The sequence below is a fragment of the Elaeis guineensis genome, chromosome 3 (assembly GCF_000442705.2).
Source record: "Elaeis guineensis isolate ETL-2024a chromosome 3, EG11, whole genome shotgun sequence".
Lineage (NCBI taxonomy): Eukaryota > Viridiplantae > Streptophyta > Magnoliopsida > Arecales > Arecaceae > Elaeis > Elaeis guineensis.
Genome location: NC_025995.2, coordinates 7768112 through 7829753, shown reverse-complemented (window position 1 = coordinate 7829753; position 61642 = coordinate 7768112). Strand labels below are relative to the sequence as shown.

Here is a 61642-nt window from a genome sequence, read left to right as displayed (position 1 = left end):
TGAAATGAGGCTGCTACACAGTATTGTAGGTTATATCTTTTTTCCTAAAACTGAACGTCATGATTGGATGGCTAAAAAGGAGTTGGTTGTGTGTGTTATATGATTAAAAGAACTCCAATGAACCTTCCTTCAATGATGCTTCAACAAATTAAAGATGCAGCTAACCGATCCAAAGCATGCCTCCCTTATGGTATGGTGTTCACCCTCATTTTTAAAAATCTTGGAGTCAATCTTGAGGGAGAGGATTTCAGAGAGCTGATGCACACTGACCTTTCAATACTAAGTCCTTGCATCATATGAAAATCCATAAAGTTCAGGACAGATGGGTATGCATGAAATCGGGATAGGATCCAGCCAGAGGAGAAGTTGAGGGTGAAGAGGGAAAGCACTTGGATAATCTTAAGCCACAGGGACCACCCTCTCCTCCTTCTCCAATTGCTGCGTCTAGCTCACCATTAGCAGTATGCCCTTCTTCAGCACCTCCTTCAGCAGCACCATAGGAGTTTCCAGCTCTAGCTCCCCCCCCCACACTCTTTATGCATCATAGTTTTAGCTCTAAAAGGGCTGTAGAATAGGCTATGGAGAAGATCATGAAGAAAATGAAAGATTTATTTATTAATTTTTAGCAGCAGATTACTAAGGATCTTGACGAGCATAGAGTATCATTTGAGGGACAGCTTGAGCAGTTTAGTCAGCAGATCAGTAGCTTGTCTTAGAGGTTGAAGATTTTAGAGAAAACTTAGAGTGGGACTTCTGATTTTGAGCATTTGACCGCGTAGACTGCCAGAATTGCTAGGAAAGTTGAGGGGGCTATCATTTCTCAATAGGACATCATCGAGGTTCTCATCACTGCTGCTCAAAGGATTGAGATGCAGATCGGTCAGCTCATGGCTCGGATATCCCCACCTTGATCTCGACCACCTCCTACCCAGTCTAGTCTCTCTCCCAGCCAGATTCACCCATCCATAGTTAGCCCTTTAGTACCTCTGTTAGATGTGACATTGATTTTTCTCCTATTCACCTCAGGCCCTTTGCAAAGATCCGAAGCAAGAGATCGGTACTCTCCTCCTCATTCTCTGATCTAGTTGAATCCATCATAGAGTTTCCATCAGATAAGGAGTAGTTCTCTTAGGGTTAGAAACTTGGAATATCTTTTAGTCTTTATGCTTTGCTTTAGAATATCCTCAAGTGTTGTATAGTTTAAATGGCATCTTTTTATAAGCACTACAAATATGTAATAAATATTATTTATTTTTATCTTTGTATTAGGTATCTTTAGTCCTTAATCATGTATTGCTGATTTAAATCGCTTTGTGTATTGTTTAAAGTTCCTTTTTGTAAAACAATACACATATATGAAATGTAATAGTTACTTCTTCAATGCAATGATCCTTTTCTTTATTGTCATAGTGTCTCATTGTTTGATTTTGATGATGACAAAAAGGAAGAAAAAAGAAGAGATAAAGCTATATATTATGCAAAATGATAGAAACTTTAAATTTTTAAAATTTTAAAACTTCTAAAAATCACTAACTAGAAGAGCTTAAATTAAGAGGGAGCACCCCTTGAGGGGAAGACAATTGCTCAACTCCTACTAAAAGAATCTCTTACAAATTTTTTGCTAATCATACCTCATAATTAATTGTATAGAATTGAATTTAATTTGAGCAAAATTTAAATTATTTTTTACATATGCTTAATATTTTGTCATCATCAAAAAGGGAGAGATTGTTGATCTCAGAAATAATTTTGATGATGATTAAACATTGAAACATAAAAGTATACTAATATCTTTTAAGTTTTTCTTAAGAATATTTTTGTAGATGCAAAGCACCATTGAAATAGGATTGAAATCAATTGAGAATATCTTGAGTTAATGAGATATGAGTTGAAGTCAAATTTTATGCAAAAAGATCATTTGAAAAGATTTGAGTCAACTCGATGGAATAGAGTTGACTTTAATATATTTTAAAAATGACACACAGAAATAGCATGGCATTGAGCTGACTCAGAATCAAATCGAGCCGACTCCATCTTAGAGAATAAAAGACTAGTTTTTGCGATCTAAGATCGAGTTAACTCCAAGCAAAATCGAGTCGATTCTATCTCAGAGGATAAAAAATCTCAGAGAGCCATATTTCTGCCGACTGAGAATGAGTCAACTCAAAAATCAATCGAGTCGACTTGAAGTTAGTCCGAGTCACCTCATAAATCTCTGATAGCTATAAGGCTAGTTCTGCAATAGTCCAGATTTTATCCAAATTTTTTTTAACGGCTATATTTTATCTCTAATAGTCAAAAATAGCTATTCCTGGCTTTAAACTGCATCGAACTTGTTGAGAATCAAAAATATATATATAGGATACAAAGGGACAAAAGAAAAATAGAGTTCAAAATAAAAAGGAGAGAAACTTTCAGCATTCATTGTATTCAAGAGAGTTCACCAATTTTCAATCTACTTTTTATTGACTTTTGAGAAATCATTGAAGAGACATTCAAGAGCTTTAATTATAAGTATTCAAGCAATCAACAACCAAGCTTCATCGACTTTTAATCTGCTCATCAAAGAAGTTGTTTGTATTTAATTTTTTGCTCACTAAATTTTTTATAACTAGTTTCATTTAGAATTAAAACTAGGGAGATAGGCTCATCCAAGCCTTGAATTGGATTTGTGCAAGTCTAAAATTGACTTAGAGTTAGATTGTGGTTAGTTTTTCTGCAAAATCAATTGAGTTCAGATTCTAATCTCAGAAAATAATCTTACTATAATCTTGATGATTATAGTGAAATTCTCAAGTGGGTTATTTGGGGAGTGGATGTAGGTGTTGAGCTGACACCGAATCACTATACATCGTTTATTTATGTGTATGCTATCCTTTCTTGTATCATAACTTTAATTTTTTACTAATATGTTTACTGCTTTCACTGCATACATTTAATTTTCAGTATAAATAGTGCACATAGATGTTTTTAACTTGCAAAAAAATTTTAAAATCTAATTCACCCCTCCCCATTTGGGTTGTATCTCTAGGCAATAAAGCCCCCTTAGTATATCAGCCTATATCCTAAGAATACTGGCCTTGACCATTGGTGTATTGGTTTACACCCTTGGTGCTTCAATCTATACCCTCTTTTGGTGTTTCGGCCAACATCCTTAGTGTATTAATCTGTATCTTGGATGTATCAGCTTACATCTTTAATATTTTAGCCTGCTTCTTTAATATTTGTTAGGAGGTTGGCATCCTTTTAGTACTAATTGACCTATTGGATATGTATTTCTACCTTTATCCAAGTACTTCTACTTGCTAATTGAGTATAATATTTTTCACTAGTTGTTATGCACAACTCAGATGCTTGTGGTTGTTTAAAAGAAAAAATGAATTCTCAATTATATTTTTTCTAATATGTTACGTTATCTCATGATTCATATTTTCTCACCTATTCATCCAAAAGTTAGTGCAATCTTCCTGCTCTTCATTTTTCTTATTTTCAAAAGTTGAGTGATGTCAAAATCCCTTCATTTATATAAATCTAGTATGTTCAAATATTTTAACAAAAAATATAATTAAAATTATTATATAAACATTTTAAACTTTAATGGAGTAATCTGACCAAGATTATAGTAAAGTAAAAATATTGAGAAAATAAGATATTTTTATATAGTTTAAGCTTAAAACATGAATTGAGTATAAGCAAAATGTAAATATGTTAAGAGAGGTAGGAATCATTTTTGAAAATAAGGGGAAGCCATTCGATAGCAATAATTGGCAATCTCTCTTTCTCTCTCTCATATTGGGTACATGGTTCAACTTTGGTGCCATTCAAAGTAAATAGGAGACTTTGAAGTAGGACTGAAGATGGGTCGAATTTTATCTGACCGTATCCGTATCCACATCCAATTTGGGTCACATTCGGATATATTTTATTAACTCCATTTGGATGTAGATAGTTAGGTAGAAAAATATCCAGATACAGATTTGAATACAGATTTTACCTATTTTTTTGGATTCGAATATGGATATCTAAATGATATGACCCATGTCTCAGATCCAGTTCGCTCAACTATTTGCATCCGCGAACCCATCAATTAATAATCTCGTTTCCTTCCCATCATGATATTTTCTCCTTTCGCCCTTCAACTCTTCGACTTTAAGTCTCTCTTTCTCCATCCCGACCGACGGCCAGAGTTTTGTTTTCTCCTCCCCACACCACCATAAGGAATCTTGACGAATGATCGATAGTTAGCAATCAACGTCCTTCTCAATGAGCGACTGGTGATGACAAAGTTCTTTCTAATCAACAATCGACACTTTGACTGCAAGCATTATTCATAAATCATTTGACAATGAGGGTTCTTCTTCCTGGCTTCTTGATCGGCTTTCAATGACAAGGGTCATTTCTGGTAAGATTCATTTCCATCAAGAGTCCTTTCGATTAAGAGTCCTTTTCGATGATCGGCTTTCGGTGATAGGTGAAGAAGGATATCACTTTCACTTTCACTTCAGCCTTTAGTCTTGGCATTCTCTCTCTTTGCTCTTTCCTTTGCTTGGGGCCCTAGGGCTCGTTACAAATCAAAGCTTCTTCAAAGACCCAACATCATCTAGTGTGGCCGGTGATCATCCGTACCCATCCTTACTCCCTCACTTTTCCATCCCAAAGAACATCTCCCGCAAGCCATAGTGCTTACAGTTGCTTATTTTAGCCTCTGAGTCAATTTTTATGACTTGAAACAACTAAATGAATTTATATATTGACCTATAAGTAGGACCTTTTTTCCCTTCTTATTTTATGAATTGTTGAGTTGTTGGTTGGTTTATAGATCATCTTCAATTGTTTCATGTTTACCTCAGTTTTAGCTGTTTCTTTGTTTAAACAATTATGGTATGTGGTTAAACATTGTCAAGAAAATCTATGGATACCAACCTACATAAATTCGTTTGCCTGAATCAACATGGGATTGGGATCTTTCTTAACTTTCCTTGTTAGTAGCTTAGTTGTATTAATATGATTTACATGTGTATGAAGATGCTTTCCTCTTATTGCATAATAATGATACTGTTTGATGCTATTGTTTTAATGTTATTACAAAGGATTTTTCTACATATTCCCATATCTCTATTAAGCCATTCGTATTGACTGTTCTAAAATGACATTGCATGCATTACACAATGAAAGAGCCCATTGGTGAATTCAAAAAAAAGACAAGAATCCTAAAAAAAATATATCAGGTTTGTCCTTCTTGTGTTTTATGGTTTTATTAATGTGTCATAGGTACCTTGTATTCTTCCTGATATTACATAATTTATCATGTTTTATTAGTCAAAAATTTATACATAGATACTTCGATCATTTTTCTAACAATTACTCTTTACTTTGTTTAATCATAACTTGATACATAAGATAAATTTTTAGTATTTTGAATTCAGTTGTTATACATCATGTCTTCTAGTGAAACAACTAAAGATGCAAATAGTAAATCAATTGAGCCTATAAATCAAATAGAGGGGCAAAGAAAAAAGAAAAAGCTAACATCTAAAATTTTGGATGATTTTATAAAGTATGAATTACAAAAGGAAGTAGATAGAAAAATTATTAAAAAAGAAGAGGTAAGATGTAATCATTGCAAAAAAATATTTAATAGAGCTAGTAGTTTGAGGATAATATATTTAAAAAATCATCTTGATGAGTGTCATCCACTTTTGAAGAATGCTACTACTAAAGGCAACCAAATGTTGCAAGCATTATTGAAAAGAGAGGATGATACTTGTTCTTTGGACATATATACATATGATAAGAGGTTAGCCATAAGAAACTTATACAAATATTTATTATGCATGAATATCTATTTTCTATGATTGAGCATGATGGATTTATTGATTTTATTAAATTTTTGCAACCATCTTTCGAATTAAAAGAGTCGCATAACTCTTAAAAAGGAGATCATGGAGATATAGTTAGAGGAGAGAAAAAAAATCTATGATATATTTGATCTACTTTCTTGTTAGATAGGTACAACTATGGATTTATGGACTTATAGACAAAATAAGTTTTATTTGTATGTGACAACATATTTTATTGATGATGATTGAAATTTGAAATAAAAATAATTAACTTTATGCATGTGGAAGGAAGACATACGGGAGTTAATTTGTGTAATATATTTATCAAAAATATGATAGATTAAAATATTGATCGTAAGTTATTTATATTAATCTTGATAATGATTATGCCAAGTCCATAAATCCATAGGATAGGATAGAATACTTTGGATCAATCTTGACAATTGATCGTAACTTCAAGTAGCACTTGTATGCAATGGCCAATTCTTTCATATAAGATGTGCAGCATATTACTATTAATTTAGTTATACAAGATGGACTAAGAAAAACTAATATCATAATTAAAAATATTCAAGAAATGGTAAAGATTGTTTGAAGTTCTCCGCTACAATTAGAGGAGTTTGACAAGAGGGCCAAAAAATATAATTTGGAGACATGCAGAGGTTTGTCACTTGATATTTCTAAATAGTAGAACTTTATATATATAATACCTAGAGATGCTTGTTATTATAAGAGGGCCTTCAAGAGATTGTAGTGTGTTGATCTATATAAATTCGATATGTGTTCAACAAATGATAAATGGAAAGAGGTTAAAATATTTTGTCGAGCTTCGAAAAATTTCTATAATATCTTAAGATCCTTTCAGACACAATATATCCAACTGCAAATCTCTTTTGTCAAAAATTTTATAAAATTCAATTACAAATTATTGAGTGATGTATAAATCTAAGGATCGACTTTTCTTGTTATGGCATTATCAATGAAGGATAAATCTGATAAATATTGGCAACAATCAATCTTATACTAGTAGTAGGCTCATTCTTAGATCCTCGCTACAAAATAAAGATGGTAAAATTTTATCACAAACTATTTTTTTAAATAAAGAAAAAGAGGTCAATAATATTTATAATGTCATTTGCAATCTTTATAGTGAGTATGAAAGAAAATTTTCTTCCTCTTCTATTCTACTTACTCATGATATTAGTTCATTAAGGGATAGCAAATATATTTCTAATGAGTTTGATGAGGTCAAAGGAAGAAAAAAAGGTTTCCACAGTTTATGAAGGAGAATGCACAACGGCAACAAATTAAAATAGATTTGAATATATATATATATATGGAGAAACCTATTTGACCATGGGTTGAAACTGATGTTTTTGATATTTTAGATTAGTGAAAATCTAATGATCCAAAGTATCATATCCTATCTCGAATTGCAAGAGATATTTTGGCAATTCAATATCTACTGTAGCTTTAGAATTAGCATTTAGTATAGATGGACGAGTGATAGATGTATTCTAAAGTTTATTAGATTTTGATATTGTTAAAGCTGTGATTTATCTTTAAAATTGGCTAAGATCTAAGAAAAAAGATAACTTACTGTATTTTATATAAAATTTTTATTAAGTTTAACTTATTTATAATACTTTACTAGTTAATTTTTTATTTTATTTTAGGTCATATTGCTTTTGTTGTTTATGATCTTGATTCTTCTATTGCGTCGGATAGCTATTTTATCTTTGTTGAAAACTCCAATAAATCAACATCAACTCATATATTATAATAAGGTAAATGGATATGATATAGAATTTTAAAAAAATTAGTTATTATTTTTATTTATACACTAATATCATTATTTTTATTTTAGCGTGACTATTGATTGGAGTATTGAAGATTGTCACATAATTTTATTCAACTAAATTGAACTATTTTACTTAATAGTTTATGAAACTTTTCTAAAGGCATTTGAGTTTATGGAATATAGTTAAGCTTTATTTTTGAATGAGATTAAGTATGATGGATGGTGGTTATATTTTTTTATATTATTTATGTATTTAAATACTTAGTTTATTTCATTTATCTTATGAGGATTATGCTACTTATTTGAATCATTTATCATTTGAATTCTTATGGTTCTTGTTATGGTGAAGTCAGAATATAGGAGTTCTAGTGAGAAAGTAAGTACATAATTATTTTTTTGAATAATTATTTTTTTAAAATATTGATGCATCTTAATTAATTTTTTTATTTTTTTATTTGTATTTGAGTATTTTTATTATGAATATGGACAAACATACATTTATATTAAATAGAGTATTAGTGATCATTTAAATTCTCAATATAAGGTACATATTATCTCTATTTCTAAATATTTTAGATTTTTATGATCTATTTTTTACCTTCAATGGAGCTTTGGATCATAATTATCTTTCTTGCATATAATTATGACTATCTTAAATTATGATTATGATTATCTTAAATTCTTAATGATCATATTATTATATCTAGTTTTCATCATTAAATTTTGTTTAAAATTTGATTAATATCTAAAATAATATCTAATGTATATCCGTATTTGGATATCATAAATATAGATATGTTTAATATATGATTTGTATCTCTATCTGTTTATAACAAATATGGATATGCTTGATATTTAATTTGTATCCGTATCCATTTCTAACAAATATGGACATGCTTGATATCCATTTCGTATCTGTATCTATTTAGAATAAATATGGATATTAATTTTAATATCTTTTTAATATCCACATCTATATTCGTTAAAAAATATGGATATACCACTGTTCGATCCATTTTCAGCCCTACTTTGAAGACTTTTACACCCAGCTGTTGCCCTAATTACCGTATTTCTGGCCTCATTCCCCTTATATTGGGAAATGTAATAGCTTTTCAAATTTGTCAATTTGCTTTCCTTGTGCAGTTTTACTATATTGCATTTACCATTAATTAGTAAGTCAAATTGCAAGCATTATATACATGGTTATAGAATCCTGTCATCTAAGTGAATGAGGAATCATTGAAGTTCAGGGATAGAAGAGAGAGATGATCCATCTTGAGTACCACGAGCAGTTATGAGATACAAATAGTTGTTGCTAAAAGTTGGATGCCGGATTACCTAGACATTAAAATAAAAAAAATAAAATAAAATAAAACAAAAAGGATGGATGCCGAGTTACCTGGACATAAAATTCCCACAACAGGTTCATCCAGCGAAGAGACTTCACACATATATGATGCCTTCATCTATAGAAGCAAAATAATCGTTGGAAATTTATCAGCAAAAATTATACACTTCCAGAAATGCTCAAAAATGTCTAACATACTTCCAAGGAATCCTCAGAAATGCCTAAAAGAATCACATTTGGGCTACTTCACACATTAAACAACAGAACTGCAAATTGCACCATCTGTATTTTCATAGAAATAACTGTTTTTCACTATTCTAATATATATTTCGTTTAATGTTTTCCAGAAAGAGGACATTGCCTCTGAAAATAACGGACGTTTGGAAGAAATTTGGATGTCTTGACCATGCTATGCATATTGCATCTCTGTATTAAAAGAGAGATATCTGATGTGCTACGATGGAGACACAGAGGGATTTTTTGATACATAAGCAGCAGCAATTTCTGATCATTACTATCATCAAACAGCCACTTTAAACAGGAAAATTCAGAGTACAATAGGTCGCCAAAAAACAATTTTACAAAAGATCCACAAGTTGGTTAATCTGGGTCCACCACAAGACTCTACCAGTCAAACATGATCTGTTTTAGACTTCCAATCGATCATTCATATGTTGATCCACACATGATTCACCATGGTTGCAAAATTAGGTGGGAATAACCTAATCAAGCACATTTTGGTAGCCGTGGCTCTACACTATCAGACTAAAATAAATCCAAAAAACCCACAAAACATACAGCAATATTTATTGGTCATTTTGCAGACTTCATAAGCTCGACCAAAATGCAACATCCATCCTCTGGTGTGACTGGGCTCTCAACTCAAATACATTTAACTGCAACCATTGAGTAACATGAAATGAACAGGCTTAAGTATGCATCAGGTGGCAATCAGATCGATCCCATGAAACCTGTTAATGGATGCAGCCACATCAACATCATCATGAATCAAAGCCTGAATAGATGCCACTCTCCCTCAGCAGCCTCTTCTCCTCTTCGACATAGTTCTTCCCTCTGCTGGCCTGACCAAGGTCGCGCTTCCGCTTCTCCTTCTGTGAAAAAGAGAGGTTCTTCTTCTCCTCATTACCTTCCTGCAAGTTTGTTTGAACATTTAAAAGCTTCTCGCCTTGATCAATTGCAGCTCTGGTACGTTCACGTTCTTCATATGATTCCTCATCTTTATCTGCATCACTACGTTTCCCTGTTGACCAGGACCAGTCTGGCTCTCTCTCTTCAACCCTTGGGGGGGGCATCTTCAAGACTGATGGCCCACCATGATAACCATGCCTGCTTAAAGCTTCATAACTCATACCACCAAGCTTTTTCTTTCTCGAGTCAGCTGCTGTTCATGGAGCTAAAACTTGTGTCAAAAAAACAAAAGAAAAAAAAAAGAGAGAAGATAAAAGAAATGGAAAGTAAAAAATTATAAAGATGACATGATATGAGAATTTAATGAGGAATCCTTCTCCACTGCTTCGCTCCAATATGAAAAATATGTACAAGCTTATTGCACCAAGACAAAGTCAAAAAGGGTAAGAAAAGCTGCTACTACAGAAAGAAACTAGTTTTTTTCAGTTAAAGCAGGAACTTTCACGGCGTTTGAATGATGGCTGCCTCAGCTCATGGGAAGATGGGGTCAACATAGGCATGGTACATGGGATCAGAAGCCCAGAGTTTAGCTAAATGGTGGGGAGAGGAGGTAAGCCTGTGGACTTCTTCTGTGACCCAGATAAGGGCCTCAGCTTTGGCAGGATGAATGATGGTATCCAGTGGTTTGTGTTCATCCTCACTCCCAACCCGTGATAGGTCCCACTGTTTCAGGAGGATGTTGGTGAGATAATGTAATGGCTGCCCATATAACTGCTTCACCGATTTGGCCAGTCCCTGCCAAGATGCAAAAGGAATGACAGACCCCCGGTGAGCAGGAATAGGGATTTGCTTCATATACTCTTGATACATTTCTGCCTTTCTGATCAGTGCACCTGCAGCATTTAGGACATAATAAGGGGAGATCCTGGGCAGACTAGACCAAATGCAATTCCTGAGACTCTTAATGCAAACTAGAGGTCAGTGTAGCAACCCCCTTAAAAAAGCAAAACATTAAGCGTCCACCTAACATTGGTTGTTGAAAAAGTAAAAGAAAAATATAAATTTCACTATGGAAAAGAAAAGTAAAGATTTTCAGTTAGTTGGCTGCACAAAGGAAAAGCTTAAATTTGTTCTAGTAGTATTGTTTCTTTCTTATTAAGGTTGCTCAAAGAAAGGATTTTCTGAAATTCGCTCCCAAAACCACTGCTTCTTGGAGAAGAAAAATCTTAGGGTAGTTAAAGAAATTGTGCTTGATAATTTATATCCTCAACTGAAAGCAATGGAAAAGAAGATTCCAAACTTACCTTCTTTATTCCAGCTTTCACAGCAATCAAGCAGGGCCTTAAGATGCTGATGCTTGATTCACCATGCATCGGAAACTTCCCATACAGGCCCATATGAATTGCAGGGGAAACAAAATTAATGCAAAAAGAATACTGGAGATAGACTAATAGTCTGAAACATTTAAGGACTCAAGTTTTGAAAAATTAGTTGGTTTACATGAAAGTAGCCATGCTTTTCTGTGATTTGTAAGCTACAGCTCATTAAAGTGAATCTATCTATTGTCTTAATGGCTAGGAAGATCCTTACAAGCAATATCTTTAAGTGTTCTATCCTTCTTTGTGCAAGAAGTAAAAGGAAAGTGGTTAATGACATGACAAAATGCCACTTTATAGTGCTAAAAATCCAGGCCAAAATTAATTGGACAGATCAGCAAGGAGGTATCTATGTGCATGCATGTGCATGTGCGAGTGGAAGTATGGCGGTGTGGAATCAATCACTATCTAAGACCTTTCCCATAAAATATGGGGTTGATGAGAAAGGCTAGGAGTTCCAGAAGGTTCCATCAACAGATTAAACAGATTTTATGACCTTCTAGAAATGAGAGGGGCGTGGGTAGGGAGATCTAGCTTGTTAGTCACAGTTAACTTCAAAGCAACAATTACTTAAAGTGCTCCCTTCAAAGTTGCAAGTAAATGCAAACAGTTAGCCACCTTGCATCCAGTGTTGTCAAAAGCTCTGCTAGCTGCATGGGCAGGCTGCCTGGGTGCTAGGAGAATGCAGACCACCCAGGCAGTATTCAAAGATGATATATGTCATTTACCCATAAACCTATGCACATGACAGAAAATAAATCACATCTGACATCTCTACTCCAAAGACCCTTTTTCATGCCATAGGCCTGCTACCTTCAAAAGAAACCTTCTTCACACCATGGACCTACAACCTTCAAGAAAATCCCTTTTCACTACTCACAATGACTGTTTACCAAAAAAAGTATTTGAAGCTATAGAAAATCCTCCTTCGCTACTTGCAATAGCTTTTTACTAGAAAAAGTATTCGATAACTGGATCAAAGTTTTACGTCTCCGTAGGATGGGGGGTGTCCTGACATCTCATCCCATCCTGTGAGAAAATGGAATCTGGATGGCGTTGAGACTCTAAAACTAATGTATACATGGAGAGACGAAGAAAGAGGAAAAAAAGAAAAGAAAATGAAGAAAAAGAAAAAAGTGAAAGAAAAGACGATGACAGAAAAAGAAAGAAAGAAAATAAGGAAGAAGAACAGAAAGGAAGGAAAGAAGGAAGAAAGGAAGAAAGGAAAGAGAAAGAAGAAGAACAAGAAAAAAAAAAGAAGGAAATGAAGGGATAAGAAAAAGAAAGAAAAAAGAAGGGATAAGAAAAAGAAAGAGAAAAAAGGAAAGAAAGGAAGGTAGAAGAATTAGAACGAAAAGAAGGAAAGGGAAAAAAGAATGAATGAATGAAAAAAAAGAAGGGGATAGAGAAGGAAGATATCTATCAGGATGCACAATCAGGACTACTATTGAGATGGAATGAGACAGCGTGGTGTCCTGCTCCATGGAAAAATAGGACACCTCCATCCTATGGGATTTAAAACCTTGAACTGGATTAAATAGATAAGCTATATCAACAAATGCTAACCAACAAGGAGATGCTAACCAACAACTCTATTTATGCAAAAGGATAGACAAAAATGTGTAAGAATAGAAGAAGAACAAGGAGATGCTAACCAACATGCCTACTCACCTAGGCCTGGTCCCCATGCCTGTATAACCAGTGCATCTGTTTTTCAGTCAACTTATGACATCAAATTTCCCTTTCATCCATCACTCTCAGACCTCTTCCTTATTTCATTCCCAAAAAACCACAATGGCATCAGGTAAATCTCAGAATTCCAAGGCTAGATATCTTCCTACATCACTTCTCTCTCCTCCTTGCTACTCTGTTTTGACCAGAGCAACAGGGAGGTAAGTACCACAAGGAAGTTCGAGCTAAAAAATTGGTTACACCAAAAAAATAGTGATATCAAGGCATTCAAGCATGGAGAAATGTTTATGTTCAGAAGGGAAGCTTAAGCATGGAAATGCAGGAATGTTTGGAGGGGAAGCAGAGGGAGCACCCTGTTTTTTCCCCCTTTTCATTTGGTTTTCAATCTTTAAATGGATGATATTGAAGACAGTCAATTTGGAGTCTACCTGGTATGCTGCTATATTTGCTGCACTCAAAAAGTTTGAACCTGCGTGCATGTTGACGAGTGAAGACTTCATACTAGTTTTCTAAGATGGATTTCTTTTGATGGAGGTATTTTGTGGCCAAAGTCTCAGAACCCAAAAATGAAAGAAGGAACTCCAAGAATTTGAGCAAAGGACTTTGATATTGAGACTAATTTTTTAACTTGTGGAATATGCTGGGAGGTTTCGCTCAGATATAAAATTTTGGTTGGTTGGTTTTGATGACCTAAAAGATGGTTAAATATTATTTTCTTTTCCAAGCGAGATGCTTGAATGAACTTGCAAGAAATGGTTTTTTGGCTCAGTTATAGGTTTGTTTTCAGATTTTACTGCTAACGATTCAAAAGTTCAGGTATTTTTTTAAAGCCCTTTGATCTTGTATGGGATAGAGAAACAACAGTTTGACTTCAATATAGATTAGTAAATTAAAGTTAAACTAAGGGTCCATTCTTTTGAGGGTAAAAAACTGATCCAGGAATCTGTATTTTTTTGGATAAGTGTTTTTCAAGCAACATTCAAACAGAAAAATAATTTACCATGTTCTTTTATGCATTGAAAAATGACTCGAGAATAAGTTATCCATGTTCTTTTGCATTGCTAGTTTTCTGAATAAGTTGCTAAGATCTATCCATATTTTTCATATTATCCTTTATTATATAAATATTATTATATAATAATATAATATATTAAATTATATTATATTTTATATGTTATAATATATAATATTATATAGAGCCAGACTAAAATCAGATAGATCGGATTTGGACTCGGATCCAGTCAGATCAAAACTCTATAATAGAAGTCCTACATTAATGATCCAAGCTGTTGAATGTAATCTACTACCTCAAAACTACTTGCATGCAAAAAATCATATGATTTGGAGATCTCTAACCTATGCATTAAATAGTCAAAAATTGGACAGCCTAAATTTGAATTAGATGTATTTTTTGATCACTTAATGCATAGGCTAGAAGTCTTCAAATCATATAATTTTTGATATGCAAGCAATTTTGAGGTAGTAAATCAGATCTAATGGCTTGGATTATCGATATAGAACCCTCATTATCCAATTTTGATCTGATCTGAGTCCAAATCCGATTGACCTAACCTAAGTCTGCCCCATATTATATAATATATATTCATAAATATAGATAATATATTTTATACATATAATATAATATAATAAATTATATTATATATGCTAAAATAATATACGATATAATATTAAGATATATTAAATAATATATTATTACATCATATTATATTTTATTATAATAATAAAATAAGATATTATACTATAACATATATTATTATAATCATATATTATATTAAAATAATAAAATATTATCGTCCAATAATAATATAATATTATATTATATATAAGATAATATTATATTATTATTATTGGGTTAGGGGTATACTAGGAATAAAATAAAAAGATTATTTTTTCAATTGATGGAAAAATGACTTGCACACCTTCCAAGTGGATAAGACTTTTTCCCCATTTCATAGGTAAATGTTATCCATGGGAAAATGATTTACCCACTTAGAGAAGCGAGAGAATATTGGTAAGTTGGTCAATGGGCAAGTTGACCAATTTTTCATGATATTTATCCACAAAAGAACAGCCCTAAAGAGTATAATGGGAACAATTTATATTAGTATTAGAAGACAATTTGGTGGACGAAACTTCAGTTTTATTTCAAGCAAGTGGTGATTCATGTGGAACTAAATAATGCTAATTATACCAGATGTTCGAGATTTAACTCCAGGAGTTAACTATCAGTTTCTTTTTATTTGTTTCTAAATTGTGGGAAAGCCATCCATTTTATTTTGATTGGCTGGCCCTCCTTTAGTAACCAAGGTGTTTACATGGCTTGACTTCCGATTGCTAACTGTATTCTCACTATATATAATTCAAGGAATAGGATCTAGAAAATGGATACAGATATTGCATGTTTTCTGGCTCTTCTTACATTGTGAGTTCATCGATGCATGTTTTGTAAATCATCTGTTCTTACATTGCGATTTTGTTGGAATACTGGGAAGCCATATAAGTGGCACTTCCAGGTCAGTTGACAAGCAATCATATTTAACTCTTTCTGGACCAAACAGAGATGGTAGAATTTCAAATACTGAAACAGGAGCCCTGGATCTAATAGTGGTTTATCTGGTCTGGAAATTACAGTCGACATGGCAGGGCTCAAGCACAGGAAAGGACTGTCATCAGATTTTTCATTCCATGAACTATGTATTATAAGATATTTGCTCACCAAAGGTGGCTTGGAATAAAGATTACAAATCTGGAACTATTCCTGTGGGTATTTACAGTGGGTTCTGAATCCTGTCAGAGGTCAGGATTTTCAGTAGGGGAGGAGATGGACACTCATGTTGAAGGAAATGTCCCTCAATGAACTTGCATACTACATGCCTGCAGCAAGTTTTGGGCGGACTACCTTGTAGATATGGGGCTCCATTTTCTTCAGGGTTGTAGGCACTACGTTTCTGAGAGGAGGTTTCACGCAAGGGTATAGCAGTTTATGCTCAAAGTTAGGAATTCTTAATAAAGGATGTCAAATCAGGGCGAACTGTTGCTATGAAAATTGTTACGAGCTGCTATGGTGGAACATGGGGTCTCGAGGGCAGATCAGAAACGGAAGTATTTGAGAAACTGGAAGCTCTGGTCTTTGGTCACACCTCAATTTTTATGGTCCTGTTAACCAATCCTAGGTCATAGAAGGAAGGTGCAGAAGGCTAGGTGTGGCCGCCTAGTTGCTCCCAAAAGAAAAAAAAGAGAAAAAATTCCAATAAACAATAACCATAACCATCTACCATTTTCCCAACAACTTTCTACAGAAGTAACAAACCAATATCATGGGACCATGCATCCCTTTAATTACAAGTAGAGCTGATCACAGGCCGGGCCTCGGGCCTAAACCCTATTCATTTTTAATCGGGCTTCGGGCTGAGCTTATGTAAAATTTGACATTCTCTGGGCCCAAGCCCAGCCCATGATCAGATCTAATTACAAGGAAGAAACAACAAGGAAATGACTTTGGGTTATGAAATTACAAGCAGATTGAGCAGTTTGGATGGTAGGTCAAGTGGTATGAGAAGGGTTCTGTCAAAATCAACCAAATGCTCCAAAAACCAATTAAGGAAGCCTGATGATGCATCACAAGAAGCAATAGCGGGCACTGGTTTGCAATAAGACATAGCCAACATGGAGGAACAGAAACTCACATTTCAGCAGTAAATATACACCATGTTTTGGGTAGAATTTCAGCCTAATAAGAGTTCTAGTATTTTGAGCCCTTACTTAACAAGTTTTTGGGCAACAACTGTCTCACTTTAAGAATAAGTTAAGGTCCAGAACCACTGATTTATAGTCACTGTCACTTTTTACAGGACCATGCTTCTCCAATTTTATGTGTGTTTTTTTTTTTTTTTTTCCAACTTTGAACAGAATGGGGAGATCTGGGTGCCTACAATGGGATGCTAAAACAATTATATGGCGTGACACATTTTTGCTACAAAGCATGGACTTACTTAGTTCCTAACTTGCAAGAGAATCCCAATTTTAGAACTGTATAGCTACAAGTTCAGGGAAGCAGGCAGCAAGCACCATGCATGATACATACTGTTAGAAGGATAAAAAAAAAAGCAGAGGAACAAACAATAAAGCATGGTGCAAGCCATTAGGGCCCTTCTTTGAAGGATAAAAAAACTTACCTAAGAATATGTATTTTCCTAGGTAAATGTTTTCCAAGCAACATTTAGATAGAAAAATAATTTATCAATGTTCTTTTATGCATTAGAAAATGGCTCCAAAATATATCACCCATGTTCTTTCACAATACTACTATCCCAAGTAAGCTGCTAAGATCAATGCATACTTCCTACAATGTAATTTATTATAGTACATTATATTACATGCATATAATGTAACATATCATAATATATAAATAATATAACATAATATAGATTACATATTATATTATATTGTAATATTGTATATAGTATAATATAATATAATATAATAATATATTATAATAACAATAATAACATATATTATAATAATAACATATTATTATGTGATAACTATATTATATTATATCATATATAATGTATAATAATATATAATATAATTTAGATAATATATTATATATTATTATAATATATTAGTATGTATTATATCCTTATTATTATATTATTATTAAAGGATTAGAAGTATTTTAGGACCAAAATAAAAAGATTACTTTTCCAGCTAGTGAGAAAATGACTTACCCATCTCCTACATGAATAAGAGTTTTCCCCATTGCATGGGTAAATGCTATCTTTAGAAAAATAATTTATTAACCACAAGTAAGTTGGTCAATTAAAAAGTTGACCAACTTTCTAATGACATCATCCACCAAAGAATGGGCCCTTAAGAAGAGGCAACAGGCAACATGAATAGGATAACTGGTCCAGTCAATTAGAAATAGGCACCGCCCTGAAGCTTTTTCTGTATAATTTGCCTTTCTTGGGGTCCTGCTTTGCACCTTCCAGGTTTTTATCTCTTCTCTTTTCTTTTATTTATATCATAGGTGTCCCTTTGCGTACCACCTGACATGTTTCTCCTCTTTTTTGTTTTTATTTACATTGTATCTCAGCTCCTTTTGCATTAATAATGGTAGTTTCAACCAAAATTTTTGCTCAAAAAGAGGATAGTCCAGAGTGTTAATTCTAAATAATATTGGAGGCCTCTCAATTAAAATATTAGAACAATTACAGAAAAAACCCAACAACATAAAAAGAAAACCAAGGATTTGTCCATCTGTAAATAAGTTTGATGTTTCCTATAATAACTTCTAAAACTAGAGAAAAGCTATTGCTCCTCTAAGTAACAATCTACAATGCTTAAATTCACGATGAAGCAGAAAGGACCATTTCAGAAGCTGCAAGGAATAGATCAAAGCACCAAGAATGCAAACCTTCTGGCTTGATATCTTTGGATGATTGAGAACCTCCATTTCTGGTGCTATGCTTTGAGCTAGCCATTTTATCATCATCAGAATCTGAGTCTGAAGAATCATCAGAAGATACTGGGTGTGACTGTTCCCATGGGGCAGCCCGCTTCATTTCTGAATGAACCCAAAATGCTTAAAAACAAAGTAGAAACAAACCATCTCAATATGCAGATCCCAGAGAATATGCCTAGTTCAAATAAAATATGGAAATGAAGATATTAAGTTTTCTAATTTAGGAAGAGAATAGCTCACACCCTTGGATAACAACAATGATAAATAAAGATAATGGATTAATCATGTTAGAATTCTTAACATGTGGTATTCAAAATCAAATAAAGATTCAAGCATGCTTGGAGAAAGTAATATTAAAAAAAAAAACTGTCAGCAGGGTGATGATATGATGAAAGTGGACCTAAAATTTCAGTCAGCCTGAACTTCTGGCCTTTGCTAAATGATTACAAATTCATAATCATTCTGACTCTATTAACTGCAATAGAGTAAAAGAACTGAGCAGGCAATATGAATCAAGCAATTTTCCTCAAGCAGAATTCCCACATGCTTATTATTATTATTAAAAAAAAATCCAAATTGGAGGGCCGAAAATACCTACTTAATTGTTAGGCAAGCACATTATATTGAAGAAGATCTCTCCCTAACTCTCCCCGTCCCCAGCAAAGACAGAAAACAAGAGCAATTTTTCCAACCAAGCGGTGCCCTCTATCAATAAAAAGAAACCAACCAGATATTTTCATCTAATGGGAAAAACCATGCATATCTCCTTCTGAGTCGTGCAGCAATACATGGATGGTAAGAATGCTTTCAAACAAGGGTGAAAACAACATCTTGACCTCATCTGTTGTAGTTGTTGTTGTTTTTTTTTTTTTTTGGATTCTGAGCACAAAATCATAACATCACATGCACCAATCAGAAAGGATAGATCTAAATTTCCCAAAAGACAATCAGAATTATCAGCTCACAAGCACACATCTTTGATTTCAATAGATACCTGTTCCTCAACTCGCATGGAAATCATGATAAATATCCAATTTTAAAGAAGACCAAACAATTTTCTCGAAAAGAAGGTAAATTGTAATCCATCGAAGCTTTATAAAAGAGAAGAAAAAGAGAGAAAAAACATAAAGAGAGAAAAATAGATGATGAGAAAGATAAAAAGATAAAATAGAGTAACTCTGAATGAGTACTTTGAGCATATGTGATAGATGATAAATTGAATAGAGAAATGCACTGGCCTTTTCTCAATTGATGTACTGAGATGGACATTTTTCTCATATACTGCAACATTCTTCAGTATCATGAGACAGATAGGTGAAACATGGGATGAAAATAAGAGATAAAGGTTCTACATAGCATGGTGGAAAAAGATGGAACCTACTTGCACACCAGAGAAATCTATCATAGCAATTAAATTGGACTTCATCCAATCTGATGTTTAGCCATAAAATGATGACCAGATTGTTTCATGCTTTGCGCCTGCACCATCAATTGTTGAACCTTTGCCTTTGCTCTTTCCATATTCCCCCGTTCCAGTGCCCTGATCATAATATCGTACGTGTGTTCTTTAGGAATAAAACCTTTTGACACCATTTCCTCAAAAAACAGGCTTGCCTTATCTAACTTTCCATTCTGACATAGACCATGTACTAAAAGAGTATAGGTGCTCAGGTCAAGGCTAATGTCCTTTTTAAACATATGTGCCAACAAATACAAGAGGATTTTCGTCCATTTTTTCTTACAACATAGTTTCAGCAAGGGGGTGTAGGTCTTAATGTTGGGCTTGCATGAGCTTTCCTCCATTTTCAGAAGTAGCTTCAAAGCACTCTCTTCTTGGGAGTGATCACAGGCAGTTGAAATCAAGGTATTGTATGTATTTACATTTGGAGAGATTCCCTTCTTGCACATCTCCTCATATATGACATTGGCATCACATAGTTTTCCTGCTCTACCTACTATATAAATTAAAGAGTTATAGAATGAAGTGTCAGGTGTGCAACCATCTTTCTTCATCTTGTCAAAAAACTTCAAAGCTTCATGGGTTTCTTTTGCCTTCCCTAAAGCATGCATTATGATAGTATAAGTCACAATATTTGGAGGACATCCATGGGTGTGCATCTCATCAAGAATAGCATCAACCATCCTGAAATTCTTCTCCATACAATATGCTTCAATCAGACTAGTATATGTAATCACACAAGGATTAAAACCAAATTTTCTCATTTCCTTCATTGTCTGCCAAGCCTCTTCTAATTTCCGTGCTTTGCACCACCCATGAATTATAACATTAAAACTACTCGCATTAGGAGGTATCTCATTCCTCAGCTCCAGAAAGACATGTATCGCATGCTTAATACTCCTCTCCTTACATAAGGTGTCCAACAGAATGTTCATGGCTAAAGTATCTTTCTTAACACCAAACTGCTCTATGTTGTGAAATGTCTTTATGGCTTCATTCCATCTACAGGCTCCAGCAAGCCTTCTCATCACTTTTGTCATGGTTGTTACTGAGACCAACCCCCCTAGCCGAACCATCTCATCAATCAATCCCCACATCACATCAAATTGCTTTGATTTTCCTAAAATGTCAACTATCATGTCATAAGAATCAGAAGAATGTTTGTAGCCTATTTGAGTACCAGCCCATATGAAGAAACCAAATGCAGGAACCCAGTCATTGCTAAACCTCTTCAAAATTGTATTGACCAAACCTTCCGAGATCTTGACAGAGCAATGATCAAGTGCTGCAAAGACCGCCTCAGGAGATGTAAACTTAGATTTTAAAATCCTACTAATATCATCGAGATCAACATCCTTGCTATCATGAGACACAACTCTAACATCAGTTCTGCAATCATGAGTCCTATTACTCACACTATCTTCCAAAAACTCTAATTTGGTTGGGAGCACAAAATCATCATTAGAATCCACACAAGACTGCTCACCCTGCGGGAACTTAAACCAATCAGGCAGCTCCGGTGAATAAGTACAGAAGCGATTAAAAAGCTCATAACGAACCAACCTTCTTTGATTTATAGCTCCAAACTGCAAACATGCCATAAGAGTTCGGCGACAGTGGGCCATTCTAAACAAAAAACAATATTGCAACACCCAATAAAAGCAATCCAATTCTTGGTGTTTTTGATCAACAAGCTCAATTTTTTTCCAGGACTGACCTCAATATAGCCAAAAAAATTGCAGAAACGTGCTTCGAATGAATAAAGATTTCAACTTCACTATCAGTACATATATGACGAGTTCAACAACAGCAATAGCCACACCAGATTCCAGGTAGGAAATGACCTGTTGCCAAGCACAGTTAGTCATGTCATTACATGGATTGACCAAAAGGATATATATGTATTTCTTTAAAAAAACAAAAACATGGGGCAGAATACACACAAACAAGATACAAGAAAACATCTTCTCTGGAAAAAATAAAAGAAAAAGAATCTATTAAAAACCTACATCAGAATAACCAGCGCAAGCACACATTTTTTTTTAAAAAAAAAAATCTCTACCTCCTTGCACCTCATGGAATGGGTCACAATATACACTCAATTTCAAGAATTCCATTAAAATTCTCCAGCAAAAGGTAAATTATAATACGTTCAAGCCTAAAAATAAAAGGAAAAAAAAAAAGAAAAACTAGCAAATGAGAGCGAGTACCCGACATGGTGGACCTGCCAGTTCCAGTGGTGGTCCGGCAATGGCGGGGGCCCGGCAGGGGGCGATGGAGAGGGAGGGAGATGGCTAGTAGCAGAAGGAAAGCAGAAGCTCGTCCAATTTCCATCACAAGGGCTTTTGAAATGGAAACCCACCAACCCCAAAAAAATTGTACTTGAACTGGCCGGTTTTTTATATTTAAGATAAGTCCGGCTCATTATCCAAGATTAGGGCTGGTTTTGGCCGGACCACTCTCCCCTCTCCCTGTCCCATGAACTGCCTGCTTCATTTACAACACCGGCCACAAGGTACTCTCTCCCTTTCTCACTCTCTCCCCCTTCTTCTTCTTCATGTTTTCTTTTTTCTTCCCCTACTTTTCCCCATTGGAATCATAATAACCACTGATGTCTGAAACAATAGCAATGCATTTTTACATTGGTTCACTTTAACAATAAGTTAAGGTCCAGAACGGCTGATTTATAGTCACTGGCAGTTTTCATATGACCCTTGATTCCCCAATTTTATGTGTTTTTAATCAACTTCAAACAAAGTGGGGAGATCTGGCTGCCTATAATGGGGTGCTGAAAGAATTATAAGGCGTCGCATACTTTCTCTCTTCCATTTCTTCTTCAAGAAGGTCTCAGATGAGAGAGATATCTTAGCATGCAAAGTTGGAACATATAATGAAGGTTATCTAAGGGAAGAAGTGTTTTTGCCGCATACATATCCTATTCCTTTTTATTTAGGATGTGGTTGGAAGAGATCTTTCAATCTTCTTTATTTTAGGAAATTAAGTTTTTATTACATCAAAGTCAAGTAGATTTAGAAAAACTTAGCTCCTTCAAAGAACACAATATGGGTGTATTGCTTTTTGTTCACCATCGGAACAATAGTAGGTGTTTATCCTTTTCAGGTGTTCCCTTGTCTTTTATGCATCTCTGTTTCTTCTTGTTCTTTTCCTTATCATGTCTTCCTTTCTCTTCATTTTTTTCCTTAGGACTGAATTGCAATCCAAAAAGTCAATGAAGCTTCGCCTAGCCTTAGATTCCAACTTCCCAATACATATCATAATCTTGAATCTTGGCTCCACAAAACCAATGTAGCATCTGGCAAACTAATACAGTAATCTCTTCCAATGTAATTGTTAAAATCCAGAAATTCTGAATAGACTTGATCAATACTCAGATTAAAACTGTACAAGCCTTTTTTGCTGCAAAGTGTCGACTTCCTTAGTTCCTAACTTGTAAGAAAATCCCAATTTTAGAACTGTACATGTACAAGTTCAGGGAAGCAATCAACAAGCAATACATGAATTTGAGCAGGCAATCCAAATCAAACAATTTTTCCTCAAGAAACATTCCCAAATGATCGTCTAAAAAAACAAAAAATTCCTAATTGAAGGGCTAGAAAAACGTACTTTATTGTTAGAAGTGAACATTACATTGAAGAAGATTTTTAATCCTAATTCTCCCCTTCCCCATCTAAGACAGAAAACAAGAGCAATTTTTCCCACCAAATAGTGCCCTATAAGACTAAAGGAACCAGCCAGATGGGAAAAAAAAACACTGCATATATCCTTTTGAGTCATGCAGCAATACATGGACAGTAAGAATGCCTTCAAACAAGAGGGAAAACAACATCTAGACATCATCTCACGTTGTTTTTCTCTATTTCTTTTACGGATTCTGACCACGAAGTCACAAGATCGGATGCACGGATCAGAAAGGATTGATGCATATTTCCGAATAGACAGTCAGAATTATCCGCTCGCAAGCACCCATCTTTTATTTCAATCACGATTACTATCCAATTTTAAAGAAGACCAAACAATTTTCTCCCAAGGAAGATGAACTGTAATCCTCGAAGCTTCCAAAGAAAAGAGAAAAAAGAGAAAAAAAATAGAGAGAGAAAAGACAGGACGAGAAAGATAAAAAAGAATACCTGAGGCGACACGGAGAGAGAGCGGAGAGCCAGGGGCAGGTCTCGCGGAAGCTCCTCTCTGGCTTGTATCCGAAGCACGATTTGTACGTCGGGCAGCAGCCTGCAAATGGGTTGGATCCGGTGGGAGATCAGCTCAAATCCCTAAAAAGTTTGATCGGTTGGGTTTGACTCAAATTGAACCAACCCGGCTAAACCTTTTGCGATTGTCAAAGCTTAAGTTGGATTTGGATGCTAATCTAACCCGAATCCATTCTGACCTAATCTAACCCAACTTAATCAACCCATTTGAACATATAATAAATAAATAAATTATATTTTTTTAATTTTTACTATATTATAAATAAGTATATAATTAGAGTTTATGAACAATCGAGATCTCAATTCAATAAAACCAAGCAACAGATTAGATAGCCAAGCATGCAGAAGGGGGACTGGCTTTCTTGGCCACTACAGTATATGTTATCAACTGAAACTCAGTGTTAGTTTTGTAAGACAGCAAGGCTTTGCCTTCTATTGTATCTAAAAATAAAATAAAAATATTGCAAACCTTTTTATTAACCCGTTTTAGTCTAGTTAATATAACATAACCCAACTAAATCTGGCCAACTCAACCAAAACCAAATTTAGCTTATGATGGGGGGGGTTGGGTTGAGTTAGAGAAATATCAACTCAAAATCGGGTTGGTTATGTTGGGTTAGATTTTGGACATCTAGAGATTGGGTTAGAGTAGGTTGCTCTCAACCCAACCCCTAAATTGTGGATTTAGAGCTAATTACTATCTACTCTATGTCCAATCCACCACTTGAGGGTTGATGCTGATTCAACTTGGCTTCAGGGATGGCAATGGATAGGATATCTGTAAAAATTTTTCTACCCGTATCCGAACCCGTTTAAAATCATATTAACCAAGAAAAATCCCAAATTTGGGCATGCCCGACAGGTACCCGAATTAGTCCGATTAACCCATTTAAAATTGGTATAATTTGGTATCATTTTTATATTATCATAGGGAGAGAAATTTTGTAGCCAAAGAAGAATCTTTTCGATCAAAAATCCCCAAGCCCTCTAAAATATCATGCTTTTGCCAAGATTAAGCTCTCAAAACCTCAAAGGACTATTCTACCAAACAAACATCAAGGGACCAACTCACACCGCCACCATTCGCATAAAATCCCATGTAACCCCAACCAGAACCTAAGAAACCCTTCAATCTCCCTGAGGTGCTCTTCTTCCTCATAGAACTCCGAAAAAAAGAATGAAATGAAAGGAAAAGGAAGCGAAAAGGAAAAAAATTGAACCTTTCAATTTTTTCTGCCTTTCCTTTGTTTTCATCGATTTTTTCTATATTTATCTCCGATATTTCTTCTATTTTTTTCCATCCTCAGGCATCTCAATTGGGTGGGAGTTGTGAAGCGACCGAATAGAGAAGCCTAGACGATGGCGTTTTATGTTGGTGTTTATGCACAAGAGCATAAAGAAAAAATATGTTATCAATCAATTTAAAAGCACAGCCGGATGGTACCTTATTGGCTGCGGTGGTGATTAGGTCATCCAATGGTTTGGCCTTCAATCCTCTCATCCTTTTATTATAATATACTTTTATAAAAATTTATTATATATATAATCTATATTATAAAAATTTATTATATATATATATAATCATATTCAAATAGTGGATACCTGAAGGCAAATTTTAAATCTGTATTGGCTTAATTTTAAATCCCAAATCCATCCTGATGTTGCTAAAGAGGTTCTATCAAGATTCAAGATGGATCAAATATCCAAAAAAATCCACTCAACTCTCAGTCCTATTGACTGGATTATAGGGCTTCAAATCATTTATATAATCGTGTTCAAATAGTGGATATCTGAATAGCAAATTTTAAATTTGAATGGATTTTAATTTCAAATTTCAAATCTATTCAAATCCTATAGAAGGCATTTGATATGGGATGATCTACCAAGATCAAAGGTGATAAGATCATTATATTTGTTTGTACTATAGTGATCTTACATGGCAGTAATCTCAAATCATCCCACTTCTTAAATCATCCACTAATCTAGTGATGGAAAACCCATTGTTGAGGTCGGAAATATAAGATCACCCTTAGATAATGATCTCAGACTAAAATATATGGACCAAAATACCCCTCTATCTAGTGAAAAAAATTGATATATCAATATATCATTAATATATTATATCAATATTATATATCTGATATTATATTATATTTATGATATATAATATATTATTAATAATATTATTATCATATTATGATTCAATGATAATTTTAAATTAGAATAAACATATTTTATTATATTTTATATTTATATAATAAAAGTATTTACTATATTACTTTTATTTGTCTTATTTTTCTAATCAAAATAAATAACATATTATAAGTATAAATAAAAATATTAATTATACAATAGAAATTAATATATTTTTATAGAATATATTTCAGATAGTTTTAGTATTATATAATCAATGATCTTGAATTTTTATAGAATATCAAATAGGTTATTTGTGAATACCTAGGGATCTTTAATAATTGAACTATGTCTTACCAAATACAGTGATCTGAGATCATTGATGATCAGAGATCACCATAGAATTTGGATCACTGATGATTTTAGATTAAAATGATGATCTCATTTAGATCATCAAACACTACCATAGGATATTACTAAATAGATCCTATTAAGATTTGGAATGAATCAGATATCCAAAAAAATCCACTCAACTACCATCCTTATTGATGTGATTATAGGGCTCAAATGATTGGGTTGAACAAGGGCATACATACCTCCAATTCTAACCGATCTCATACTCAAGTTATGAAATAGAATGGAAACATACCTATCAGTCGATTGAGTTGGGTTAGGTCATTAGGTGAGTTCAAGAAAAGGATTTCTGACCAATAAATTTTTTCAATTGAGTTAGACTTAAGTGTGACTCAAATGCAACACTAATATAAGGTTTGAGTTGGACTAATTCAACTTTGCAATTGGAGTAAAGAATCTACTTTTCTTTTATAGCTAAAATATAATTATTAATAATATAAAATCACTAAATTTAAATAAAATTAAATTTTCATTCAAAAATATTTTTAATTCATCCAAATAATTGAGAGAGAGAAAGGAATACTAATCTTTATAAACATTGCATATATTGATTAAAATTCAAAAGCAATAAATTTTAAAGACAAAGCCAATATTTGTAGTTATTTTCCTCAGTTTTGTCCTCAACCAGTTGAAACATCATAAATGAAATGTCATAATTGAGAAACCTAAAGAAGTTAGAGAAAGAACTACATGAATTGAATTTTATTTTTTAATCTTGAGATGCAAAAACATAAACAGTGCCGGAAAAACCTTTGATGTGAGAAAAAAGTCTACAACACAATTAAAGAGTGCGCATTGTAGCATAAGAATATTTTTTCTTAAGGTCTATTTGATGTTTTCTAAAAAAATATATAGTAATCCAACACATAAAAAAAAGAAAAACATCTTCTTTATTAAGAAAACTTCTTATAGATATGGTATACCCATGGAACCGAAAATGTAGGAAATAAGAAAAACAATTGCTGCCCACCACGTGCTCTGCTCATAGGTAGAGAAGCCATGACCTGCTAAAATCGAACAGTCCCAATATTATATATATATATATATATATATATATATATATATATATATAACTAAATTTTTTTCTCTCCATCCCCTTTCCATTGCCCCTTCCCACTATGATGCTCCCTTCCCACCATCCTCTTCCGACCATAAAACCCTTTTCCACCGTCCCCTTCCCACTATGAACCCCCTTTCCAACATCCTCATTCACTAGATCTTCCTTTAATAGCCATCAATGTCCTTCTCTAGTGACTAAATTTGCTCAAAATCTAGGTAACCTGCCCAAGCTCGACACCTTTAAAATAGGCTTGGGCCTCATTTTTTAGTCCAACGGATCAAGTCAAACCTGAACACCTAGCTTTTTTTTTTAAATTGACTAGGCTCGGATTTATATCGACCTGACTTGGGCCTGATTGAGTTTGATTATACAAGTTTTAAATTAATAAATATATTATATATTATATAATTTATAATTTTACTATTTTATGCATCCTTCATAATTTCAATTATTACTTTCTTATGCCTATCCCACCAGCTAGATCCATATTCCCTAATCCATTGTATTGTGATTAGAAAGGCCTTAGGGAAGGAGGTGGTGGCATCTTTAGAACTGCTCCTCCCATCTCATCACCTCCTCCTCCCATCTCCCCATCACCTCCTCCCATCTCCCCATCGCCTCCTTACCTCTCCACTTTCCTCTCAAGTCCTCTCCATCCTCAGCCTCCTCCATGTTGCCTCCTCACATCCTTCTCACCTCTTAGATTTTCTCTTGCCTCCTCTCCACCTCTCTGCTGCCCCCTAGGAGTATAAATAGGTAAGGTCAGATCGGATCCTAAGTGATCTTGATCCGATCTAATTTTTTGATTGAATTTTGATATTTGATCCAGACCCAATTTAATAGAAGATTGGATTGGATTGGATCAAGTCCATGATCAAGTTTTTTGACCCAATCAATCATTCGAGTTAGGTCAGATCCATGTATAATCTGGCTCCAATCCATAAAATGTAGATTTGATTTGGATCTGAGTAGGATCATGGGTCAACTTCCTGTGGACATAATTGTAGTGCCCATAAATAGTTTTTGGATGTTTCTTTCACAATCTCAAATTAGGGAACAAAGAGAGCACTGATATCCAAGGTTAAGAATAGATAGAGATATCATTAAATCTCATGTCAACTAATTTGACAGTTTGTATTAGAAAGAAAGAATCAAATTTATTATGATAGAAGAAAATTGAGTGGATGCATAATTTTTCAATGGAAGCATCTATTACAATGTATTGCCCAGATAGATAATCGAAGGAGGGGGGATGAATTAGATTTTTTAAAAATTTAAAGCTTAATATGTATAGAATTTAAACTATATGACACAATAGTAAAGTGAGAGCAATGCAATGTAACTAAGATATAAAGATGTAAAAGAGGGCAAAGGAAAGAATAGCCAAGGCATAAAGAAATACAAGTTTTATAGTGGTACAGTGCTAAATCCAGCACTTACATATATTTTCCAAGCAACTCTTGAGAATTTCACTATAATCTTTCCTATATTACAGTTCATTTTTTTAGGCTTATAGTCAAAATCAAGTTAATTTTCTCAATAAAAATCAACCAAAATTATCCCTTTAAGCCACTCCTAGGCTTACATAATAATATACTCTAATTCAAGACTTGGATGGACCTTTTTCAAAGTTTTAATCCCAATTGAAACTTAAGTATAGTAGAAAGAAAAAAATATAATTTCAAGCATAAATAAAAAAGCTCCTAAAGAGCAAAACTAAATGTGATTGAAGCTCGTAAGAATTTTGTTTGAGAAAGCTTTGGAAGGAATGCTTTCTTCTTCTGAAAATCACTAAAGACTTTAAGATTTTGGTGGTTGGAAAGTTAGAACTTTCTCTTGAATGCACACTTAATATTCTTTGGATTTTCTCTTCTCAGTCTTCTTCAATATATTTGGTAGCCATTTAATCATCTTAGAATATCCAAAAATAGATTTCTAGCCATTAGAAATAAAAAACTAGCCATTATACCTATTCTACACATTTCTACAACTTCTAAAAAACTAGTTATTATAGCTATCAGCGTGTAGTCGAGTTGACTCGAATCAAGTAGGGGTCAACTCAAGATGACTTGAAGTTGACTCAAGAAAAATTGAGATTGACTCAAGATTTAGTGAAAAATATGACTCTCTAGCTTTTCTGAGAGAGTCAGGTCAGCTGTTAAGGGTTGACATGGAGTTGATCAAGGGTCGACTCGAAGAGTTAGGGTCGACTTGAGCTTTAGACTAAAAATTTTAACTTTCTATCTTATTTGAGAGAGTTAACTCATACTTTATAGAAATCTACTTGTAGACTGTGCTAATTGAATCTTGCGTACAAGAGTTAACTCTTTAAGGCTTGCAGTCAGCTCTTGATTTTTTTTTACTTAGTTTCTTATGGTATAGCTTCTTCAATCTGCTTTCTTTGGCTCCTTACTCAGACATCTCCGTGAATCTTTTTGAGAATGATCTTAGCTTCCTGAAATATTCTTAATATATATTTTAATAATCTATTAGTATCAAAATATATACTGAAATATTTTGTATTCATCAAAATTAATCCTCGAGTCAACAAGCTTTTTCTTTTTGATGATGATAAAATTTTGAGTATAAGCAAATAATGCAAGTAATGTAAGTGTATTAAATTGCTAGAGCAATACTTTTTATGAAAGAATTTTAGATTAGCATTGCTAGTATACCAAGGCAAAACTAAGTGAAGGTTTTGAGCTTTCTTTAGAGTAATTTAATAACATTAGAGTATACAATATGCATAGTGTCAGAGCAAGATTTTAGGTTTTCTTTGGATTGAATTGAATTAGGATAAAGGCAAAATATTTTGAAACTCAACCACATACTAGATACTGATAAAAGTATTGAGTATTAGAGCTTGAAAGGTTATGTATGAAAGCAACTTGGTTGCATATTAGAATATGATGAGCTATGTATCAGAGTAGAATAAGTAACAAAAGATTCTGTGGTTGTATCAACAATATTGAATTATTTAAATGCCCAAGTTTTGTAAGTCAAATCTTTTGCACTAGCTTACTTCTTTCCTTTTTGTCATTAAAAAAAAAGATATAACATAAAAGCAATATGAGATAAGAAGAAAAAGTACTTTTTAATAACATAAGTATTTTGTAAGTTATTAGTCAAAATGAATGTATTGTATACAAAATGACATCAACTGTAATATACCAAGATACAGTAGAAAGACAATAACAGAAATTACATAAGTAAAATAAAGATAGACTAGATATATTAGTGAGCAACCATAAGATAAAAGATAGATGCTAGATCTAATCCTTTTTTAAGAACAAATCTATGGTAGGAGTGCTAGCCCTAGATGAAGAAGTTCTATCTCTCCTACTCCTAATGCTATTGAAGGGCCCAAGTCATATGTGGGGAACCCAATATCAGATTTAGTGTAGGTTCTAAGGGGAGGTCTAGGTGTAGGCTGACTGGACTAAGATGACTAAGGGGAATGGGAAGGCTAGCTACATTGAGCATACTGGGTCAGCTGACTCTACTGGGAAGATGATTTAGTAGGCAAACTCCATCCCCAATCTTAAGCTTCAATGGTTACTGCTACTGGTACTCCTAATGTGATATTTTTCAACTACTCGATCAGTCGTCTTATGGAAGTCAAGAGAGAGAAGATGCTTGACCTTTGAGTTGATCTCAAATTTTTGGCCTTTGACTGAATCTAGGCCAACCCCATCTCAAGTTTTTTCTAGAGTCTAGCAGCCTCCTAAGCTAGATTTAAAATATCTCTATACTCTTCTAGCATGACTCTATGCTCCAAAGCTGCCATCCTATTTATCAGGATGGCCAACTCCATCCTCAATCCTCGTAGCTCACTCTGAACTACTGAGGTAATCTTTATCAAGTCTATTGGACATGCCATTAATCGATCCCTCAAATCTACCAATACTATCTCAGTGATTCTCCTTAACTGCTCATCATTTAGTCTCACTATGGAGGGCTGAGTCTGTTGTGATGCTCCTGCTGGGGTCATTGGGGGTATGATCGAAGGTGGTATTGTTGATGGTGGTGACTGAGGCTTTGCTACTAGTGATGGAGTCTCAGACTTTGAATCCTACTAATGTCTACCATGTCCTCCCTCAGCTCCCTCACGCTATCTCTCCTACCTAGAGCTCTCCCATGCCCATCTCTTATCCAACTTCTAATAATCCATACAATATGGGGACCAATCATTGTAGGTGTTCTAATGCATACGAGCTTTGAAGGTCTTTCCCTCCAGCATGACTCCAAACTCCCCAAATACTAAAAGCAGGGCCATATCATAGGATAGGCATACCTTCACTCTACTCGCTGCCTCCCTCATCTACTGCATCATCAAGCCAGTAGGTTTAGGGGAATGCCCTGAACTATATATAGAACATTACTATCATATCTCTCTCTGATACAAAATCAAATCTTTCTATTTTTGAGAAGAAGATCTAGCCGATGATGTGGTAAAGAAGTCTCATCTCGATTGATAGTCAATTTGTCAAGATCTCCTTCGGACGTCCACCTATTGTCTCTCGAGCCTTGTTTGGCAGTATGCTAGAAGCTATCCCCTATCTAGGTATCTAAAGGATGCGAGCCAATCTCTACTCACTCAAGACAATGAGAGTGCCCTTCGCCATCAACTTGACACTCCCTCCACCTCGGTATAGATTCTCATAGAACCCTCGGATGAGGTTGGGGTAGGTCTGGACATCTAAACTGCACTTGAATTTCCATCTTTATTTCTTAATCTACTGTCCGATCAAAAAATGCTCCTGCTCAAAGAAACATGATTAAGGATTTCAAGAGATCTTCTTGAAATTAAAATATCTAATGAGATTTATTGATCCAAAAGATCCAATCTCCATATGTTTCTTTCTTGACATGGACCAATAGGGGTTGATATAGGCCCATATATTTTTATGCCTGTGAGTGTTTCTTTTATCGAAAATATTGTGGTTCTTCCCCTCAAAAAAGAAATAGTACGTGATTTTGGGTTTAATAACATCTAAGTGTTAAACCTAGTAATAACTATTTTTTTCTATAATAATAATGACAATCATTGCCATTCAAGTGAGGAGGAAATTACGGAAAAGCAAGGACACAATAGCAAAGTGAGGATATGATGGCGAGGAAAGAAAGGAGGATGGAGGAGAACAAGGTAGGTGAAGACCTAAGATTTCGAAAGAAGTTTAGGAGGATGGATGAGAACAATATAGATCATGACCTAGGGTTTCAAATGGAGAATGGAGGAGAAACAAGGAAGGATGGAGGAGTAGATATGAATCGAGATACAAGATCTAGGATTTCAAAGTAACGAAAGATCATGGGAGCATAACAATATACTCATGCCTCAAGATAGGGGTAAAAGTGGATCAAATAATATTCATTTGGATCTATTTTTATTTTTGAAACTATCTAGATATGGATAGAAATTTGAGTATCTGATTAATATCTGTATTTGTATCTTTATCGATCTATTAAAAAAAATGGATATGGATAGACAACTATCCGATCTATTTTTGAATATCTAATTTTATTTATAATCCTATTTAATTTTATGTGACACTTATAAATTTTTAAAAAAATTAAATGATCACATTAACATACTATTAACTTGATTTATTATCTACTTAGTAATATCTTTACTTCTATAGTCATAAAGTTGAATCATCCGACTTAAATCCGTATTTATATCTATATTTTTGAGATTCAATTTATATCCATATCCATTATAAACAAATAGGATATGAGTTTTTGTATCTGATTAATATCCATATCCATATTTGTAGTCCTTAAATAAAATAAATTTATATATGGATATCTAGCATCTGATCCATACCTGATCCATTGCAGCCCTATCTTGACATGAAACTTAGTTGCCACCTTGCTGGATGCCAAAGTCATTGCCATTTCACTGACTATTTTGTAGAGGAAAAAGGAGATCAATTGAGAAGGAATCGGGAAGGGGATTGAGAGATTGAGAGAGAGCAAGTTGGGAAGAAGAGATGAGGGATTTGAGAAAAGACAAGAGAGTTTACGACTGAAAGAGTGATAAGCAATGACAGGATGGATTTAGCATTGGGTTTGGGTTTGGATGAGTGTGCTGAGCCTATGCTATTCAGATTCAGCACTGGATTCAGATCGAATCGGATCAGATCGGATTGAATAATTGATCATAAGATCCAAATCAACCTAGAAGTCTTAGTGGGTCGGATTGGGTTGGGTTAGATCAAAATTTAGTAAACCTAGATCCGACTCAAAAAATAGAACGGATCAAATTTTAGAATCCAATCTAACTGTATAGGTTCCTTAAAATAGTTTGGATCAGGTCACAGGTCAACCCAACCCATTTGCAGCCTTACCACCTCCTTATTGCCTCCTCTCATCCTCCCTATCTCCCCACTTCCTCCTCGCATTCTCCCTAACTCTAGCCTCCTTCATACCTCCTCCCCATCTCCCTCCCTCTCAATTCCTCCTTCAACAAAGCAATTGAAGAAAAAAGATTTTAGTGAAGCCCAAGGCTTACCCCAAAAGCTCGAAACTCGATATGGAGTGGACTTGGGCCTAGAAAGTAGGCTTGAAGTCTAGGTTGAGCTAGACTTGAGCCTGAAAAATTTATGCAGTATCCTAGATTGAGCCAAGTGTGAACCTGGCTTGGCTTGTCCAATAAATAGCTTTACCAGCAACCAAGAGGATGAGTTTAAAAGATTCTGATCCTCTCCGACCATAACTCCTCCATCTAAGAAAAATCTATTCTTTTTCTGCCACTAACCCACAAACTCTGCATAAAAAATTGGTTGTACCCTTGGTAGAGAGCAGTTTGGAGTCACTGATAGCCATTTAGATTCCCAACTTCGATAATTCAGCCAAATAATAGTAAATCTAGATAAGATTTTCTTTTCCTATCCATTTCCTCCCATCTTTTCCCACTATTTACTTGAAAACTTGACCAAAATAGCAAGAAACTACCCTACATGCTCCTCTTTCTTGAAACTTTGCCATCCCCTCCTTTCTATCCCGTCAAAGTTCCCTATCCTCCCAATAAAAAGCAAATCATATTATGCCTCTTTTCTTTAAAAAAATATTTTTTTCTAAAAGAGCCCCAAGAATATCTATTATGATACATAGATCCATCACTTCTTCCAACAAATATTTCACAATTCATTCTATTCTTCCTAATCGAACATCATCTTCTCAGATATTTTTTTTTTTCATTTTTTTTCTCTAACCATTTAGTGAATGAAAAAAAGGACCAAAATTTTGACACATTTTTTATCCATTTTTCTCTTCTTATTTTTTCTCAAAGTTTCCTTTTTTTTTTCCTTTGATGGTTTGATGGATAAAAAGGAAAAAAAAAGAGCAAAAATTCAAATAGCATAATTTTATCTCCTTTTCATTATTTTTTTTAAAACTATTTTCTGTTATTTTTTTCACCATTTTTTGGATTGTTTGTTGAAGGAGAAGAAATCAGAGGAAAAAAGAGAAAAGACTTGTCCCAAAAAAATCCATCCACCTATACAGTATGGTTTAACTTATATTCTTTTCTTTTTTTTATAATTATTTTTATTAAATTTTGGACTATTTGTTGGAGGAAAAAATGAAAAAAAAAATCTTTCCAATAGGTAGTAAAGATTTTTTTTAATTTTTTTCTCTCCTTTGTTGGATCCTCGAATATCACTGGTAGGCACGTGCCGTATGGGCCCTATCTATATATTGAGAATGAATGATGATCTACTATAGGCCACTCATAATCTTCTATGTCTTTTTTCTCTCTTCACCATATTTTTCAAAATTTTCAAATCATTGGTTGGAGGTAAGAAAAGAAAAAAATCTTTTCAATAGACAGTAAAGATTCTTTTCTTTTTTTCTTCCCCTTCGTTGACCCTCGAGTATCACCCACATGCATTAGGTGCATGCTATGTACCTTGCTCAGATAAAGAAACCAAAAAAAGATAAAATAAATATCCTAAAATATGTCCGAAATGATAGTTTATTGTGAGTCATCTGTGACCTTTTGCACCATTTTTTCTCTCCTCATATGGTCTCCTCTATGATGCGATATAGAAAGTGGAAGGCTGCAAGCCTAGCAACAACCCTTGCATATGCAAAGGGACAAAAATGAAAGGAAAAGATAAAGAAAAAATAAAAAAAGATTAATATCTAACTCAAAGGAGAGGGCACAATGGAGCTCTGGGTCCGAGATAGATATATAGCCCAATGGGTTGCTTTCTATTGCATACTTCTAAATATGCCAGTAGTGCTAAAGTGATAGGACGATATCTTACATCCATTTCTTTTAAGGAAGAGATTTACTTTACCCTCACCTGAACATAGCAATTAAAATTGAGGGAGGAGTCTACAAAGTAAAATCTAGCCTTTCATCCTTCTCACCCACAATAAGTCATTATGTGCTCCATAAGCGGTACATTCTATGATATAGGGAAAGAGAGAGAATGCGGAAGCAGACTCCTATGATCTCTCACATGCCTTCTATTGATCTATGCATTACACATCCGCTGGCTTTTTTTCTCTCTCTATTTTTTTTGCTGTAGTGGATCCTCCGAGATCCTTAAAAGTTTGATTAGATAGTAAGTGAAAGAAGCTTGCATGAAAAGACAAATATAGCTATGCACCCAACTTCTTGTATAATTCGGGTATGCATCAGATGCCACCTCTATTTTAGATTGTTTTTATTTTTTTTTTCAATATCCTACCTTGTTGTCCATCCTAATTCTTTCTTCACTTAAGTATAGGGTTTGAACACATCTATAAAGCACATTGTATTAATCATAAAGTATGGAAGGATATGGATACACATCTCCTCCTGCATTCCTCCCTACCCACCCTTGCTTCTGCAACTAACCCACTGAGATCCTCATGAGATCAATTGGATGGTGGTATCATTGAACTAGATCGAACATCAATTAAAGCAACCATACATCATAGGGACAATACAAACATACGTTGCAGGGGGGCACCTTCGGATCGCCTCTTAATGTAGTTGATATATTGTTCATATAAATTTTTTTGTAGAAATATAAAGTCAAAATCAAAAAATTATAGAAAACCTTCCATGTATATTTATTTTAAAAAAAAATATTATTCAAGGCCTATAATGATTGAAGAAATTAACAATTATGGATATAGTTATGCTCTATCCTAAAAGCTATAAAATCATCAAACATGTTGATTCAGAAGGATCGACAAACTTGTGTGAACTACTTTGACTACTATGGATAAGGCTGGATAGGATCTAGGAGCATGATCTACTATATCAAGAAGCTAAGTCATAAGCTAACTTTCGGAGGTTATAACTTAACCATACAACATTTGATTAAGAGATTTTTTTTTAAAATTAGATAATTTTTCAAGATCTATGACGTGACATCACACCCTGTAAGGGGTGACACTCTTAGTGATTTGGCTAAATTTCATTATATGGAGTATAATATAGCTTGATCAAACTAATTTTTTTTTGGATAAAAACTTGATCAGATATATTTTTCAATCCTAGAAGAATTAGGTTGTGTGACAATAGGTAGAGTTGATGTAGAAGTTAAAATATATTTCATAAAAAATTTTAATTTTTTTAAATTTATTTCTACTAGTTATATTTATTTTAGAAAAAATAGTCCTATTAGAATGAGAAAAAAAAATCCAATCATAATAATGTAAGGATGAACCTCACCATAATAAATAGAGAGTGTACACCTTGATTTTAGATCAATCAATAAAAGAAGAGGAGACTTAAGCTCTACTTTCATAATTTTTTTTTATCTTCTTCTAAATTTCTTTTGAGAGATTCGAGTGGACCAAGTTGAAAAAAATATTCCATCTTCTTGATTGAAATGCATATTTGGTATATAGCTTAAGCTTTTCAAATTGGAAAAACCTAAAAAGTCATTTATAGTTATTAATCATAGAACATCATATGTTTCTCACTCAAATCTTTAAAAATGGTTCTATTGCTTTACTTTTCAATATTCTTATTGTAAAAATAAATCCAACACTAAAGCCAGTTATCTCGATGTTGATGGCAATGGAAGAAAAAGATAAATAAACAAAAAAATTATAATTGATAAAATGGAGAGACAAGATAAAAGAGGTTATGTGGATGTAGAGCATAGATTTTATAGTGTGCTGCATGAATAACTTATTTTCTATACTTCTATCATCTTAGTTTTTCCAAAAGCTCTTCCAGCACAAGGGGTGACCTTTTTTTTGGAATGAAAAGTGGAGGAAGTAAGAAATTTTTCCTAATTTATGGTAAAAGTACTAATCAGTACAGTGATATTTTACAAGAAAATATGAAAAAAATGAGTAACTAGAGAAGGAAAGACAATCAAATGGAAAGGGTCTTTTGACTTTGAGATGATTTGGCCAAAGAAAGATTATGCAACATTGACAAGGATTGAAAAGCTTTTTGAAGAATAGAAGAAGCTAAAGACTTCTGCTTATGAAAGATTTTGGAATTCCTTTTTGTTGCGAGGATCTCTTATAAGCACAGAATATAAATCTCCACCCAAGATCTCAATGCTGATGATGATGCTGATATCATAAGAGAAAGAAAGAAGAAAGAAGCATAAAGGATAAAATTAAAAATAACATTGTTATCCAGCTAGATAACCCGAGAAGGGGAGATGAATTGGGTAATTAAAACTTTTTCAAATTTAACCAATAGTATACAGAGCAGAAGTGAATATATGCTAAATATGTAGAGAGCAAATGAATTGAAACCAAATGCAGAAGAAAAAAGAGATCACACACACAAACGCATCGAATTTATAGTGGTTCAGTGCATCCCAAGCATCTATATCCACTTTTTAAATGATCTCTTGAAAATTTTTACTATAATCATTTGATTATAGTATATTTGTTTTCACTGGACTCATAAATAAATCCAATTGATTTTAACCCAGGTCAACCAATCAAAATTTTTACAAGCCTTGTCCCAAGCTCTCTCAAATTAATCTTAATTTGGTACAAATTTAGCCCTTCAAGTTTTAGCCCTTGCTGAAACTATTACAGTAATTTTGAAATAGAAAAATAGAACAACAATAAAAACTCTGATGATGGTTGAATTGTTATCGTTAAAGCTCTTTTTTGAGGATGCTATGAATGCTGGTAGTGGATGCTCTTTCTTCTCTTTGAATGCACTCAGAAAAGTCAAGAGAATATTGATTGGAGGTAGGTGGACTCTCTTGAAGTCTATTGAATGCTCAAAGTGCTCCTTTTTTCATGAATAGTTTTGCTTCTTTTGTTCTCTTGCTTTTTCTTTTATCTCTTCTCCATTCTCTCCAAGTTCTGAGTGATTTAGATTTGACTCTAGCCATTTCTGACTATTAGAGATGGAAAATAGCCATTAGAATTTTTTTCTGGATGAAAAATAACTTCTATAGAAGTAACTATTGTGTCTGTCAGACTAGCATCGAGTTGGCTCAGATTGACCTCGAGTTAGCTCGAATAGTATTTTTTAAAGTTTCATCATTCTGTCCAACGGAAAGAGCTAACTCGGATCTATCTTCGAGTTGGCTCGAACTGTATTTTTGAAAGATCCACATTCAATTTTTCTGAGAGAGCCGACTCGAATCTGTCCTCAAACTGGCTCGACTTGCAGCCTTTAGAACTCTTCTTTCTGTCGACTTGAGAGAACTGATTTGGTTCCAATTTTGAGCTGGCTCGATCGATAGAATCTAGAAATATCATCTCTATCATATTGAGAAAATGAGCTTGGATCCATCTCGAGCCGGCTCGGCTATGTGCCAAGCCAAAACAGTGACGGTGTACTGTGCTAGAGTCAGCTCGATTTTTGAGTGAGTCGGCTTGACTTCCTTGAGATAGTTTTTCTTGTGCTGATTTTTTTCAAAATTGATTTCTCTTGACTCAATTAATCTTCAATAACATTCAAAGTCTTTCAATGACCTTTTTTTTTTACAAAAATATTCTTTGACATACTTAAAAAATATTAGTAATAAATTATGCTCTAATATTTTATGATCATCAAAATCATTCTTGAGGACAACAATCTCTCTTTTTTTGATAATGACAAAATATTGAGCATATAACAGTATATGTATAAAGAAGGAATTGCTCAATATATAGCATAAATATAATAGCTTTTTATATTTTAGTATACACTATATGCACAAGTAATTTCTAATTTGATAAGTCAAGGAGTTATATTTTTACAAATATCTAGATATATGAGCTTCTCAAAAGATGTTTAACTATTAAAGATTAAGCACTCCCTTCATAAATGCTTCTTATGACGTGATCTTCATGTCAAACTTTTATCAATTTTTTTATGTTCATGGTTCATTGGTATTTTTTATGTTCACCATTCATTAGATTTTTATGTTCGATGCTCAATTAGTTCAATGCTCATACTTACTCACAATTAGTCCTTCTCCCTCTTTTTGTTAGCATCAAAAGGAAACATTCACAAGAAGATAAAAGGATAAAGAGAAGTAAATATTCATTAACTGTTAACTTCAATACATGTTTGTATTATTTACAAAAAGAATCCATCCAAACAAAATAGCATTCATTACAAAAAGGTGCCAAACCAAAACATAAAACATAATCTAAAGCAAAACAAGATAAAGAAAACTAAATCTAAAGAGAACTTATCCTTATCAGAGGAGAATTCTATGATAGGTTCAATGGATGAGGAAGAAAAAGCTAGTTTCTTGCTTCGGGTTCTTGCAAAAAGCCTGAGATGAATGGTGAGAAATCAGTGCCAGATCTAACTATGGCACCGAAGGGGGGTCTAGTATAGGATGTGTGAGGCTGGCTAGATGAAGGTCTGGACTGAGTAGGAGGGGATATCCAAGATCATAGCTGATTCAACTGTACCTCAACTCTGTGGAGAGCTGTGATAATGGTTTCTACACTACCATGCTGAGAAACAACAATCTCTTCAGCCCCTCTAGCAACCTTGCGACCTCAGTAGTTAACTGATCAACCTCCGTAGCTATCCCAATCTATCTTTTCTCCAAAAATACTCTGGGATAAGTTGTCGATCTACTGACTGAGTGAATCAAGTAGCCCCTCAGAAGATATCCTCTGCTCCTCAAGGCTCTGATGCATATACTGTCTGAGATCTGAAGCATCAATCCTGTAGCTCTCGACTCTTTTCAAACTCTCAAATCTCAAAGTAATCCTAAGCAAATCACCACGAAGCTGCTAAAACGATGCCTGAGTGTGCTCTTGAAGTGCATCGTGGCTCTCCAAGATCTGAGACTTGAAGTTAGCAAACGTCCTGCCCATCCGATCCATAAACTGATCTACAACTCTCTCTGTAGAAAAATTGTGAGGCATTACTGGTATGTGAGGGGAAGCAGATGGTCTTGGGTGATGCTCTCCGCTACAGAATTTGATGTTGGTGCAGGTGTAGGGGAAGACAGTCTAGCATAGGTGCAGGGGAGGATGGCTTAGTAGAGTTTGAGGGAGAGGAGGAGGAAGATCCAAAAACTTGAGGCTGACCTCTCTGATCCAAACATCACCTTCTTTTCTGAACTTCATGCGATACAGAAAGTGGATGGTGTAATAGTCTATGTGCTTGAGTGATTTGAAGTCCTCTCCATCCAAGTCGATGCCAGCTTCCATGAAGATCAGAGTAAAAATCATTCTATAGGGTGGACAAGTTCGACTCTTAAATTTTCCAACAGCTGTCTTCATCTGTTCAATCATCATGAATGGTAGATTCATCGCAATACCCTCAATCAGATGAACCATGACACCCAGATTTCTAAATGAAATCCAATCAAACCTCCTTGTCCTTGAAAAAAAAATCCAGAAGATTATACTGTGGAGCAGCTTCAGTTCTGTGGATAAAAGATTGGCATTGTGGATGTTAAATTTCTCTAAAATATTCCTGCCAAGAAGCCTCTACATGCTATCAAAATCATTCTGCAGCTCAGCAGCTCGGAGTCTAGAGGAAGGCATTTTCAGGAGATGCCCTAGTCTTTTTTAATTTAGAATGATCTCTGTTCCCTTCACCACCAACCAGATAGACTCTGTATCCACCTTTAAATTCTCAAAAAATTCTCTGTCTAGATGAAAATAAATGGGTACCTTGAGTGAGCACAACTTTTTCCAACCTTGCTACCAAATCCAATTACCAATACGAAAGTTTTGCTCATCCAGAAATTGGAAACTAACTTTTCTTCCCATAGTCACTGCTCTTGATGCCATAGACACTTGATTCGGAGTAGAAATCAAAGTGGAGGGTGCTGATTGTGCTAAACCTTGATGCTACCTCTTCTTGGAATAGACTTCACGCTGTTCCTCAGCTCTAAGCTTCTTTGCCTCAACAATACAGGTTTTAGGCGCCATGGCTCGAAAATCCCAAGGATTGGAGGGTGGAATCGAGGAGGAATGAGATTTTTTAGAAGGTTTAAAACCAGAGCTAGGACAAAGTCGGAGTGGGGCAAGCTCAGAAATGGGGAATAAGGTTTTCGAAAGGTCGGACGTTTTAATTATAAATTGGGCCACAATCATCGAGCAAGCTTGACACCTTATTCGGGTTGGCTCGACAGTCGAGTCAGCTCGACATCATAGTACTCAAGCTGGCTCAAGCGATATTTTTAGAAACTCATAAAAAGTTTGAAATTACTTCAATAAATTTATGAAAAATATAAATCAAGCCAATCAATACATAAGCAAAAAGATATAGAAGTGATTTTTCATTAGAGGGGATCATAAATTTCTAATTCACCTCTAATCATATTAATTCTATCTTCATTCAATTATTTTATGAAAATATCAACTAATTGATTTTCAATTGATATAAATTCAAGTACAATGTTACTATTTTGAACATGATCTCTAATAAAATGATGCTTAATTTCAATATGCTTAGTTCTAAAATATTGAATGAGATTTTAAGTTAAATTGATGATACTAGTGTTGTCATATTTTAAAAATATTTTATTTTATCCAATGCTATAATTCTTAAGTTGTTGCTTATTCCAAAGAAGTTGAGCGTAGCAACTTTCGATTGCAACATACTCGACCTCGATCGTGGACAATGCTACTAAATTTTACTTTTTGCTAAACCACAAGATTAAGTTTAATCCTAAAAATTGACATGTGCCAAAAATATTTTTTCTATCAATTCTACAATCTCCATAGTCAACATCAGAATATCCAACTAAATTAATTGAGATTTGCTTAGAGTACCATAAATCTAAGTTTTGTGTTCCTATTAAATATCTTAAAATTCTTTTAATAGCTAGCATATGAGATTCTTTAGGATTAGATTAGAATCTTGCATATATGCAAACACTAATAGTATATTAAGCCTACTTGCAGTCAAGTAAAGCAGAGAATCAATTATACCTCTGTAGAGCTTTTTATTTATACTTTTATCATTTTCATCTTTGTCCAATTTGCATGATGGGCTCATAGGCATGCTAATTGCCTTTGTATTCTCCATCCCAAACTTCTTAAGTATTTTTCTAACGTACTTGATTTAGTTGATGAAGATCGCATCTTTTGTTTATTTGATTTGAAGCTCAAGAAAGAATGTTAGCTCTCCCATCATGCTCATTTCAAATTCATCTTATATTAACGCAGTAAATTTTTGACAAAGATCCTCATTAGTAGCTTCGAAAATAACATCATCCACATAAACTTGAATTACAAGAAGGTCATTATCTTTTCTTTTCGAAAACAGTGTTGTATATACACTACCTCTATCAAATTTATTTTCTAACAAATATTTGTTAAGTCTTTCATACCAGATCCTAGGTGCTTGTTTTAGGCCATATAAAGTTTTATTTAATTTGAAAATATGATTTGAAAATGAGTGATCTTTAAATTCAAAGGATTATTTTACAAACACTTCTTTAGCGATATAACTATTTAAGAAGATACTTTTTACATCTATTTGAAATAATTTAAAGTTCATGTAGCAAGCAAAAGTAAGTAATAATCTAATGGCTTCTAATCTTACTACAAAAGCATATGTTTTATCATAGTCAATCCCTTCTTCTTGATTATATCCCTTGGCCACTTATCTAGCTTTATTTCTAAACTATATTACTATTTTTATCTAATTTATTTTTGAATATCTATTTGGTTTCAATAATAGGATGGTTAATAGGTCTACTAATCAGCATCCAGATGTTATTTTTCTCAAATTGATTTAGCTCCTCTTACATTGCAAGCATCTAATTTGAGTCATCTTCAGCCTCTTCTATACATTTGAATTCAATTTGAGAGATAAATTAATGCAACATAATCAAAAGTATTTTTAAAATAGAAACTAGTTCTTATCCATTATGAAGGATCACCTATGATTAGATTTCTACGATAGTTGTGTGCATACCTCCACTCTTTGGGCAGATCACTATGCCTTTCAATTACCTCTTGTTCAGCATTCTTCTCTTGCTCAACATCCTTGATTCCTTCATCTTCATTTTGGATAGATCTTTCCTTCAAATTGAGCTCCTTTATTCCATTCTCTAGAATTCTTACATTATCTTCAAACATATCTTCCTTTCTCAAAGGTAAATCATTAGCTTCATCAAATATAACATGAGTAGATTCTTCAACAAACGCAACAACTAAGGTGCGATTGTTAAAGACTCTATATACTTTGCTAGATATGGAATATTCAAGAAAAATATCCTTATCCGTCTTAACATCAAATTTATCTAAATTATCCTTTCCATTGTTATGAATAAAATATTTACAACCAAAAATATGAAAGTAGTTAATATTAGGTCTTTTTTCTTTTCAAAGCTCATAGAGAGTTTTTTTTAAAATTGATCAAATTAAAATTCTATTAAGGATGTAACATGCTGTATTTATGGTTTTAGCCTAAAAATATTTGGATAAATTTTCTTAACACAATATAGTATGGGCCATATCTACTAGGATTCTATTCTTTCTTTCAACTATACTATTTTATTATAGAATTTTTGATACTGAAAAATTATGTTCAATATTATTTTCATTGTAAAAATCTTCAAAAAATTTATTTTCAAATTCAGTACTGTGGTCACTATCAATACAAACTATAGTTAAATTTTTTTCATTCAAGACTTTTCTATAAAACTTTGAAAAGATAGAAAAAGCTTCATCTTTGCATGTCAAAAATAAAACCCAAGTAAAACGTGAAAAATCATCAATTACCACAAGTCCATATTTCTTCCCATCAAGGCTTGTGATCTTAGTGGGTCCAAACAAGTCCATGTGAATTAGTTTAAATGGCTTAGAAATTGAAACTATATTTTTGGATTTGAAACTCTCCCTATTTTGTTTACCAAATTGACATGTATCATAAATATGATTATTTTTAAAATTTAATTTAGGTAAGCCTTTAACTAAATCTTTACAACTACTTTTGATAAAGTATTCATTCTTGCATGTCCTAATATACGATACCATAGCCAACTAATTTTTTTGATCTTAGCATCTTTAACAACAAGGCATTGGTCACTCTTTATAGTTATCTCATGAAGATCAACCAAGTAGATGTTGCCATGCTTATGTCCAATAAATTTAATACTATTATCAAAGGGACTAGTGACTCCGTATGAAGATAATTTAAATACTACTTCAAAGCCTTTGTCACACAATTAACTAATATTAAGCAGATTATGTTTTAAGTTATCAACAAATAATACATTATCAATAAGGGTAGAAAAAGTAATCAGAACTTTACCAATACCAATAATCTTTCCTTTGCTGTTGTCATCAAAGGTGACTACTCCACCTTTCTTTCTCTCAAGGGTGAAGAATTTCTCTTTGTCATCCATCATATGTCTTGAATAGCCACTATCTAAGTATCACTTTTGTTTGATCCATTGGTTGTAAGGCATCCTACATGAAAGTCAAGTAGTTTTTTTAGGTACCCAAGTTTTCTTTGATCTTTTAGGGCTAGTAACTATGATTTCTTTTGAAACCTAAATATTTTTAATTATTTTATCATTGATTTTTCTTGAATTACATGCAAATGCTTTGTATCCTACTTTTTCATAGCTGAAGCATGTTATGTGAGAACTATTATAAGTAGATGATAATGCAGAAAAAATTTTTTAAGGAGTTTTTATTTATTATTAGGTTTATAACCTAAACTAGCCTTATCATAAACTTTCTTTTGACTGTTTAGTATCATTTGTAGTTTATCTAAATTATATATGAATTTAGATTTTAGTTTGTCAACTTCCTTCTTTAAGATTTTATTCTCTTCCTTCAATTTATTATTGTTTTAAAGTGTTATTTTTTTTCTTTGATTAGTACTTCATTTTTTATTTTTAGATTTTTATTTTTCAAGTTTTTCTTTTTAAATTTCTTTATTAAGTCATAAAAAGTATCCTGACGTTCATCAAAGATAAATTCTAAGAAGGGTTCAAATGTTACCTCATCATCTAAGACCATAAGACAGAAGTTTGTTTCATTTTGAGTCTCCTCATTAGAGCCAGACTCATCACTGTCACTCCACATTGCTACCATAACCTTCTTCTTGATTCTTTTAAATGATTTCTTTAAGATTGGACAGTCAGCCTTAAAGTATCCCAGTTTCTTACATTCATAGCACAAGAGTGGTTTCTTCTCTTTCTCTTTCTTTCTACTCGGCTCTCTCTTGGTCAGGTTCCTTCTCTTGAATCCTTGCTTTCTTCTTTTCATAAATTTTTTGAACTTTCTAATTATAAGGATCATGTCCTTATTGTCATCATCATCTTCGGAGGACTGACTTTCATCTTCTTCAATGACAGTAGAATTTAGGATGATAGTTTTTTTCTTTCAATTCTTATCATTATTGTGCTATCCCATTGCCAACTCATGTGTCATTAAGGATCCGATCAGCTCCTCTAGTAATAATTTATTCAGATCTTTTGCCTCTTGAATGGCTTTGACTTTTACTTCCCACGTCCTAGGTAAAGATCTGAGAATCTTCCTCACTAATTCACTGTTATCATAAACTTTATCTAGACTTTTAAGTCCATTAATGATATCAGTAAAGCGTGTAAACATGCTAGTAATTGATTCAATGGGATCTATTTTAAATAATTCATATTGATGCACAAACATATTGATTTTTTATTTTTTTACTTGATTTATCCCTTTATGCGTTACTTCAAGTCTGTCCCAATTTTTTTTTATTGAATTGCATGTGAAAATTCGATTAAACTCATTAGCATCAAGGGCATAATAGAATACATTCATTGCCTTAGCATTCAATTGGATTAGTTTCTTGTCCATTTCATCCTAGTCCTTCTCAGGCTTAGTTGAAGCAATGCCATCCACAATGATTGTAGGTGTGTGTGGTCCATTGATTATGACACTTCATGTATCATAATCAAGAGCTTATATAAATATGTGCATGCAAGCTTTCCAATAAGTGTAATTCAACCCATTGAAAAGAGGTGGTCTATTGATAGACTGTCCTTTAGTAAGTGAGCCTCTCAATTGAGTTGTCATGATCTTTTTCTCTAGATCATAAGATCAACAATTAGCAGAGAACCTATACTCTGATATCAATTGTTGCCTAGCTAGACAACCTAAGAGGGGAGGTAAATTGGATCATTAAAATTTTTTCAAATTTAACCAATAGTATGCAGAGCAGAAGTGAATATAATATATGCTGAATATGTAGAGAGCAAATGAATTAAAACTAAATGCAGAAGAGAAAAAAGATCACACACATAAACATACTGAATTTATAGTGGTTTAGTACACCTTAAGCACCTACATCCACTCTCCAAGCGATCGTTTGAAAATTTTCACTATAATCACTTGATTACAGCGTGTTTGTTTTCACTAGGCTCATAAACAAATCCAATTGATTTTAACCCAGGTTAACCAATCAAAATCTTTACAAGTCTTATCCCAAGGCTCCCTCAAACTAATCTTAGTTTGATATAAATTCAGCCCTTCAAGTTTCAACCCTTGCTGAAATTATTACAGAAATAGAAAAATAGAACAACAATAAAAATCCTGATGATGGTTGAATTATTGTCGTTGAAGCTTCTTTTTGAGGATGCTATGAATGTTGGCAGTGAATGCTCTTTCTCCTCTTTAGATGTACTTAGAAAAGTTAAGAGAATATTGATTAAAAGTAGGTAGACTCTCTTGAAGTCTATTGAATGCTTAAAGTGCTCATTTTTTCATGAACAGTCCTGCTTCTTTTGTTCCTTTGCTTTTCCTTTTATCTTTTCTCCATTTCCTCCAAACTCTAAGTGATTTAGACTTGATTCTAGCTGTTTTTGACTGTTGAAGGTGAAAAATAGCCATTAGAATCTTTTTCTAGATAAAAAATAATTTCTGCAGAAGTAGCCATTGTGTCTATCAGACAGCGTCGAGTCGGCTCGAATTGATCTCGAGTCGGCTTGAACAGTATTTTTCAAAGCTTCATCATTTTGTCCGACTAAGAAAGCTGGCTTGGATCTATCTTCGAGCTAGCTTAAACTGCATTTCTGAAAGATCTACGTTCAATTTTCTAAAAGAGTCGGCTCGGATCTGTCCTCGAGCTGGCATGACTTGCAGCCTTAAGAACTCTTCTTTCTTTCAATTTGAGAGAACTAGCTTGGCTCTAGTTTCGAGCTAGATTGATTGACAGAACCCAAAAATATCTTCTCTGTCACCTTGAGAGAGCTGGTTTGGATTCATCTCGAGCCGGCTCGGCTGCGTGCCAAGCCAAAATAGTGAAGGCATACCGTGCCAGAGTTAGCTCAATTTTTGGGTGAGTCAGCTCGACTTCCTTGAGATGATTTTTTTTATATCGATTTTCTTCAAAATCAATTTCTCTTGACTTAATTAATCTTCAATAGTATTCGAAGTTGTTCAATGGCCTTTTTCTTTTACAAAAATATTCTTTAACATACTTGAAAAATATTAGTAATGAATTATGCTCTAATATTGTGTGATCATCAAAATCATTTCTGGGGACAACAAATATGGATTAGCTCAAAGCTTACCTCCATGGGGCATGCAAGCTTCACTATAAGAGAAAAAATAAATACAAGAGGAGATCACACCCTCTCAATCCTCATACATCAATCTCTCTCTCAACAAGAAGCACAAAAAATCTTCATAAAGCTCTCAAAAAACTTAAGAAGACTCTCTGGTTGCCTCCCAAAATCCTGAGGCCCTTCTCTATGCTCCACAGGTTATTAGACCCCTTTTAAAGATCCTAAAATCCATGTTAGGACTCCAAGATCAACCTAGACTGTTTGATTACACTCGCATGCACCAGCAGCCACTTGATCTGCACACCCGCGCGTGGACCGTGCGAATGGACCACCTTCGCCATGTGTGGACCACGTGAGGCCCGCGGTGGACCATGCCTCATGCCTGGACTGTGTGCTGTGTGCACTGGACCATGCGATGGACAGCGTGTCCAGTTGGGCCACGTGCTGTGGGCTGTGCATGCCTGCAGGCCACACGTACAGGCCTGCGTATCTGCAAGCCTGCACCATGGGCTTCTCCATCTTGGACCTCACTATTGTGGGCTTCGCTGCTATTGGTCAAGTTTGAGGTACTAAAATCCAATAATCTCCATCTTGACTCAACATTTAGCCTCCACATAATTTTGAATGCTTCTGGATGATCTCGCCCCCATGTCCTGGGGCAAATGCTTGACTGCTCATGGATAGACAAACATGAAAGTCAAGGCAGGCAACTTAATCCCATCTCCATCATGTGCTGTGACTTGTCTGATTTGAGACCTGTATGGGGTAGCCTTCTGCGGCAATAGAAACTTTACTCTGCGATATTATCTGTCATTCTCTCGAGTCTTCCGTCTCATGCCCAATCTATCTGTATCTGGAGCTTCACCTCATGCTAAACTCTCATTGACACTTGAAGCTCCTCCTCACACTGAGCTCCTTGCCAAGAGGTAGTGTCCTTCATACTTCTTCTCTTTCATAACAACCCTACTGCCATGCACAACCTTCAGGATTTCATTATCAGCTCTCCATCTATAACTGCTTGAATTCAGTATGCTCAATGAAATCAGATTACTCCTAAAATTGAATATGCATCGAACCTCACCCAACTTCCTCATTACTCCATCATGTATCTATAAGCTTATTGTCCCAATGCCTTTGATAGCATAGCTCGATCTATCTGATAAATGAATAGTGCCCTCACTACTCTCTAAGAAGTCAAACAGCTCCTCTCTATAACAAATATGATGCGAATATGTCGAGTCTAAAATTCACTGAGAGAAAGAAGTAGATATCTCATCTGAAACTAGAAGAACATCATTATATTCTTCAATGTCGCTACTTTGGACCACTACCGTAATGGCTTTCATCTGATCCCTGAGCTATAGGCAATCTTTGACTCGATACTCCAACTCATCACACCAATAGCATATGATCTTGCTGAAGTCCATCGATTTGGATCTGGACCGCCCATCTTGCGATCCTCTACCGCTTCATCTTCTGCCACCACCACTTTCAGTCACCACCAAAGTCAAGTCATCGTCTAAACTCGAAGTTTGATTATTCCACCTGAGAAACTTGTTCTGGAGAAGTGCAAAAGTGATCTCATCCATCTTGATGGTGTTCTTCTCCACAAGAAGAGCAGTCACCAAAGACTCAAATAAAGGGAGAAGCGATAAAAGTAATACCAACGTCCTAATCTTCTCCTCAACTTTCTCACCAATGCTGAGGAGATCAGTGAGGATTTTTTGAAAGTTGCTGAGATGCTTCTGCACGCTCTGTCCATCTCTCATTCGTAGCTAGTAGAACTACTTCTAGAGGAAGATAGTGTTGATGAGTGACTTCGTCATGTACATCTTCTCAAGCTTCGTTCACATCGCCATCGAAAAAATCTCATTAAGCATATGGATCACCACATATCATCTGTCAAGTATAAACGGATCGTGCTCACCACCTGCATCTAAAGCCACCTTCAATCCTTCTTCTTCATGGTAGTTGGCTTCTCCACGCATAAGAGAGTATCAATCAACTCATGTTGGATGAGCACATCTTTCACTCTCGCTTGTCATAGGAAGAAATTACTCTTTCCATCATACCAATTGATCTCTATCTTGAGTAAGCATGTCTTCTCCATCTTCTTCAATCTTGATCAATACCACCATAATTCGGACAACTAGGTGCTCTAATCTACTTGTTGGGAGGATCCCTCACGAGTGTGGAATATAGATCTCCATCTAAGATTTCAACGCTAATGACGATGTTGATACCACAAGAGAAAGAAAGAAAAAAGAAGCACAAAGGATAAAATCAAAAATAACATAGATCAGCTCAAGGCTTACCTCCAAAGGACATACAAGCTTTACCATAAGAGAAAAAATAACTATAAAAGGAGATCACACCCTCTCAACCCTCATACATCAATTTCTCTCTCAATAAAAAATATAAAAAATTCTCACAAAGCTCTAAAAAACTCAAGAAGACTCTTTGGCCATCTCCTAAAATCCTCAGCTCCTTCTCTATGCTCCACAAATCGTCAAGCCCCTTTTAAAGATCCTAAAACCCCTGTTAGGACTCTAGGATCAACTTGGACCATTTGATCGCGCCCGCATGCACCAATAGCCACTTGATCGCGCACACCTGTGCGTGGACTGCATGAATGGACCACCTTCGTCGCGCGTGGACCGCGTGAGGCCCTCGATGGACTGTGCGAGGCCCTCGATGGACTACGCCTCATGCCTGGACCGCATGCTGTGTGCACTAGACCGTGCGGTGGATCGTGTGCTTGCGGGCCTACACCGTGGGTTTCTCTGTCTTGGGCCTTGCTGCTTTAGGTTGAATTTAAGACACTAAAATCTAACACTTTCATGCCGAATATGCCACATTAGAGCCATGAACATCTGATCCCATCCTTTCCTTATGTTAGATTGCGCTTTTCTTCTTCCCCATGATGGCAATAAATTCTGAAGATTATAAGGTGAATTTTGAAATTCTGAATATGATAAAATTATTGACGAAATATTTTGTGTAAATAGATTTTTGATGAAGAGATATGAAGCTATTTTTGAATGTGCACCACATAAAGGACAACCATGGCTGCTTCTTCATCCATTCTTAGCTAATATTTCTCTCATGTGAACTTTGTTCATCAAAACCAACAGTAAGAAAATTTTTACTTTCTTTGGCACACTAGCCTTCCAAATAGTTTGGTAGAACTGTCAATGTATACCACCATAATTGACAAATTTATAGTCAGATCGAACACTATAACTCCCATCCATATAAGGTTTCCATACAGGATTATCAGAAGAGCTTAAAGGGCAGATAGTGGAAAGCAAATCCATAACCCAAGGGATGACTCATTGATGACTACTGCAACCTTCTATTATGAAAATATGGGTTAACGAGTATTAATTAGAAAAGTTGCAAGCTAATCTAGATTTCTTAGAAGTTGGACAAGCTTATGAACTGAGAAGGGGATTTTCTTTTTAAATTTGTTTAGCCCAACCATGCCCACCAAGACTTGACCTATTTTCTTTGTTTCGACTTATGGTTGTATTCCTACCTAGGGCATCTATTGTCATCAAGAGCAATAACTGATTTTCCTTTTCAAATCTCTCTAGGTTCAAGAGTCCATGCACCCCAATATGTTAGAATCTGCTTCATTGTTCATTGGGATATCATTAACAAACTAATCTTAGTTAGAAAAAAATGGTATGAAACAATGAGATCAGCGGGATGGTGAGATGGTGAGATCTTTGTAGTCTCTTCTCTACAGGGAACGATATGTAATGACTGCGTTCATCATCACTCTTGTCTCTAAATTGGTCCCATTGTTTCAGGAGGATGTTGGTGAGATAATGTAATGGCTGCCCATGTAATTGCTTTATAGGTTTGGTCAGTCTTTGCCATGATGCAAGTGGGATCATATACTCCCAGTGAGCAGGAATTGGGGTTTGCTTTATCTACATTTGATACATCTCTGCCTTTTTGATTGGTGCACTGCAGCTTTTGGGACATAATGAGAACTCTTGGGAACACCAAATCTAGTGTAATCTCTAGGAGTCCAAATGAAAATTAGTTGTTAATTTAAACAAATCCCCTAAAAAGCCAAAAAAAACATGGATAGTTGAATTTATAGTAATTACTGTGAGTGTGCGAGAAACAAAATTTGCACTGGTGGAAAAGAGAAGAAATGATAACCAAGGATTCATTTTATTACAATTGAATAGGTCAAGAAAATGAAACGGTCAATTTTTCTGGAGTAAGAAATGAAAAGAGAAGTCTGGTGACCAACGGAGGCTGTGACCTCCTCCTAATCTCCATTTTCTTAAAAAAAAAAAAAAATGAAAGGAAAAGAGAAGAGAATGAAAGAGATAGTTGTCGAGGAAAACCTAAATTTTCTTAGAATGATAATGTATTATCTTAGTAAGACTATACAAGAAAAGTTGTCTTATAGAATTTTTTCTCAAAGATGCCACATCTAGGAGAGGAAAATTTAGTGGCTAAGGGCTTATTTGCATGAGAACCTATTTGGAAGGTAAAATCCCATAGAATTCATATACTGCACCAATACAGCCATCCAAATCAGGCCAGGATAGATTATATAACACAAACTATAATACTTTTGGAGTGGGTCGGCCTAAATCTTATAGGGAGATAAAAAAGATCTCAGTAGGTATTTTTTAATCATTATGGGATTCGGGCTGGCTCACTCTAAAAGTATTCTGATTTTGTGCAAATATCGCCTAGCCTGATTTGGTTAGTTGTATTAGCCTAAACTCATGATTCCAATGAAATTTTGGGCCTAATCATCTAAACAAACTCTGAATGAGCTGAAAATTTCATTGGATTCATGAATTGGACTAGCAAAAAGATAGAGAATTTATTTTACTGTTTGGATTGGTGGATTGGTCTGAAAATGATTTAAATATCATTTTTTATTTTATAAGATTCTGGCCAGCCCACTCCAAAATCAATCTTGAATAGTTATGGATATAGGTCTGATCCAACCTGTAAGCCTATTATCTAACTTATTTTGTTAGGCTAATTCACGAATCTAAACCCGAAATTGTTTTTGGCTTTCTTGGCAATTGAGGGTCTATTTGGATGTTTGGACTCAAAATCTATTTATGGGTTGAGCTAGGACAAATAGAAAAAATAGTCTAAGTTAGACTGGCTCAAATTTTATAGGAGGAAAAAATACCTCATCAGATCTTTTTTTTCTCCTATAGGATTTCAGCCGGCCCACTCCAAACGCCCCTAGGTATTTATCAATATAAGCATAGTCCAAACTGATTTTTCTTTATTATGCTGGCTTAACCTATAGATCCCATAGGATTTTGGGCTTGAACATCTAAATAAGCTTTAACGAGGGCCTTAAGGGCGACGTTAGTTTGCAAGACAAACAAAACTTTCATTACAGGCTCATCAGCCCACCTAAATCAATGACAAATAGGATTGGTGCTAGCCTATAGTCTGAAACAACCTTTGGCTCTAGTTATCAGCACTTTGAAAAATGTTAGTTTGCAAGACATAGAAAACTTTCATTACAGGCTCATCGGTCCACCTAAATCAATGAGAAATAGTACTGGTGATAGCCTATAGTCTGAAACAACCTTTGCCTCTAGCTACCAGCACTTTGAAAACCGCACTGGATACATAATGTAACACCCCGGCCCAAAATCGGGCCCAGAATCAGCCACGGCCCAAAATTCTTCCCCTTCTCCGATTGAATCCGGGAAGAGCGGAACCTTGGGCAACAAGGACTCCAAGGATTCTCTATAAATCCCCTTCTCCCCTCCCTCCAAAGGATCCCAGAGCCCGACCTCCTCTCTTCTTCCTCCCTCTTTCTTTCTCGTTTTATCAATTTTCTTAGACCCGTGCTCACCAAAAATTGGAAACGGAGACACTGCCGGAGCTCGAGGTAAGCCCCTCCCCTTCTTCCTCTCCCTCTTCCCTTTCTCCCATGGCCCAAGGCCTCGCCGCCGGCCACCGACTTTGTCGAAAATCAGTCGCCAAAGAAATCCTCTGTTTTCTGAATTTTTCCTTGATTTTGTCGCCGTTCTCCTCTTCGCTGCCGGTCGTCCGCTGCTGGCCACTGCCGGCCGAACCCCATCGCCGGCCGTTGTCGGATCTCCGACCAAGCTGCCGGAGCCCGAGCCACCGAGGGGGGGGACCTCACGGTCTTCCCCTGTTTCAGCCAAGGGAGGCCGCGGGAAGAAAAGAAAAGAAGAAGGAAGAAGAAGAAGAAAAGAAAAGAAAAAGGAAAAAGAAAAAGAAAAAAAAAGAAAAAGAGAAAGAGAAAAATAAAAAATAAAATAAAATAAAAAAAAGAAGAAAAGAGAAAAAAAATTTTCTCTCTCCTCTCTCTACCTTCTCTCTCTAATTCTCTCTCTAGATCTTTTTCTCTTTTTGTGATTTTATCTCTCTAGAATCTTTCTACTCTCTCTCTGACTGCATCACGGATCCTAGGATAAATTTGAAATAAAAATATGATGATCCGAGATTGCTCCAAAATTCGTGCAGTAGATCTGATCTCAGTCCGATCCTATTCAAAATTTGTAACACTTGATTTATATTAAGTCACCCTGATAGGACCTCTGATGATCTCGATCATAAATGCCTCATCGAAAGGATACGAAGAATTCTCTCTCCACTTTCTCTCTCTACTTTCTCTCTCTAGAATTTTCTCTCTCTTCATGGATTTTCTCTCTCTAAAAGTTTTATGGATCAGTGGAGGATCCTGATACTTAGATAAGTCTTAATTTTGGTTAATCCTAAGAGAGATCCTCGATTTGTATATTAGGATCAATTATCGAAAATTTCTTTATATGTGATTTCTTATATTGATCAGGGTCATGAAGAGATGATTGTCTGCATATGATATCGAGTGAAATATTTTGTTAAAGAAATTTATAAATCAAAGAAGAACATTGATTTTTGGTGCTTGGATCAGTCACTGGTAAAGGTAAGAATCCTGTACATGATCATCCTTATATATATTATTTTACCGTTGGTTTTATCTCATTGATTTTGCATCGTTGGATTTGAGATCGATGAATTTGTTATATCTGAGACACCGTTATTTATTTATGTGATTTTGAGCATGAGTATGTTATATCAATACATATGTATCAGCGATTGATGGCATGATTATATGGGTATGACATATTTATTACACTGCAAAAGATGAATTGATTAATGAAGTTAAATATCATAATTTCATGAAAATGAAAAGAAAGAGAAATATTGTTTGGACTGGCCTTATCATGTGGAATAGCCTGCCTGGAGCTTATGCCTGGAACAGCCCCCACAGGCTTATATGTGGAAGAATATGATCCGAGAAAGATCATGAAGAATCTGTTCCGAGAAAGATCATGAATGATTTGATCCGAGAAAGATCATGGCCACTTTGATCCGAGAAAGATCATGAATATTTCGATCCGAGGAAGATCACAGAAATCGATCCGAATAAAAGATCGTCGCATGATCCTGATAGTCCAAAGCCAAAGCCAAAGCCAAAGCTAAAGCTAAAGCCAAAAAGAAAGGATTAAAGATGATGTGATAATAGAAGAAAATAGAAAGATAAGACATGAAACAATCGTTGAATAAAATTGTTTCACTTATTTAACATATGATGATGCATCTCTTTTGATAAAAAGATAATCTATAAATATTTGCAGTATTCTGGACAGTGAACATCGACTTTTATGTGTTATTGCCTATCATTATTTTCAGATTATATTATTATATTGGTGTGATATGGGAATTCTTACTGGGCTGTAAAGCTCACACCTCATCTTTTTTTTTCTTCTCAGAGATACAGGACGTTCATGATTGGCTATGGCTTAGATTTATGGGTGAGCAGATAGATAGATAGAGTGTCATAGTACCTGATCAGAGGATTGAAGAAATTTAATTCATAATTATGCAAGGTTTTACAAATTATTATTGAAATTAATTGTTATGGATGTTAAGATTGTAATGATTTATTTTGGCCTTGCATATTCTTTAGGGCTTGCTCTAAGGAGTGTGCGGCCATCACGTATTCGATCCGGGTGTTGGGTTCGGGGCGTGACACATATCCATCTAAATATATGGATGCAATTCATGAGGCTAATGGAGGTAAGTTGTACAACCAATTTCTAGAATCTTGGAGCATGGTTTCTCTCTAATATCAATCATGGAGCCACAATTTATACATATCTTACAAGGAATCTTTTTAAATATAAATAAAAACATACAAACCCCTATAAATCGTTCCAATACCTATAAGCAAGGTTTAAGGTCTCACCTAAATGGGATGGTCCATGGGCACCGGACCGCTCCAATGGGATATTAATGTCTAGCAAGCAATCATAACATTTTTTGCCACTAATTATCTAAAAAAAGGAGAAAACTTGGAGAACTCATGCCAAAAGTATTCTATTTCACATGAAATTGGAACATGTTGTACCACCTGGAAGATTCACTTATGATTAATTAAAGATAACAAAGGTTACAAAATGAAAAAAAGCAAAAGCATAAAATATACAGAATTTTGAATAAAGTATCCCAATATGGTACTGAGATGCAGAACCGTCGGCCTGTCAGGACAGTACCATACTGGTTCAATGAACAACCAGTTTGAGTACCGATACTAGTATTTTAGTCCTTCCCCCACAAGACTCCAAAATTAATACAGCAATTAATATAGTGAAAGTGATAGCTTAGATTTGTGGCCTTCTAGTCGTGGATTATAGCATGTAATGAAACTTATTTACATCCTTACAAACATCACACTGTCGAACCATGGTGGAATCTCTCTTTGATTGGATATAAGATATGATATGCAGCATATTAGTATCATATGACATCAAACACCTTCAACATCATTATCAATAGGATTGCTTCAAAACATGCAAGGAAAAGAAGCATTTTACTTGACTGCAACCTTGCAAGGTGAGAAACTACTTTATTCGATTTCAACTTAGCAATCAATCTCTTGTGGATACCATGTCACTCTCATATTCCTGGCTTAGTATTTTCCAGCAAGCATCAGAGAGAGAGAGAGAGAGAGAGAGAGAGAGAGAGAGAGAGAGCTGAAAAGAAAAAGGAGAGTTATGGATCGATGACGACGCGGCTGGAGCTCCAGCCGGAACTTCGAATCCCTCATCCAGGCATGCCAAGGGTTGATGATCTCTATTCAAAGAACAATACAACCACTGGTCTCCATCCAACAGTCTCAGTTCATGTCCAACCCAACAGAATCCATGTCTCCTAGTGATCAGCCCTTTCTATATTCTCTCTGTGTGTGTGTGTTGCACTTGTTGGTCATACTTTTTGAGAGCACATATATCTAGGTTTATGTTAAGGATTTCAAGGAAGGCAATGATGCAGAGGCAATGCACATGTGCTTCTTGACTTCAAACTAGAGGCACTTCTAAATTGGAAAGATTCATTTACCAAAGCAAAAAAATGGAAAGATTCCACCACTTGCCTGAAATGCCTTGCACCTACGAGCCTATCCAGAGTTATAGTTTCTAAAAATATTTAGCATGCAAAATTCATCATTGCCATCAGTCATTCTGTCAATTCCAATTGTCATCTCTAGACATTTAAGATATTTGGTAATTGGAGATGTATAGAGTTGTGAGCAACAGCTCCATTTATAGTAGCACGAGCTATTGGGAGCATCATTTTGAGCTTGGCTTGTTGTTTTTTTGGTCCGTGCGTTAGGTTACAATACTTGCACTATTTCTAGAAATATGAGATATAAAGTGTATTTCAGTGCACGAGGCTTTTACCACTACAGAATGTGAAAAAGATGAGATGCATACAATCTTATTCTTATGCATGGAGAAATCATTTCTCTATTTGGAATATATAACAGTCAGGTGTCAATAGAGCAACATCACAATTGTGTCAAGTCCCACCATCCTTTGATAGCATTGAGTTATGCACACTAAAAGTCATTTGCGTACATAATAATGTAAGAAGAGAACAAAAAGATGGGCAAATGACTTAAAAGTTGCAAGGTGATGATTTACTTGTCGAGAAAATAACTCTTGATTGGAGTTTTGGGAAGCTAAAGCAATTCGTTTGCATAAAATGTTCTAGAATATCAATATCTAGAATTGGTCCATGCAGCTTCTTGTTTGAAAAAATAAATCAATTGATATATATTTTTTTAGTGGGTTTAAGAATAGAGAGATACTTTGTGCATGGCGTGTGGTATAATAAAATTAACATGGAGTATACCGCACCATCCTATTGAACCACATAGCCCTTACTTTTCAATGCTCATTAAATGCTTGCAGTTTTACTTTTTGGTTTGAAATTTTAAATGACAAAAATACCCCACTATTTTGAAAAAAATTATGACACCTCGTAGTACTATTTATGATATCCCGTGGTCTATTATAACATTCTGAAGACATATTATGATTTTTGAAAATTTCATAAAAAATTTCAATGACGAAAATACTTCTCTCTCTTTATGACTTTCTGTTTTTAAAAAGTCATATTATGTCTTCGGGATGTTATAACAGACCACGGGATGTCATAATAGTGTCACGGAATGTTATAATTTTTTAGAACAGAAGGGCATCTCCATCATTCAAAATTTCAAACCAAAAAGTGAAATCAGCACATTTAATTCATCTAATTGGTGTATTTAATTCGCATTAGGAAGCTGGGTACATGATCCAATGGGAAGGAGCGTTTAAAGAATATGATATACCCATTCCACTGAGCTTCCTCCCAACTGAACTGGGCTGAGAGCTCATAAACCCACCCCATAAATTCAACCGAACGAAAGATCCATACTTTGATTTGATATTTATTGAACGAAACTTTCTTTGACTCGGGTCAATCTTGGTAAAGGACAAACGATTGATGAATGGGATGATCTATTCGGGAACAAGTTTTACTATTATATACGGCATAGTCTTCAAAAACATTTATTATGGAATCAATGGTACACTGGAGTTGCTCAACCTCGTAAATTTTCAAATTGGAAAAAATGAATGGAATCCAGTCTAAATAAGCTCCTCCTTCCTCTTCGCCATTGCTCTTGATTCACTCGGACATTACCTCAAAAAGGATCATGGAAAGAATTTCTTTATTAGTACCATGGTGACTTCCATGCTACTAGTGTTGATCAAGTTGTGTTATGCACACCCCACGCATGAAGCACACATTTCTAAAGCACCCAAATCCACCATTTTGAAAGCGACTGGATTTGAAAGAGACTATCACATCCCCATGACAAAAATGTTTGAAGTCCCAACCATCCGATCTGATATGTGTTAATTGGGCCCCTGTAATCATTCAATGCAGTGGTCCAAGGGGAGAATGTTTTTCTCTTGGTTGTGGAACAAAAGAGAGTTACTGAAATGAAAAAAAGAATTTAAAAAAGAAAAAGAAAAAGAAAGGAGTTCACTGTTGTAATATACTAGATCATATTCGTAGGCTAATACTTAGGAGTACAAAGGAACTTTGGAAGATGTATACTTCTATGCGATGAGTTTAGGATGGGACACGGAAGAAAAGGCCAGAGTGAGTACAGAAACATCTCCATCACCCTATTTTTGATATAAAACCGTTAAAGGGGTGAAAGCTTAGTAAGATTGCTAAGAAGCTTTCAAAGCTGAAAAGCAAAAGGAGGTGGGGGATACTTTGCCCAAGTACGGACTGGAGATCTTTGACTGCCCCCACTCTCCTACGATTTTGATTTTTTGGATTCAAGCCCATTGGATACTTAAAACAACCCGGTTCAGAGGCAAATCTGAAGTAAAGGAGGCATGATGGAAATTGATTAAGTTGGGCATTTCTAAACTACCAAAATGTTGGTTTTGTACCCGAAGTGCTGTGGATCCTTAGATGAACCTTATCAGAAGGTAGATAACTATCAAATAATACACATCGTGTATGATAATGATATATACTTGTAGACTATCTTGTTTGATGCCGATCCATCTCCTGTTGTGGCTTTTTGCGACTACCAAACCTTCTACGATGCTACCCATGCATCATAAAGGATCTGTGCTTTACGTTTGAAATGCTATCTATGTCAAGGGCTATTATGTGTGAAGCTACATGCAGCCGATGGTTCTACTTTGCAATCTAATTCGAGAAGTATTTGGTGGAATATTTCTTGGATTCTACATTGTAGGTAGTTACAAACAAGCAGCTTAGGAAACTAGCTTGCATTGACCATCAAAGTTGGAGGAGTGCCTTTTGACCCATCCTAGACACAAAATCCTACAATGTTCCCAAGCGAATAGACTGAACTCTTATAACCGGGCATCTTCAGGTGTACCTTTACTATCGTATCTTGCCTTTCCTAGTAGGGATAACTTGGGATGCGAGAGAAAGATAAATCCTTCAACCTGATGATGGTAACAAGAGACCAACGTTTCAGTAGATAAGATTCCGAAACATTAGTTTTGTTTTTACTCGGTATGGCATGCGTGATAGCTTGTGTTTGCGACTTGCCGGGTCTAATCATACTGTAACTTAGGTCAATTTTACTTTTATTAAAAAAGAGAGGGGGATTATCCCCTACCGAGCCTCCTAGATGTAATGTGGGGCAGGTCTTTGGGTACAATAGCCAAGTAACATTACTAACTGGACTAGTTGGAATATATGTCACTCGGAGAAATTAAAACTAGATCCAATCAGGTCCCTGGGATGTGCACTCTGTAATCTTTGACGGCAACAATCAGAAGATAGACAACCATCAACATATAATATAGTACTCATGGATTGCCGTGTTTGATGGCCGTC

General features: G+C 34.8%; 1 protein-coding gene across 14 annotated transcripts; it reads right to left on the bottom strand.

Annotated features, from left to right (window-relative positions):
* Window positions 1–9490: 9490 nt before the first annotated feature.
* LOC105042322 (protein RDM1) lies at window positions 9491–24426 on the bottom strand. 14 transcript variants are annotated; one of them, XM_029263712.2, is made up of 5 exons: window positions 24302–24420; window positions 21871–21997; window positions 21717–21779; window positions 20076–21640; window positions 18675–18814 (listed from the first exon to the last, which is right to left on the bottom strand). In XM_029263712.2, exons 3-4 carry the CDS (start codon window positions 21747–21749, stop codon window positions 20117–20119), a joined length of 1557 nt encoding a protein of 518 aa, XP_029119545.1. In that variant the 5' UTR covers window positions 21750–21779; window positions 21871–21997; window positions 24302–24420; the 3' UTR covers window positions 18675–18814; window positions 20076–20116. The 14 variants fall into 14 exon arrangements, with proteins under 14 accessions (XP_019705125.2, XP_010917783.2, XP_010917781.2 ...); XM_019849566.3 differs by lacking the exons at window positions 20076–21640; window positions 21717–21779 and adding an exon at window positions 9491–10391 and having other exon boundaries at window positions 18647–18814; XM_010919481.4 differs by lacking the exons at window positions 20076–21640; window positions 21717–21779 and adding an exon at window positions 9491–10391 and having other exon boundaries at window positions 18647–18796.
* Window positions 24427–61642: the final 37216 nt, after the last annotated feature.

Coding starts and splice junctions, on each gene's coding strand:
- LOC105042322 (XM_073253610.1), bottom strand. CDS start 21,778: ATGGCCCACTGTCGCCGAACTCTTATGGCATGTTTGCAGTTTGGAGCT.